The 72089-nt window shown below is 38.4% G+C and overlaps 1 protein-coding gene across 1 annotated transcript; it reads right to left on the bottom strand.

Moving 5' to 3' along the window:
* Positions 1 to 26654: 26654 nt before the first annotated feature.
* Positions 26655 to 58547, bottom strand: LOC100719167 (vomeronasal type-2 receptor 116-like). Its single transcript, XM_063229064.1, has 6 exons — positions 58273 to 58547; positions 43103 to 43391; positions 41785 to 42588; positions 40903 to 41130; positions 39638 to 39761; positions 26655 to 27577 (listed from the first exon to the last, which is right to left on the bottom strand). The coding sequence occupies exons 1-6, from the start codon at positions 58545 to 58547 to the stop codon at positions 26655 to 26657; spliced, it is 2643 nt and encodes an 880-aa protein (XP_063085134.1).
* Positions 58548 to 72089: the final 13542 nt, after the last annotated feature.

Genomic DNA, 72089 nt, shown 5'->3' with positions numbered 1-72089 from the left:
TACAATATACACAGATGGCTCCAAGACGGGGATAGGCGCCTATGTGATCCTAGGCAAGCCCCCGGTTACCATACAATTTAAACCAGATCAGCCTCAGGTGGTAGAACTGCAGATCATTAAAATGATTCTTGAACGGTTCTCAGAAGCCATTAACATTGTCTCCGATTCTAGGTATGTGGTCAATGCTATGCAAGTGCTTGAGACTGCCGGTTTAATTAGATCCACTTCCACAGTGGCTGGGCTGTTCCTGTCTATCCAGACATTGCTTCAGAACAGACACCATAAGGTCTTCACCACCCACATAAGAGCACATACATCCCTGCCAGGGCCCATGGCACAGGGGAATGCGGCTGCTGACACTGCCACTCGCCCGTTATGGATTTTTACCTTACTAACACCAATCGAGCGAGCCCGTGCCTTCCATGATAAATTTCATGTTAATGCCAGGACACTAGCAAACCATTTCCATGTTTCTAGAGCAGATGCACGAGATATCGTGCGACTATGTGACTCCTGTGCCACATACAAACCTGCCATACCGATGGGAGTAAACCCTCGAGGTTTGATCCCTGGTGATGTTTGGCAGATGGACATCACACATATACAGGAGTTTGGGACTCTTAAATATGTTCATGTTTCCACAGACACCTGTTCTCACGTCATATTTGCAACAGCAGAAACAGGTGAAAAAGTGTCTAATGTGATCAATCATTGCCTGGCAGCTTGGGCCGCATGGGGCAAACCAAAAATATTAAAAACTGATAATGGACCAGCCTATATAGGCAAAGCCTTCAATGAGTTCTGCAAAATGATGGAGGTTCAATTAAAACATGGTATCCCATACAATCCCCAAGGTCAAGGAATCATTGAGAGGGCTCATAAAAGCCTCAAAGAAATTTTACAAAAACAAAAAGGGGGAGTAGGCCAAGGCCTGGCCCCAAAGGCACGATTATCCATGGCACTATTCACACACAATTTTTTAAAATTAAATAATGATAATCGCTCCCCAGCTGTGGAGCACTGCAACCCTTCCCCCAACCATAAAGGGTGGGTGAAGTGGAAAGATGTCCTGACAGGACAATGGATGGGCCCGGATCCAGTGGTCAGCTGGAACCGAGGCGCGGTTTGTGTTTTCCCACAGGAACCGGGACGAGAACCACTGTGGATACCGGAGAGACTGACACGGGCAACAAAGCCCTCGACTGAAGATCAGACCTGCCCTACTGGAGATCCATCACAGACCAACCAATAAGATGAATAGAAATAGCGGTAGCCCGAAATGGACAAGAAGATCCTCAGGCATATGCATGGCTTGCTCAATTGGCCCACGACCGAGTCTAGATATGGCGGGCATCCCTCATTCTCCTCCACAAGGTGACAATACACAGCAGGGTAGGTGAGTCAATGACGGGTAAGAGCGTGCCTCCCCAGCACGACTCGACCTAAGCCAGGCCCTACCCCATCCTGCACGTAAGCCGCTGGACTGTTAGATGCTGCCCAGGTCTAAATTTCTCTCCGAGGGGATTTCTTTATGGAGAGGAAATGAGTGCAAGCTTGTGTGCATCCAGGTTCCGTCCAGTTTGTGCCTGGCCCTAGAAAAAGGACGAGGGCCTCAGGGCCTTGGCAGACCATGGCATGGCCAACCAGGATCTAAGCCAAGGACCTACGGTGGACCTACACATAGGGCATAAGCCTCTGCACCCAGTCCAGGAAGGGCTACGATGCGCACATTCATAAAAAATAAAATAGGGGGAGATGTTGGGAGCCGCGTCTGTGATAGCTCGCCTTGCGCGGCGGACGTGCGGCCTGTGGTAAAGAGCAAAGCCTGAGGTAGATTACCCCTCCCATCGAATACGTTAGTTTCCTGCTTACCGCGTAAGCAACCCGCTCAACAATATAGTCTGCCTGGCAACTGATGATGTTAGCCAATCAGCTTGCCTTGCTTACTTTAACATGATTGGACACTGTACCCGTATATATACCGGTGCCACCCCTGGGCGGAAGGAGAAGCCAGGTAGAAGCCCGGAAGTAGAAGCCCAGAAGGAGCCGCGGAGAGCGGACCGGTAGAGGCTTTGGGGCAGACTGAAGCACAAAAGGAGCCGCGGGGAGCGGACCAGAGGAGGCTTCAGCTGGGAGAACCCAGGGCAGGCTGTACGGAGAAGGAAAATAAAAAGAAAAGGTTGTCCACTACCAGACTTTGTCGTGTGTCCTTCCTGCCGGCCGGGAGCGGACATCGACATCTAGATACCTCAGAATACTATGATTGGAAGTTCCATTCAATCCAGCTATACCCTGCCTGAGTATATTCTCAGAAATATTGAAAAGGTCATGTCACAGTGATATACATGCACCCATGTTCACAGCAGCACAATTTGTGACAGCTAAATCTTGGAAACAACCAAGAGGCCCATCAACTACAGAGTGGATGATAAAAATGTGATATTTTTATACAATGGAATAATACTCAGCTGTAAAAAAGATAAACAAGGTAAATGGATGCAATTTGAGACTATCCTCATAAGTGAAATAAATAAGAATCATATTTGTAAATATCACATTGTCTCTCTGGTTAAAAAGTAATAAAACTGTAGGAGTAGTAAGTTCTGAAATTTGTAATAGCTATTGTAAAAATGAAAGGAAGGAGAGTGCTCTAAATAATATAAACTGTGTGTATGTTTATCTGTGCAAGACAGATAACCAAATTACTTAGTTTTTGTTGCACCATTGAACAGAATGATTTGCTTTCTCATTGTTTGATTGTCCACTTTCTTTGCTCAATTTTTGGACTTGAACAGCTATTTCTAAGATGACAATATGTAATTTATCAACTAGTGATTTCTTAGTGTTAATTTCTTTTGAAATTCTGTATTATTTCTGTTTTGCTTTTTTCTTTAAATGAAAAAAGAAAAGAGAAGAAAAAAGAGCAATAAACATAACAATGCAGCCAAGTTTCAAAGCAGGGTGAATCATTACAACAGCTGATACATTATGTATTATTTTGTAGTTGTTTTTCAGAGCATAAAGTATAAGTGTGACATCTTGTCTGAACAGTATTAGAATAAAACATTCTTTTCAAAGAGCTAAAAGAAGCTAGCTGAAAGATTCTAGTAAATTCCAGTCCCTCTCTACTCATGAGAAAATAATGCAGACATACCCATATGTTTTCAGGGGCATCGCTGCAAAGCCACAGCAAATTGGCTAAATGCAGTCATCACTATTGCTATGTAAAATGATATCCTGTGAGAAATATGGATCTAGACTACTTGGTTACTTGACTCCACTCATGAAGTTAGGTTTTGGGAGTTTTTTGTCACTCTCAACTCAGGAGGGGGGAAAATGGAACAGGAGCCAATCACAAGAGCTGTATTAACTGTCCAATTAAATGAGTCAATGCAAGAGGGTTCTTTATGTGTCTTGAGTCAAAATTTGAACCATGAGCACAATGCTAGTATTCAACTGACTAGATTTTGGCAGCTGCTAGCTGAATAGAAAGTACTCCGGAAGCCCCTGAAGCCTACAGTGGTAACGGTGTGGGGGATTTTGTTTTGTTGTGTTTGCTGAGGATTGCACTCATGACCTCATGATTGCAGGCAGGCACTTATGCCACTGAGCTAAATTGCCAGCCTGGTAATAGTGTTTGATAGGCCAGTTTCTCTAGAAATCACTCATCAGTCAAGAGTGTTCCAGGTCCTTCTTGGACTGAACAATGAATTGGATGAGACTAACTAAGTAGCATTGTCAAGAAGTTTGTTTAAATAGTACAGGGTAAATGGGCATGGGAGAAACCAGCTCTGCAGAACAAAATTGGGCCAAACGAAAAGAAAAACTGGATAAAACCAAAAAATAAAAGTACAGGTTATGTCTGAGACATGAAGCATGACTACTGTGGAACTCATGCAAAATAATGGCTTTCCAACATGGCTACTGTCCTTTTATGTCATCTACAGCTTTTGGGAGCTTGCAAGAAGTTCTATCCTGGGGTCCTAAGATCTTGTAAGTGACAAGTCCTGCTCATCTCCCCAGTCAGCTGGGGAGATGAGTATGAGGGCTGGATGGAAGGGGCAGGAATCCAACAGAGTTGACCGGTGTTCCTGGTGACTGCTCCAGAGTCAGCTCCTGTCTGAACTCCTGCTGCTCTCATGGACGACTTCACTGTCTGCCTATGATTACTGGAAAACATGTTCATTTGGGGAATTCTACTGGATTCACTGTCTTTCTTACTGCCCTAGAGAGAGATCTGAGAAAGTGCCATAGATGCTCATGCTTAGTGGTGCACACTTTAAGCATTTACATCAATGTTGGGGACAGGGTTGTACTGAGGTTCTTATCAGGAATGGATCTGTGACCATACTGAAATATCTTATGTTAACAGTCTCTGCAGAAAAGATAATGCTGTGCTGCATCTGCAGCCATTTAGCTCATGATGTAAATATCAACTTTACAGATAAGACAGTTCTCTTAACTGGAAAATTTTACTGCATGAAGAGGTCTTTGATCTAACTTTTCCAGATCCTGCTCGGTTCCTGTCTTACCTCAGTATCCCCTTGATTTGTTTGGGAGTCCAATAAATTCATTGATCTGGAAAATTCATAATACTAACTCCCAGAGGACTTTGACCTTCCTAGATTTCCCACAAAACCATGTTACATGATCTCTTTTAATTTAAGGCTTTACTGTAGCACATTTTAGAAGACTGTGAGCTAAGCCAAGTTCCTGATACATCATAATTTACACCATCCAAAATAAAAGCAGCAGGAACTGCTGTTTGTAGTTTCCCTTAAGAGACCAGCACTGGTACCTGATCATTTTTTCTGGAGTGAGATGGAATCTCAGTGTGGCTTTAATTTGCGTTTCTCTAATGACCAATGATGCTGAATATATTTCCATGTATTTATTTGCCATTTGTATTTCTTTTGCTGAGAACCGTGTATTCATCAGAGATGGCCATTTTTGTACTGGGTCTTTGAATTAGGGGGCCTGATTTTTTTTATTCTTTATGTGTTCCATACAGAAGTCCTTTGTCTGAACTAGAGTTGACTAAGATTTTTTCAATATACATAGATTTTCTTTTAATCTCTTGGAGGTTTCTCTTGATAGGCAAAAAAATTTTAATGACAAGATCCCAGTTATTGATTCTTGGAAGTTTTCCCATGTCATTTGATTTTTGTTCATGAATTTTTCATCCCACTCCTGCCTTCAAGATTTTTACCTAATTTTTCTTCCAACAGATTTAGTGTTTCTGTTTTAATATTTAGACCTTTGATCCATCTTGATTTTAGTTTAATACATAGTGATAGGCATAGGTCTAGTTTTACATTTCAGCATGTGGAAAGCCAGTTTTTTCAGGATCATTTATTAAAAAGATGATATTTCTTCCAATGAACTTGTTTGTCCCATTTATCAAGGATAAGGTGGCTGAGTGTGTTCATAGTTGTATCTTCTAATGTAGTCCATTGATCTTCAGGTCTGTGTTTTTCCCAGTGCCATGCTAATTTCATTGCAGTAGCTTTGTAATATAACTTCAAGTCAGGGATTGTGTTGTCTCCTGTCTTGTCTTTGTTGCTCAGAATTTCGTTTGCTTTTCTAGCTATTTTCTGGTTCCAGATGAATTTTAGGAATGATTTCTCTAGACCTGTGAGGAATGCTAGTGGTGTTTTCATTGGGATTGCATTAAATCTTGTATAACAGATCTCCTGCAGAGGAGGAGCTGGGCGGATCCGGAGTCCCTGCAGAAGCCCGTTCCTTTGTCTGAAGGACTGAATACTTCTGCAAGCAGAGAGGCATCGCAGCTTCCTGAGGCACCTCAGCCTGTGGTGAGTGCCCAGCACAGTCTGCCCAAATCTCAGACTGTTCCGGACCCCCCAGGCTTCTGGGTGCAGAGAAGTGGAACAGTGGGTTAGAGGCCACTACAGCTGCCTCCCCATCCCCCCCCCCCCGGCTACACTTGGAAGTCTGCTGAGCTCCTGACGGATGGGCAGGCCTACACTAACCCCCGAGCCCAGCCGCACCTAGCCATCTCCTGCAGAGGAGGAGCGGGGCGGATCCGGAGTCCCTGCAGAAGCCCGTTCCTTTGTCTGAAGGACTGAATACTTCTGCAAGCAGGGAGGCATCGCAGCTTTCTGAGGCACCTCAGCCTGTGGTGAGTGCCCAGCACAGTCTGCCCAAATCTCAGACTGTTCCGGACCCCCCAGGCTTCTGGGTGCAGTGAAGTGGAGCAGTGGGTTAGAGGCCACTACAGCTGCCCCCCCCCCGGCTACACTTGGAAGTCTGCTGAGCTCCTGACGGATGGGCGGGCCTACACTAACCCCCGAGCCCAGCCGAGCCTAGCCATCTGCCTGCAGAGGAGGAGCTGGGCGGATCTGGAGTGCCTGCAGAAGTCCCTTCCTTTGCCTAGAGGACTGTGGATATCTCTGCAAGCAGGGAGGGATCACAGGCTCCTGAGGCACTGTGGCCTGTGGAGAGCACCCTAACCCGGCTGCAATTGAAGAGCTGTGGATCTTCCAAGGGGCAGGTGGGCGCACAGTGTCCCTGAGGCCCAGCTTGTCTGGAACTGCGGAGTTCTGAGCAGGCAGAGGAGGGACACTGGTTCTGCAGGCCCAATGGCTTGGGGTAGTGCGGTGTCAGAGGCTCAGTAGCTCCAAGCATAGAAGGGGATTTTCAACAGATCCTGAGGAAGCTTTCAAATAACACTTGAAACACAGAAATATACAAAATGACAAAACGAAAGACCAAATTACAACCTCAAACCTCCAGCCCATCTCAGGAAACCCTAGGAGCAATGTATATAGAAGAAAATATATCCCATCCACCTCAAATATCGGACATAATAGCTACTGAAGTTGACAAACAACTCCAGGAAGCTTTAAAGAAATTCAAACTCGAAATAATCTCCCAGATAAAAGAAGAAATGATAAAAGAAATGAAAGAGATTGTGAATGAAAGAAATGAAAGAGAAATATATCTAAAGAAAACACAGATAAAAAATTGGAGGAACTAAACAAAAGGATAGAATCCCTAGACGAGCAATATAAGAAACAAACAGAATACATAATGCAGATGCACAGAGATATACAGGAAATAAAAAACTCCACTGAAAGTTGTAAAAACCGCCTTAATGAAAGTGAAGATAGAATTTCAGACCTTGAACACAGGATTGCAGCTAGTGAACAGGAAAGGAAAGATCTTTTGAAAATAACAAGGAATCAGGAAACAACAATTCAACAACTGCAAGACGATGCAAAGAAGAATAACATAAGAATGATAGGGATTAATGAAAGAGAGGGAGACAACATAAAGGATGTCAAGCGGATATTTAGAGAAGTAATAGCTGAAAATTTCCCAAGCATGAGATCAGAAACTGACATCAAGATCAGTGAAGCATATAGAACTCCAAACACTCATAACCAAAATAAAACTACACCCAGACATATAATAATCACCATCCCAGAAATCCAACACAAGAATAAGTTACTAAAAGCTGTCAGAGAGAAAAGACAGATCACTTATAAAGGAAAAACTATCAGAATCACAGCAGACTTCTCAGCACAAACGATAAAGTCAAGAAGAGCATGGAGTGAAATATTCCAGATCCTAAAGCAAAATGATTTCCAACCAAGACTGATATATCCTGCAAAACTATCATTCAAAATAGATGGTGCAATACGATACTTCCATGACAAAGAACAGCTGAAGAACTTCATGAACACCAAACCGACCCTGCAAAAAATATTGAAAGACAGTTTAGATACACAAAGGAAAAAACCACTAAGCAAAGCAAATAATTAAACAGAACAGAAAGATAAAGATGCAACAGCAGAGAGATAACATTCCTACAATTAACCAGCATTTAACAGTAATAACCATTAATGTAAATGGTCTCAATGCACCAATCAAAAGAAACAGACTAGCAGAATGCATCAAGAAACAAAATCCAACCATATGCTGTTTACAGGAAACCCATCTAACTCAGAAGGATACTCACAGACTGAAAGTCAAAGGATGGAAAACAATTCTTCATGCAGCAGGAATCCAGAAAAAGGCAGGAGTAGCCATTCTGTTTGCAGACAACGTGAACTTTAAACCAACAATGACCATAAAGGACAAAGAAGGTCACTACATACTTGTAAGGGGAAAACTCCAAGAGGAAGAGATAACTATCTTAAATATATACACACCAAACTCCAGAGCACAAAGTTATATAAAACAATTATTAACAGAAATGAAAACTCAAATTATCAGTAAAACAATTGTAACAGGAGACCTTAATATGCCATTGACACCAAGGGACAGATCAACCAGACAGAAAATGAGCAAAGAAATAACAGAACTGAATCATACCTGTGAACAAATGGGTTTGATAGACATAAACAGGATGTTCCACCCAACAACATCAGAATACACATTCTTCTCAGCAGTACATGGATCATTTTCTAAAATAGACCATATATTAGCTCACAGAACATATTTAAACAAGTGCAAAAGAGCTGAAATCATCCCTTGCATGTTATCGGATCATAGCGCTCTGAAATTAGAAATTAATGATAAAAGATACTGCAAAAATCCCACAAACACATGGAAACTGAATAACACACTCTTGAGTAATCAGTGGGTCACAGAGGAAATTAAAGAAGAAATCAAACAATACCTAAAAGAAAATGAAAATACAGATACAACTTACCGGAACCTGTGGGATGCAATGAAAGCCGTCCTGAGAGGAAAATTTATTGCACTGAGTTCCCACATCAGGAAAACAGAACGAATACAAATAAATAACTTGATGCTACACCTCAAACAGCTAGAAAAAGAAGAGCAAGTCAAGCCCAAAGCCAAAAGAAGAGAGGAAATTATAAAAATCAGAGCAGAAATCAATGCAATAGAGACTAAGAAAACAATCCAAAGAATCAACAAATCAAAGAGTTGGTTCTTTGAAAGAATAAATAAAATCGATAAGCCCCTAGCCAACCTTATTTTAAAAAAGGGAAGAAAAAGCTCAAATTCATGCAATAAGAAATGAAAAAGGAGAAATCACTACAGACCCAATAGAAATACAGAAGATCATCAACACCTACTTCGAAAACCTCTACTCTCAAAAGTTTGATAACACAGAAGAAATAGACAGATTCTTAGAAGCATATGAAGTGCCAAAGCTAGATCAAGAGGATGTAAAACTGTTGAATAACCCAATCTCTGTTACTGAAATTGAAAATGTAATTAAGTCCTTACCCACCAAGAAGAGCCCAGGCCCAGATGGATTCACTGCAGAATTCTACAAGAAATACAAAGAAGACCTAATGCCGACACTCCTCAAACTGTTCAATGAAATTGAAAGGGAAGCAATCCTTCCTAAGTCGTTCCTGGAAGCAAATATTACTCTAGTACCAAAACCTGAGAAAGACCCAACTAAAAAAGAGAACTATAGACCGATCTCCCTAATGAACACAGATGCAAAAATCCTCAATAAAATATTGGCAAATAGGATCCAGCAAATCATCAAGAAGATTATACACCATGACCAAGTGGGATTCATCCCAGGAATGCAAGGATGGTTCAACATACGCAAATCAATAAATGTAATCCACCATATCAATAAAGCCAAAAATAAGAATCACATGATCATTTCTATAGATGCAGAAAAAGCCTTCGATAAGGTCCAACATTTATTCATGATAAAAACTCTACAGAAAATTGGAATAGATGGTCTTTACCTCAATATAATAAAGGCCATTTATGACAAACCAACAGCCAGCATCATTCTAAATGGCCAAAAATTGAAAGCCTTTACTTTAAAATCAGGCACAAGACAAGGATGTCCTTTATCACCACTCCTATTTAATATAGTACTGGAAGTACTAGCCAGAGCAATTAGGCAAGAAAGAGAAATAAAAGGGGTAAAGATAGGAAAAGAAGAAGTTAAGTTATCATTGTTTGCAGATGACATGATACTCTACATAGAAGACCCCCTAAACTCCATTGAAATACTCTTAGATACAATAAATAAATTCAGTAATGTGGCTGGATACAAAATCAATACTCAGAAATCAATAGCATTCCTATACACGAACAACAAAATTACAGAGAGGGAAATAAGAGAAACTGGACTATTCACATTAGCAAGCAAAAAAATGAAATATTTAGGAATTACTCTTACGAAAGAAGTGAAAGACTTATACACTGAAAACTATAATACACTGAAAAAGGAAATTGAAGATGATCTCAGAAAATGGAAAGACATCCCTTGCTCATGGATAGGAAGAACAAACATTGTGAAGATGGCCATTCTCCCAAAACTCTTATACAGATTCAATGCAATCCCAATAGAAATACCATCAACATACCTTATAGATCTAGAGAAATCACTCCTAAATTTCATCTGGAACCAGAAGAGACCTAGAATCGCAAAGGCAATTCTAAGCAGCAAAGGCAAAGCAGGAGGCATCACAATCCCTGACTTGAAATTATACTACAAAGCAACAGTAGTAAAATCAACATGGTATTGGAATCAAAACAGAGGCGAAGATCAATGGAATAGATTAGAAGATACAACCACAACTACAAACACACTCAACCACCTTATCTTTGATAAAGGAGCCAAGCAGGTTCACTGGAAGAACGACAGTCTCTTTAATAAATGGTGCTGGAAAAACTGGCTCTCCATTTGCCGAAAACTAAAGCTAGACCCATGTCTATCACCATGTACTAAATTAAAATCTAAATGGGTCAAAGATCTGAATATTAAAACAGAAACACTAAATCTATTGGAAGACAAAGTGGGTAGAAACCTTGGAGACATAGGAGTAGGTAGAGAATTCATGAACAGGACTCAAACCGCACGGAAACACTTCCCAGAATCAATAACTGGGACCACTTCTTATTAAAAAGTTTCTGCATGTCAAAAGAAATCTCCAGCATAGTGAAAAGAAAACCCACAAACTGGGAAAAGATTTTAGTGAACTCTCTCTCAGACAAGGGACTCTTGTCTAAAACATATAAAGAATTAAAAAAACTCAGACCTCCAAATTTCAAAGATCCAATCCAAAAATGGGCATCTGAGATGAATACGCAATTCTCAGATGAAGAAATGCAAATGGCAAATAAATATATGAAAACATGCTCATCATCATTGGTCATCAGAGAAATGCAAATTAAAACCACACTGAGATTCCATCTCACTCCTGAAAGAATGGCCAGGATCAAGAAAACCAACAACAACAAATGCTGGAGAGGATGTGGGGAAAAAGGAACTCTCCTGCACTGTTGGTGGGAGTGTAGACTGGTACAGCCTTTGTGGAGGTCTGTCTGGAGGTTTCTCAAAAAGTTGGGATTGGAAATCCCATTTATTCCAGCTATTCCACTTCTAGGCATATTCCCAGAAGAACTGAAAACATCATACCACAGTGATTTATGTGCACCTATGTTTATAGCAGCACAATTTGTAATCGCCAGATCTTGGAAACAACCCAAGTGTCCATCAACTGAGGAATGGATAAAAAAGTTGTGGTATTTCTATACAATGGAATATTATTCAGCTATAAAGAAGGATCACATTGAGATATTTATCAATAAATGGGCGCAGCTTGAGACCATACTCATAAGTGAAATAAATCAATCTCGCATGTATGAATACCGAATAGTTTCCCTAATGTAAGTAATGATTCAAATATATGAAAATATGTGGCAATCATGATTCCCCATTATGTGGCCTTGAAGCCTTATAAAATTTTCACTTATTAATTAGAAAGGCTTTATTCCGGGCTTCTTGATATGGAAATATTTGAAGCTATAGTATATGAAGTTTTATCCAAATATCTCAAGGAAAAAGACAGACACTATGGTAACTATTATTCTTTAAAAAAATTATTTAGTTATTTCTTATGTTTATTTTAATTAAGGGAAAAATTTAAAAAATTAGGATATATAATAGTAACTCTTTTCGATTTCCTATTAACTTGTTTTGAAGTCCTGTAATGCTCCCATGATCTTGTTTTGACTGATTAGACTCTGTTCCATTCTGTGGGATAGTATCAGGTCCGAGGGTATAGGCAACTACTTTGAAGGCAGTAAGATTCACTAAGATGCCCATCCTGGTTTGACTATTGTCTCCTTTGGAAGTCCTGTAATGTTTACAATGTCTAAGTTTTATTGGTCTTGTTCTCTACTGTTTTGTCCAACTTTATAATATCTAATGAGATAGACAAATCTTTTTAAGGAAACAAGAGACAACGTTGATAACTATTGTTAATAACCGTATACTCTGTTCTACATCATGTGCTAAGTCTATCCTTGGTTTTCACTGACAGCTTTGTTCTGCCATATTTGACTTTATTCTCCCCCCCCCAAAAAAGTAATAAGAACTAAGGAGTAATAAAATCTAAAATGTGTAAATTTTGTTGTAAAAAGAGAGGAAGGGGAAAAAAGAGCTCTAACGGATATAACAGCAAGTGTGTATAGGGATGTTGAATAGCTGACTATATTAATATTTTTGGATCATTGAACACAGCTGTTTGTAGTCTCTCTGTATGAATGTCTACTTTGTATTCTTTGATACTGTGATTTGAGCAACTATTTCCAAGATGATAATATGTAATCTATTAACAGGTGATTTCTTACTGTTATGCTTTTTTTTTTGTAGTTCTGTATTATATGTAACCTTACACTGCTTTGTTTGTTTTGTGTTTTTCTCTTTTTCCTCTTAAATAAAAAAAATCTTGTATAACAATTTTGGGACAATAGCCATTTTCAAAATGTTTCTTCTTCCTATCCATGAACAAGGGATGTCTTTCCATTTTTGGAGGTCCTCTTTGGTTTCTTGCTCAGGGTATTGTAATTTGCCCTGTATAGAACTTTTACTTTATTGTTAGATGGATTTTTGTCTTAATTTTATTTAAAGAAAGAAGACAATATTAAAAAATAAAATAGAAAAATGAGAAAAAAGTAGAATAGAAAATTCAAAAAATTAACATCATAAAATCACTAGTTATTATATTACATATTGCCATCTTAAAATAGCTATTAAAGCTATAAAATCAAAGCATAAAAAGTGATTAGACACTCAAAAAACATTGACAGTGCAAGCTCTTCTGTTCAATTATCTTATAGAAATTTAATAATATGGAGGCTTCTGGGTGCAGTGAAGTGGAGAAGTGGGTTTGAGGCCTCTACATCCGCCTCCCAATCCTGGCTGCACTTGGAGAACTGCTGAGTTTCCAACGGGTAGGGGGGCCCACGCTATCCCAGGAGCCCAGCCTGTTTGGGACTCCTGCACCTAGCCATAGGTGTGCAGAGGAGGGGCTGGGCAGATCTGGGGTGCCTGAGGCAGCCTACCCGTGTGTCTGTAGGACTGTGGATGTCTCAGCAAGCAGTGGAGCATCGCAGGTTTCAGAGGCCCTGCAGCCTGTGGTGAGTGCTCAGCACACACTACCCAAAGCCCAGACTGTTCAGGTCCCTCCAGGCTTCCTGGTGCAGTGAAGTGGACAGGTGGGTTTGAGGCATTTACATCCACCACTACATCACAGCTGCGATAGGAGAGCTGAGGAGTTGCCAACAGGCAGAAGGGCACACAGTGTCTTTGAGGCCCAGCTTATCTGGAACTGCAGTGTTCTGAACAGGCAGAGGAAGGCCATTGGTTCTGCAGGCCCAATGGCTTGGGGTAACGTGGTGCCAGAGTCTCAGGAGCTGCAAACATAGAAGGGGATTTCCAACAGATCCTGAGGAAGCTTTCAAATAACACTTGAAACACAGAAATATAGGCAAATGACAAAATGAAAGAGCAAATTACAACCTCAAACCTCCAGCCCATCACAAGAAACTCTAGGAGCAATGTATATAGAAGAAAATATATGCCATTCACCTCAAATATTGGACACAATAGCTACTGAAATTAACAAGCAACTCCAGGAAGCTTTAAAGAAATTCAAACTCAAAATAATCTCCCAGGTAAAAAAAGAAATAATAAAAGAAATGAAAATGATTCTGCATATTTCTAAAAAAAACACAGATAAAAAATTGGAGGAACCAAACAAAAAGATAGAATCCCTAGACAATCAATATAAAAACAAACAGAATACATAATGCAGATGCACAGAGATATACAAGAAATAAAAAACTCCACTGAAAGTTGTAGAAACCGCCTTAATGAAAGTGAAGATAGAATTTCAGACCTTGAAGACAGGATTAAAGCTAGTGAACAGGAAAGGAAAGATCTTTTAAAAATAACAAGGAATCAGGAAACAACAATTCAACAACTGCAAGACGATGCAAAGAAAAATAACATAAGAATGATAGGGATTAATGAAAAAGAAGGAGACAACATAAAGAATGTCAAGAGGATATTTAGAGAAGTAATAGCTGAAAATTTCCCAAGCATGAGATCAGAAAGCGACATCAGGATCAGTGAAGCATATAGAACTCCAAATAGTCATAACCAAAATAAAACTACACCCAGACATATAATAATCACCATCACAGAAATCCAACACAAGAATAGATTACTAAAAGCTGTCAGAGAGAAAAGACAGATAACTTATAAAGGAAAACCTATCAGAATCACAGCAGACTTCTCATCACAAACAATAAAGTCAAGAAGAGCATGGAGTGAAGTATTCCAGATCCTAAAGCAAAATGATTTCCAACCTAGACTGATGTATCCTGCAAAACTATCATTCAAAATTGGTGGTGAAATACGATAATTCCATGACAAAGAACAGCTGAAGAACTTCATGAACACCAAACGAACCCTGCAAAAAATATTGAAAGACAGTTTAGATACACAAAGGAAAAAACCACTAAGCAAAGCAGATAATTAAACAGAACAGAAAGATAAAGATGCAACAGCATAGAGATAACATTCCTACAATAAACCAGCATTTAACAGTAATAACCATTAATGTAAATGGTCTCAATGCACCAATCAAAAGAAACAGACTAGCAGAATGCATCAAGAAACAAAATCCAACCATATGCTGTTTACAGGAAACCCATCTAACCCACAAGGATACTCACAGACTGAAAGTCAAAGGATGGAAAACAATACTTCATGCAGCAGGAATCCAAAAAAAGGCAGGAGTAGCCAATCTGTTTGCAGACAACGTGAACCTTAAACCAACAATGACCATAAAGGACAAAGAAGGTCACTACATACTCGTAAGGGGAAAACTCCAAGAGGAAGAGATACCTATCTTAAATATATATGGACCAACTCCAGAGCACAAAGTTATATAAAACAACTATTAACAGAAATGAAAACTCAAATTATCAGTAACACAACTGTAACAGGAGACCTTAATACAGCATTAACACCAAGGGACAGATCAACCAGACAGAAAATGAGCAAAGAAATAAGAGAACTGAATCACACCTGTGAACAAATGGATTTCATAGACATATACAACATGTTCCACCCAACAACATCAGAATACACATTCTTCTCAGCAGTACATGGATCATTCTCTAAAATAGACCACATATTAGCTCACAGAACATATTTAAACAAATGCAAAAGAGTTGAAATCATCCCTTGCATGTTATCGGATCATAGCGCTCTGAAATTAGAAATTAATGATAAAAGATACTGCAAAAATCCCACAAACACATGGAAACTGAGTAACACACTCTTGAGTAATCAGTGGGTCACAGAAGAAATTAAAGAAGAAATTAAACAATACCTAAAAGAAAATGAAAATGCAGATACAACTTACCGGAATTTCTAGGCTGTCTTTCAGTATTCTTTGCATGGTTGGCTTGGTGATCATGTAGTTTTTCAGCTGTTCTTTGTCATGGAAGTATCTTATTCCTCCATCCATTTTGAAGGACAGTTTTTCAGGATACATCAGTCTTGGTTGCAAATAATTTTCCTTTAAGATGTGAAATCCTTCACTCCATGCTCTTCTTGACTTTATTGTTTGTGCTGAGAAGTCTGCTGTGATTCTGATAGGTTTTCCTTTATAGGTGATCTGTCTTTTCTCTCTTACAGCTTTTAATATTCTATTCTTTCGTTCAATTTCTGGGATGGCCATTACTATGTGTCTGGGTGTAGTTTATTTTGGTTATAGCTCTTTGGTGTTCTGTATGCTTCACTGATCTTGATATTGGTTTCCAGCCTCATGTTTGGGAAATTTTCAGCTATTACTTCTCTAAATATCCTCTTGACATCCTTTATGTTGTTCCCTTCTTTTTCATTTATCCCTATTAACCTTATGTTGTTCCTTTTTGCATCATCTTGCAGGTGTTGAATTGTTGTTTCCTGATTCCTTGTCATTTTTAAAAGATCTTTCCTTTCCTGTTCACTAGCTGCAATCCTGTCTTTAAAGTCTGAAATTCTATCTTCAATTTCATTGAGGCAGTTTTTACAGCTTTCAGGGGAGTATTTTTTTTATTTCCTCTATATCTCTGTGCATCTGCTTTATGTATTCTGTTTGTTTCTTATATTGCTCATCCAGGCACTCTATCTTTTTGTTTATTTCCTCCAATTTTTTAATTGTGTTTTCTTTAGATATATTCAAAATCTCTTTCATTTCTTTTGTCATTTCTTCTTTTACCTGGGAGATTATTTTGAGTTTGAATTCCCTTAAAGCTTCCTGGAGTTGCTTGTTTAGTTCAGTAGCTATTACATCTGATATTTGAGGTGTATGCCAAACATTTTCTTCTATATACATCCCTCCTAGGGTTTCTTGAGATGGGCTGGAAGTTTGAGGTTGTAATTTGATCTTTTGTTTTGTCATTTTCCTATATTTCTGTGTTTCAAGTGTTATTTGAAAGCTTCCCCAGGGTCTGTTGGAAATCCACTTCTATGTTCACAGCTCCTGGAACTCTGGCACCCAGTTCCCCCAGGCCCCTGGGCCTCTGGAACCAGTGGCCCTCTTTTGCCTGTTTAGAACTCCATAGTTTCAGATAAGCTGGGCTCCAAGGACACTGTGTGCTGGCCTGCTTGCTCTAAACTACAGTTCTCCGAGTGCAGCTAGAATGGGGAGGTGGATGTAGGTGCCTGGGGCCCACTTAGCCACTTCACTGCACCCGGAAAGCTCGAGGGACCCAAACAGTCTGGGCTTGGGGCAGAGTGCACTGGGCACTTACTGCAGGCCACAGGGCCTCTGGAACTGCTGATGCTTGCCTGCTTGCTGAGAAATCCACAGTCCTCCAGACTCAGGGGGAGGTGGATGCAGGTGCCCCAGACCCGCCCAGCCCTTACTCTGCACCCAAATGGTGCAAGAGTCCCAAATAGGCTGGGCTCTGGGGATAGTGTGTGCCTGCCAACTTGCTAGAAACTCCACAGTCCTCCAAGCGCAGCCAGAATGGAAAGGCAGATGTCGGCGCCTTAGACCCACTTAGCCACTTCACTGTACCCAGAAGCCTGGAGGGTCCCGAACAGTCTTGGCTTTGGGCAGAGTGCACTGGGCACTTACCGCAGGCCATGGGGCCTCTGGAACTGGTGATGCTAGCCTGCTTGCTGAGAGAGTCTCACTGTTTCAATGTCCACTTTGTTTGCTTTAATCATGTAACTTGAACAACCATTTGTAAGATGACAGTATGTAATCTATTAACTAGAGGTTTCTTATGGGTTTTTATGAAATTCTGTATTACTTGTACCCTTATGCTGTTTTATTTCTTTCCTTTAAAAAAATTAAACAAATAGCTGTTCACACCAACACAGACAATAAAATCAAACAACCCCAAATAAAACCATTCAAATTAATGAATGAAAACATTATAAGGCTTCAAAGAAATATAATGGGGAATCATGATTACAACATACTTTTATGTATTCTTACCATTTCTTACATTAGGGAAACTATTTGATATTTATACATGAGAGTTTGATTTATTTTCCATATGAGTATGGTCTCAAGCTGCATTCATTTATTTATAAATATCTTATAAATCATTCTTTACAGCTGAGTAGAACTCCATTGCATAAAAATACCACATCTTTTTTATCCATTCCTCAGTTGATGGACACTAAGGTTGTTTCCAAGTTCTGGCTATTACAAATTGTGCTGCTGTAAACATGGATGCACATATATCACTGTGGTATGATGTTTTCAGTTCTTTTGGAAATATGCCTAGAAGTGGAATAGCAGGAACAAGTGGGATCTCTAATCCCAACTTTCTGAGAAATCTCCAGACTCACCTCCACAACAGTTGCACCAGTCTATGCTCCCACAAATAGTGCAGGAGAGTACCTTTTCTCCACAGTCTCTCCAGAATTTGTTTTTGGTAGTTTCCTTCATTCTGGCCATTTTTTCCAGAGTGAGATGGAATCTCAGTGTGGTTTTAATTTGATTTTCTCTAATGAGCAATGATGATGAACAATTTCCATGTATTTATTCGCCGCTTGTATTTCATCATCTGAGAATTGTGTATTCATCTCAAGTGCCCATTTCTGGCCTGGATCCTTAAATGTTGGGTGTCTGATTTTTTAATTCTTTATGTTTTAGACAGAAGACCCTTGTCTGAGGGATAGTTCACTAAGAATTTTTCCCCAATGTGTAGGTTTTCTTTTCACTATGTTAAAGATTTCTTTTGACTTGCAGAAACTTTTTTATAAGACATGATCCCAGTTTTTGATTCTGGGAAGTATTTCCCATTCAGTGTGATTCCTGTTCATGAACTCTCCACCTACCTTTTTGTCCCCAAGGGTTTTACGCAACTTGTCTTACAATAGATTTAGTGTTTCTGCTTTAATATTCAGATGTGTAGTCCATTCAGATTTTAATTTAGTACATGGTGATAGGCATGGGTCTAGTCTTAGTTTTCAGTATATGGAGAGCCAGTTTTTGCAACACCATTTATTAAAGAGACTGTCGTTCTTCCAGTGAAGATGTTTAGCCCCTTTATCAAAGATAAGGTGGTTTAAAAAAAGATAAGGTGGTTGAATGTGTCTGTACTTGTGGCTGTATCATCTAATCTATTCCATTTATCTTCAGATCTATTTTTATTCCAGTACCATGTTGATTTTATTACAGTAGCTTTGTAGTATAATTTAAAGTCAGGGATTGTGATGCCTCCTGCTTTGCCTTTGCTGCTTAGAATTGCCTTGGCTATTCTAGGTCTCTTCTGGTTCCAGATGAACTTTAGGAGTGATTTCTATAGGTCTATGAGGTATGTTGATAGTATTTTTATTGGGATTGCATTGAATGTGCATAGCAATTTTGGGAGAATGGCCATTTTCACAATATTTATTCTCCCTATCCATGAATAAGAGATGTCTTTCAATTTTCTGAGATCTTTTAAAACTTTTATTCAAAAAAAAACAAAACATGAAAAAGGTACAAGCAACACAGAATTTCAAAAAAATAAACTAACAAATCACTATTTTTTCTTCCCTTTTTAAATGAGATTGGCTAGGGGTTATCAATTTTCTGTTGGAAAATATACTAGGTAGAAATACTGAAGATATAGGGGCAGGTAGAGAATTCATGAATAAAAATCAAGCCACATGGGAAATATTTCCCAGAATCAATAACTTGGTTCACATCCTATTATGGAGATTTTACATATCAAAAAAAAATCTTTGGCATAGTGAAAAAAATCCACAAATTGAGAAAAAAATCTTTGGGAACTATCCTTCAAACAAAGCACTTCTATCCAGAACATTTAAGTATTTTAAAAAATTGAATCCTCAAAATTCAAAGACCCATTCCAAAAGGAGCATCAGAGATGAATACACAGTTCTCAGATGAACAAATACAAATGGCAAATAAATGCATGAAAAATGTTCAGCATCACTGCTCATTACTGAAACACAAATTAAAGGCACACTGAGATTCCATCTCACTCCAGAAAGAATGGCCAGGATTAAGAAAACTACCAACAAGAAATGCTCAACAGGCTGTGGGGTAAAAAGAACTCTTCTGCACTGTTGGTTGGAGTAAATACTGGTGCAACCACGGTGGAGGTTCTTCAAACACCTGGGATTGATAGTCCCATTTGACCCAGTTATTCTACTTCTGGGCATATTCCCAGAAGAACTGAAAACATCATACCACAGTGATACATGGGCACCCATGTTTATAGCAGCACAATGTGTAGTACCCATTGAAAACAACCTAAATGTCCAACAACTGAGGAATGGAGAAAAAAAGGTATGGTATTTTTATACAATGGAGTACTACTCAGCTACAAAAATGATTACATTTAGATATTAATAAGTAAATGGATGCAACTCGAGAACATACTCATAAATGAAACAAATCAAAGTCATATGAGTAAATACCATATAGTATCCCTAGTGTAAGTAATGGTAAGGTTACAGAAGATACAAAAACTCAATATACACAGAGAAAGCATAAGAATCTGCTTAAAGTGAAAAATAGTATCTTAGGGAAAATGAGGAAAAAGAACATGAAAAGGAAAAGAAAAAATATCTAAAATTATGTGAACTCACTTAGGATAGCTTAGATGACTGTGTCACAAATTCTACAAGTTTTTGGAACAAAAGAGTTAACAGTCATGACTTCCGGGAGAACATGGCGGACAGATAACAGCAACTACCGGAGGCTCTCTGAAAGACTTGGCTCAGAAGCCAGGAATGGTGCGGACTAAGGAGACATAAGTTGGTGGAGATATGCTCTGCTGACTCAGGAACGAACTGGGCTGAGAGAAGCCAACTTGGAATGCAGTCCTGGTGCTAAAACAGGAACAGAAAAGACTTGGTGTGGAGGCTGGAACCGCGCCATTGTAAGCCGCGATTTGGGTTTCCCGCCGCACGGCGGCTGGCTGCCTCTACAGCGGCTCGGCAAGGAGAGAGACGCGCGGAAGCTCTGAGAACGGCAATCTGCGAACGGCAGCGAGGTGTGCACTGACGTGGTGAGGTGAGTGAGAGAAACTGACACTCTACCACAGTTTGACTCCAGCAGAGGACTTTCTGGGCCCGGGCAGTCCTGCGGGAGCAGGGCGCGGTGGGACTCCAGCCACACATCCCCCTCTCGGGCGGGATTGGTGAAAAGTGCCTGGCCTGCGTGACGCTGCCGGCGGACCTGGTAGGCTGTCCCAACCCAGATCCCAGAGCCTGACGGTGGCCGGGAGGGGTGACGCGTAGGCTGCCTGGTCCGTAACTCCCTGGTGCGCAGCGGTGAGCGGGAACACCTAACTGGCGCAATTCGATCAGGCTGTGGCTGACTGGGAGAGAAGCTGGGCCTCTTATATAAGCTTGCATATATAAGGAACAGAGAAGAAGAGGCAGCATGGGAAGAGGCAGCAACAAGAAAGGCTCCTCGGCCCCCAATTCTGAGAAACAGGCAATAGCAGACACCACACCAATACACATAAGGCACCATATAGAGAGCCTCATAGACCAATTCAGGAATGAAGTTATCAATGACCTGAAGCTAGAAGTATGCAGAATAGTTAGAGAAATGCTAAGTACCACCGAAGAAAAAACAGGTGGTGGAATGGAAGAACAGAAAAAAAGGGGAGAATTGTTTGATGGAGAAAACAGAGAAAGCATAGAATACGTGAAGCAGGTTCAAAGGGACTACCAAGATACTAAGAAGTCTATAGAAGACTGGCATAACAGCTTGAAAGAAACTAAGGACAGACTATCTGAACTGGAGGGCAGACTTGTAATATGGGAGAATGAAATGAAAAACTTCTTAAAAATAACAAAGAAACAAACAGCAATAATACAAAGACAAGAAGATGATAAGAGGATCCATAACTTAAGGATTAAGAACATAAAAGAAGAAGTAGGGACACAAACAAGTGAACTACAAAAGCTACTCACAGAAATAATCCAGGAGAATTTTCCTAATTTAGCAAAAGGTAAAGATACTCAGATGTATGAGGCATACAGGACCCCAGCTACCTACAACCCAAACAGAGCAACACCCAGGCATATAATAATAAAAATTCCAGAAATTCAATACAAGAACAGAATATTAAAAGCTGTAAGAGACAAGAAACAGACCACCTACAAGGGAACACCCATCAGAATTACAGCAGATTTCTCTGCACAAACCATCAAATCACGAAGAGCGTGGGGGGAAATAATTCAAGCATTGAAAGATAATAATCTCCAGCCAAGATTGAGATATCCTGCACAACTGTCCCTGGAAATTGATGGAAAAACAAGGTGCTTCCAGGATAAAGAGGAACTGGGGGAATTTGCAACCACCAATTCAACTCTACAGAGAGTATTGCAGGATATTCTAAAAAAAGAAAAATACAAAGAATCCAGAAATAATGGCAGAGAGGCCACAACGAATGGAGCAGAGAACAAAATGAAGAAGACAAACTGACAGCTACGGACAGAAAAAGAGCTTAACAGAAATGAGGCAGAGAAGATTGGATGATAGGAACAGCTATTTTGGAGAAAATGACATCTTAATAGGTAATACAGATTTAGTATCATCTTGTTTTGAAGTCTCATCTAGCTTTTGTCCTTCTGTCTCCAATGGTCTAAATAGTCTGTATCTTATTGGATTTTATTATGTACGATAGTATAAGCAAAAACCTTTTAAAGACAAGGAGATTATACAGAAACCATTGTTCATTTTGTTAGTCGATTCTAAATACTCTGTAATGCTGTCATTCTCTTGAATGGTTTTACATTGTTTTGATATACTTAATGCTACAGTATACGAAGTTGTACTCAAGGATTTCAAAGAAAGAAACAATATGGTAACTACTTTTAGGTTAGGATTATCTGGTGGTGAAACACTATTCTGCTTAAATGGTTATGTTTTGATCTGCGCTGTTTCGTTGTTATGCCCTCTTTTATCTCAATCTCCACTCCATTATTTACTTTTTTATCTTTATCCCTTTAATTAAAGGAAAAAAAATAGCAGGATATATTATAGTAACCTACTTTGACTTTTCATTACCTTGATTTAAAGCCCTGTATTACTCTCACCATCTGGTTTTTAACTGATGTTCCCCTATTCTGTTTTGCTGGATAGTATCAGGTTCGAAAGTTTAGGCATCAGCTGTGAAGATAATGAGATTCATTATGACGCCCATTCTTGTTGACTTTTGTCTACTTTTGAAGACCTACAATGTCTCCAATGTTTTGGTTTTGTCGGTTTTGTTCTTTACTGTTTTGTTCAATTGTATTATAACTAATGATATAGGCAATTCTATTAGAGATAGCGGGAGGCATTATGGTAACCATTGTTGATCACCTTGTATTATGTTTTTACATTATCTATTATGTCCACCCTTTTGACTTGACCGATTCTGTTCTGTTATGTCACATTTGGTTTTACTCTCTTCCAAAAAAGCAATAAGAACCGTGGGAGCAATGAAACCCAAAATGTGTAATAGTCATGGTACAAAAGAGAAGAAAAGAAAGTGCTCCAAACTATATAACTGCATGTATATTTAAGTGTATAAGATAGAAAATGATATCACAGAGTTTTATTGGATCAATGAACAGAACTGTTTGCAGTATCATTGATGGAATGTCCACTTTACAAGCTCTAATTTTGTGACTTGAACAATTATTTCTAAGATGACAATATGTAATCCATTAACTAGTGATTTCCTACTGTTCATTTTTTTTCTGTAAATCTGTATAACTTGTACCCTTTCCCTGCTTTTTTTTTCTTTTCTCCTTAAATAAAATTTAAAAAATAAAAAATAAAAAAATAATAAAAAATAAAAGAGTTAACAGTCATAGGACCAGAACAATTGTGCATATTATTGTAGGGTGATCTGAGGAACTCTGGAAGATCATTATGTAAAATAACAACCCTAGTTATGCTCCTACCACCTTGTTTTAAATGCCTATATTTGCAATGTTCTGGGCTCTTTGCTACAGTTATTTATTTGTCTTTTTTGTTTTGTGTTTTTCTAGTAATCTGTTTTGTTTTCCCTTATAATACAGAAAGGATAGGTATACATGTAGGGCTTGTACATTTGAATACCTTCTCCTAAACAGTTTATAAGAACTGATTATGAGCCAGAAGCTGGAGAGTCTGAGCCAAAGGCTTCAGGATCTTGCCACAAGCCTGCATGAGGGCTTAGCACCTGAAGGCAGGAGGCAAAGCCCAAGGTGAAGACAAGGATTAAAACTCCTCCAAAGAGAGCAAGCCAAAGCATCTTCAAAGAAAAAATGGTGGAAATGCTACTGAAGAAAAGTAGATGCAAGTAGTCTCTTTAAGTCTGATAGCATGATGGATTTGGGGGGTTTTCAAACATCAAATCGGCCTCTACACCTGAAACAAATCCAACTTAGTCCAGCCCCCCACTTCCTGCACAACTCCACTCAGCACTGAGGGATGCCACACTGCTCCTTGGGTCCAGGCCCACGTCCAGTGGATGCCCAGATTCAGGACACCTTCTGGCCCATTGGGGACACTCTCTACCTCCTGGACCTAATACTGCCCTTGATCTTTGGCTCCCACCTTTTCTCCCAGAACCTTGGACTACAGTGGATTAACTGTGCTAGCATGAGGGGAGATTCAGTAACTGCCTCATCCAAACAGAAGATCTCAGCAGGCTCCAGCCAATGTGGTGAATATGACCCTAAAATAAAGGTGCACAGTGAGTAAATAGGGCCAGTAGTAAATCTTCCTCCAACTAACTATAAGACCTGGTGAATCTGTCAAGAGTGTGGGTGACTCCTTCCTACACACAGAAAACATCAGGCAGGGTGAGGAGGATGCCAATAAGGACTCCCCCAACTTGGAGAAAATCAAAAAGGCTTATGAGACACATAGGCACACAATAGGAACATAGTAGGGTCTCAGCTGACACAAACACTTAAGACAGGGAGATTTGGTGACCTGTAATAACCTGAAAATGTAGTAATAGCAGGAATTAAAAGTTGACCTACATCGATACTACTAGGCTTGTCAGCCCAGGAAGAATATAAGACTCACCCAACAGGCCCTGCAGTGGGAAGTCAGGTGACTGTCACACCTATTCATTGGAGGACCCAGAAATTGGACAAACATCAACCTTACATTCAGACCCCAAGATACACACTAACTACAGTTGATACTAGTGAGACTGAAGGACCAAATATTAACTCAAAAGAGGACAATGGCAAAGCAAAAAAGCAAAATGCAATCTCAAACGTCTAGCCCACCAGGAGCAAGCGGAGGAGACAGTGAAATACAGGACTTCAAAAATAACACACCAGAAATCTATGAAAAGAAAGCAAGTGAATGGGTTTGTCCTTGTTTGTTTGATTTTACTAACCGTGATGGTATGAACAGCTAATTTGAGGGAAACAAGTCATTATAATAGCCAGTACTGGTACAATATCATCTTACTATTAAGTCCTACCATGCTTTTGCTCTTCTGTTTCCTTTGGCTATATCATGTTGTACCTTACTGGATTGTATTATGTGTGAAAGTACAAACAAATTTTCTATGGAAAATGAGATAATATAGTAGCCATTGTTTGTTTTCTATTATTTGGTTCTGAATGCCCTGTGATACTCCCATTCTCCTGAATGTTTTTATACTGTTTTGTTATGTTTGATACTATTGTATATGAAGTTATGCTCAACTATTTCAAAGAAAGAGACATTGTGGTAGTTACTGTTAATTAGGGGTTGTCTTCTAGTGAAATTCTGTGTTGTTTACATTGTACTGTTCTGATCTGCTTTGTTATGTTCTGTTTTGTCTTAATCTCTTTAAAATAAAAAATAAAAAAGAAAGCAAGTGAAATAAAAAAAACAACTCTGCGAGGCTATAGAGTAAATCAAATTAGAAGTACTGTCTCATAAAAATAACAACTTTAGTAAAGGAGTTGCTGAGCACAGCGAAAGAGGAAATAGAGAAAAAAGTACAAGAGCATGGGAAACTAATTGAAACCTTGAATGAAAAATAAAGGAAACAAGCAGAATTCATGAAACAAATGCAAAGGGACATCCATGAAACAAAAAGTTCTATTCAAAGTTGGCAGAATCATTTAAATGAAGCTAGATAAGATAGATAATAGAAGATAGAAGATAGATAAGAGGAAAAAGGAACATGGTTTCTTCTGAATTGGGGAAGGGATCAAGAGATGACAGAAAAGGAGAGGGAAAGGGGATGTAAATAGGAATTCAGATGTGCCATGCACATGAACTAATTCCACACAAGTTATGTAACACATACTTCAGACATTGACTAAATATATATGTGTGAGTGAGTGTGTGTGTGTGTGTGCCAACAGTGCAATGAAGGAAAGATGAAAGAAATAGGGATGTAGACGTATAAGAAATTGGAAAGAGGATTTGGAAATACTCAAAGGAAATATTAACTGGAGAAAACAGATCAAATTATCACAATTTGTGTCCTCCCAAAATGAATGTAATTATTATCTATCATAAAAATTCATGAAAAAAATTAAGAACATAAATGTATGGCTCTCTTTGAAAATAAAAAGAACTTAACAAAATGTATTAGTTTTTTTCCAAATGTAGTAATATACAAGTAGAAGATGGCATACTAAAAATTAGCCAAAAAATGAGCTTGCCAAAGGAAAAGCAAGACAGCATAAATTAAACAATCAATTATAAAGCATAATACTATACATTGCAGCTTTAATGAGAACAAAAATTTATAATGACACTCAAAGTGAAAAGGTGATCATTATCATTGATATCATACTGTAAAAGAAAAAAATTCATCTTAATTGAAGGCTCATATTGTCATCTATTTTCTGATGGAAAAGTAGTGTAGATGTAACACACACCCTTTAGGTACTTAAGAAAAACGTTGGTATAAACTTAGAAAGACCTCTTTCTTCTGGAATGCATTGTATATTTCAATCCATGCAAAGAATTTCTTCCTGGTTGTAACAAGATAATATAACACTTAGGGACAAAGATGCAGCCCAGCAGCCCTGCACTGGAAGCCAAGATGGAGAAGACCTCCATGGCCACCATCACCTTCCCCTTGCTGCTGTGGTACACAGGGAGGAAGGTGACCCACACACTGCAGAACACCAGCATGCTGAACGTCAGGAACTTGGCTTCATTGAAGGTGTCAGGCAGGTTCCTGGCCAGGAAAGCCACAGTGAAGCTGAGCAGGGCCAGGAAGCCCAGGTATCCCAGGACACAGTAGAAGGCAGTGAGGGAGCCCTTATTGCACATGATGATGATGTGGCCATGTTCAGAGTGTGCATCTGTGTCCACAAATGGTGGATTTGTCCCCATCCAGACTCCACAGAGAGTGAGTTGGATCAGGGAGCAAATGGGGATGATGTAGTTTGGTGCCCCTGATACCAGCAACTGCCTCATCTTTCTCCCTGGAGCAGTGACCTTAAAGGCTAGCACAACAGTAATGGTTTTGGCCAAGACAGTGGAAACAGCCACAGTGAAGACAACTGCGAATGTGGTCTGCTGGAGGATGCAGGTGGCTGTGTTGGGACGGCCAATGAAGAGCAAGGGGCAGAGGGAGCAGAAGGTGAGGGAGACGAGCAGGGTGTAGCTGAGAGCTCGGTTATTTGCCTTGACAATAGGAGTGTCTCTGTGCTTCACAAAGAGTGAAAGAACTGCAGCTGTTAGAATAGTAAAACTCAAGGCTGTGCCTGCCAGGATCTTCCCTGAGAGGTCTTTGTAATCCATAAATGTGATAGATTTTTGGACACAATTGTTTCGCTGACTGTTCGCATACTGATGATCTGGACACTTTATGCACTGTTCTGCATCTATTGAGAAATGTACTTATCAGCTCAGCTTAGTATATCTCTATCATTTACAGTATATCTTAGTATCTTAGTATACTAGTATATCTCTATATATACTAGTATATACTATACTAGTATATCTTAGTATCTTAGTATATCTCTATCATTCTCACTGCAATAACTGAACTGAATAATCCTTATGTCTGCAATGTTTTTTAATTCATAGATATTTAGTGATAGAATATTACATATGGAGGAACTTCCAATTAATAATGTTCATCTTTATGGTCTACTGAATAGTATGTTTTTAGTAAACTGGTATTCATATAAGATATTTTCCATATCACAAAACACTCTAAAATGGATCTATCAAATTTGATCTGTAAGTGATGCCTTCATAATATGGTCAGTGGACTAGTGCTAATTGAGAAAACATGTTGATGTACTAAGTTCTATGAATACAGAAACTCTGATTCCTGGCTGCCTTGACATAAGCAGCTTTCTCTTTGATAGGCCTTTCCACCATGACTCCTCACATTGGAGTTAGCGGTATATGGCCTGAATACACTCAAAATTAAAAACCAAGAAGTTCTCAGCTCTCAGTAGGATAATGGCAGCCAGAGGGAGTGAGATGCCTTCATCCCCAGGAAACCTCCGCAATGGCAGAGAGAGCCTAGAGATCTAGAGAACTTGAAAATTACTAAAGTTATATATTCCCTTGACTAAATTTGAACTCCTGGATTGCATCCATTAGCCTCATCCACCATCCGATTTTGAATCCATTAAGTGTTCATTTTTCCACAGCACAGGGACGCAGTTGCTGTGACTGAATGACATACCCACCTGAGTGTAGATGAGGCCAAAACCTGAGGAAGAAAAGGTAAGCATTGAGAGTGGGAAGCTCTATGGAGAAACAATAGGCTGGGTCACCACTATCAGCCCCAAGAAAAGCCCATACATGTTGTAAATTGCAAAACCAGTAAGGGATTTTACTCCAAAAGTGACTCTTTCCATGTGGCAGGTTAGAGTTGAGGAAGAAACACAGCATCACCCATCAAATGTGAGATTGTTCAATCAGAAGCCATTTTGAGAAGGAGTTAATTGTTCAAGACTGAGCCACAGAACAATTTCACTTTAGGGTTTGTAGTGTTAACCTCCCACAGTGACTGATTTATGACAGCCCCAAAAGACGGACAAGGAGATATGCACACTAGACATAGACACTTTGAGAAGTTCCAACTCAGTGCAAAAAGGACACAGAGTCATGTTCTCCATGCTGAGAAATCAAGTCAGCATGTGTGGCTTTTAGAGGTGGCTGAAAATCAAATAATTTCATTAACCCAAGTGAACAGCTGAAAGATTAGATATCTGATTGCTTCCCCCCATCTACCAGCAGAACCAGGGATGAGCATTGCTTCAATTGATGTCAAGCCTCAGGTCTAAATAGGCAGAGGGCTCTCTGGAGCAGAGAGGGCATCTTATAAATCCACAGGTTATACAGGTAGACAGAGAAAACCATGACTTGCTTGATGCCAAGACTGAAGATTCTGGAAAGAAACCACTCATTCAAAAACTCAGAAGAATTTTTCATTGGACTCATGGTTTATTTTCCTTTGTTTTTTAGAGATTTGAGCATATTACTTTTTTCTTTTTTGAGTCATTTCAATTACTTATTAATTTTTCTTTTTTACCTTATTTTGCATTTTTTCTTTTTCTTCTTGTTTGTTCTTCTTCATACTTTTCCATAATGCTGCTAATGTCCTCCAGCTCCTTAATGTCCTTTATCCAGCATTTTTCCTGCTCATCTTCCACTGCTTAATTTTTCATGTTTTAGTTCTTTATTCTCACATTGCCCATATCATTTTGTTAGTATGGCCATTAAACTTTGTTAGTTCTCAATTAATGTTGTGCTCTTACTTTTGAATTTATTTCCATTGTAGTTGCAGTTATAGTGGTTGCATTTGGTATACACTTACTATATTTTTAATATTTGCTTTGACTTAATGTTTATATTATAGTTATAGATTTCTTTTCTTTCATTAAGGGTGGTAAATTATTGATGCTTATGTTATGTTGATATCTACTTTGATTTTGATGATATTGTTGTTGCTGATTTTGTTACTATTTCCAGAGTAGCAGAGTTTTTGCTTTCAACTAAATTTCAATGTATGCCAATACTGATGTTTCTGATGTTTTACCTAAAATAGTGCAATCCATTCTCAGAGAACTGGCTGGTGGGCCAATTACACTATACACTTCCATCCCAAAGTAACACAGATAGTTGAATCTTGGGACAGAGGCAAAGGCCGATAGTTAGCATTCCTAGAGTGCAAAATGTAAAGCAGACTCAAACTAAAGAAGTCCCCATACTAACAAAAAACTCTTTCCACTATAATCAACCTACAAATCTCAGAATGTGAACACACACACACACACACACACACACACACACACACACACATAAAGGTAGAGGAAATCAAAGCCTCACAGCCTAATTATTGAAAAGAACAAAGGAGATTAGAAAACATATCATTATGATCCTTGGCAAGTACTAAAATAGTATACATAACAGATAATGGACAGAACTTAAAAGTGATTGGTAAGACTTCTGGAGAACATGGCAGATAGTTAACAGCAGCTACAGAGGCTCTCTAAGATAACCAGCTTGCATCCCAGGAATGGTGTGGTGTGAAGAGTCCTAAGCAAGGGGAGATATAACCTGCCAACCCAGGAAAAACTAAGCTGAGAAAAACCAACTAGAAATGCAATCCTGGTGCTATAACTGGAACAGATAAAATCTCAGCCTTGAAACTGGAACCCACGCCTCTGGAAATCATGATTTGAATTTCCTGCCACCGCTGCTGTGTCTGAATTGGCACAGCAGGGACAGACACAAAAGCTCTGAGAGTGGGCACAGAATTGAGAGTGGGACTGGCAGGGAGATCTGCATTGACCTGCAGTGAGTGAGAGGAATGGGGACCCTTCCATAGAATAGGAGGCTCCAAAAGAGAACATTCTGGGACCAGGCAGACTAGTCAGAATAAGATGCTGCAGTGACTTTACTCACATATTCCTATCTCAAGCAGGATTGGTGGGGAGCACTTGGGATGGGTGATGCCGAGGACTAAGACCCAGTAGGCTAGCACAAACCGGGACCAAGCACCTGGCAGTGCACCCTAGCAGTGAAGCCTTCAGTAGGTTACCCTGTAAGGGTGGGCTCAGCAGAAGCTGCCCAGGTCTGTGTCTCCCTAGTACACTGCAGTGGGCAGGAACACCTAGCTGGTGCAATTCAAACAGACTGTAAGAGACAAAAAAAGAAACTTTCTTATATATGCTCCTCTTACATATGCTCTTTCTTATATATGCTTGTATGTAAGGAACAAAAAGTATGGGAAAAGGGAACAACAAGAAAGGGTCCTCGGCACCAAATCCTGATAACACTGATCCAGGAAAGGTAAATGCAAAGGTGAATGAGAACAGAAAACATGCAATATCACACATGGCACCAATAGACATAAAGCGATATCTCTGGAGCCTCATAGATGAGTTCAAAAGTGAAGTATTTAATAAAATAAAGCAAGATATAAGTAGAATAGTTAGAGAAATGCTAAGCACCATCCAAGAAAAAAAGATGGTGGAATAGAAAAACAGAAAAAAAGCAGAGAATTGTTTGTGTGTGTGTGTGTGTGTGTGTGTGTGTGTGTGTGTCTGTGTGTGTCTTTTTCCTTTTTATTGGTACCAGGGATCGAACTCATGACTGCCTGCTTGCAAGGCAGGCACTTATGCCACTGAGCTAAATCCCCAGCCCCAGCAGAGAATTGTTTGAAGGAAGAAATAGAGAAAACATAGAATACGTGATGCAGGTTCAAAGAGATTACCAGGAAACTAAAAACTCTACTGAGATCTGGCATAACATCTTGAAAGAAACTAAGGATAGATTATCTGACCTGGAGGACAGATTTGTAATGTGAGAGCATGAGATGAAAAATTTCGTAAAAAAAAAGGAAACAAAGAGCAATAATACAAAGTATAGAAGATGATAAGAGGATCTATAATATAAGGATTAAGAATGTAAAAAAAGAAGTAGGGACACAAACAAATGAACTACAAAGGCTATTCACAGAAATAATCCAGGAGAATTTCCCTAATTTAGCAAAAGGTAAATACACTCAGATGTATAAGGCATATGAACCCAGCCACCTACAAACCAACCAGAACTACAACCAGGCATATAATAATCAAAATTACAGAAGTCCAATATAAGAACAGAGTATTAAAAGTCATCAAAGACAAGAAACAGATCACTTACAAGGAAACACCCATCAGAGTTTCAGCAGACTTCTCAGCACGAACCATCAAATCATGAAGAGCATGGGAGGAAATAATTCAAGCTTTGAAAGATAATAACCTCCAGCCAAGATTGATATATCCTGCACAACTGTTCCTAGAAATTGATGGAAAAACAAGGTGCTTCCAGGACAAAGAGAAGCTAGGGGAATTTCCAACCACCAATTCAGCTCTACAGAGAATACTGCAGGACATTCTAAAAGAGAAATATACCAAGATTCCAGAAACAGTGGCAGAGAGGCCTCAATGAATGCAGCACAAAGTGAAACAAAGAAGGCAAATTGACAACTAATGACAGAAAAAGAGCTCAACAGAAATGAGGCAGAGAAGGTTGGATGGCATGAACAGCTATTTTAGAGGAAACAAGACATCATAATAGGTAGTGCTGATTTAGTATCATCTTGTTTTGAAGTCCCATCAAGCTTTTGTTCTTCTGTCTCCATTGGTCTTAACATGTTGTATCTTATTGGATTTTATTATATGTGATAATACAAACAAAAACTTTGATAGACAGGAGATTATACAGAGACCATTGTTCATTTTCTGTCAGTTGATTCTAAATACCCTGTAATACTGTCATTCTCTTGAATAGTTATACATTGTCTTGATTTGTTTTACACTGCAGTATATGAAGTTATACTCTAAGATTTCAAGCTAAGAGACACTATGGTAACTACTTTTATGTTGGGATTATCTTGTGGTGAAACACTATATTGCTTAAATGATTATGTTTTGACGTATGCTGTTTTGTTGTTATTTCCTCTTTTATTTCAGTCCCCTTTTTTATTATTTATTTTTTTATTTTTATCTTTTTAATTAAGTGAAAAATAAATAAAAATACTAGGATATATTATAGTAATGCACTTTGATTTTCTATTATATTGATATTGATATATGATTATATTGATATTTGATATATGATTGATATTGATATTTGATTTTCTATTATATTGATATATTATATCATATTGATATATGATTTCTATTCATATTGATATGAAAGCCTGTATTGCTCTTACCATCTTATTTGGACTGATTTTCCTCTATTCTGTTTTGCATGATAGTACCAAGTTCAAGAGTATAATAGGCCACAACTGTGAAGACAATAAGATTCATTATGATGCCCATTCTGGTTTGACTACTATCTTCTTTTGAAGTTCTGCAATGTCTCCAAGGTTTTGGTTTTATTGGTTTTGTTCCTTACTGTTTTGTTCAATTTTATTATAACTGATGATATAGGCAATTCTTTTTAAGATAGCAAGAAGCATTATGGTAACCATTGTTGATCACCTTGTATTTTGTTTTACTTTGTGTATTATATCCATCCTTTTGATTTGACTGACTCTGTTCTGTTATGTCAAATTTGGTTTAATCTCTTCAAAAAGAGTAGTAAGAACTGTAGGAGTGATAAAACCCAAAATGTATAAAGGCCATTGTACAAAACAGAGGAAAAGAAAGTTCTCTAAAGAATATAACCGCAGGTATATTTATTTTTTTTTAAATTTTTTATTTAAAGAAAAGGAAACAAAAGAATACATGGAGATTTTTTAAAAGGGTAGAAATGATACAAACTTACAGAAAAACAAACGGTAAGAAATTGCTGGTTGATAAGTTACACATTGTCATCTTAGAAGTAGCTGTTCATGTTATGGAATTGAAGCATTTAGAATTACATTCATAAAGTGACACTACAAACCCTTCTGCTCTATGATCGAACAAGAGCTCAGTAACATGGTTATCAGTCCTACACATTTGTTTTACTTCTCAAAGAGGGTAAGATTAAACATATCAAAACAGAACATAGCAGTTAAAAAAACAATTTAAAGAAATACAGATTTCATAGGAAGCCCACTGGAGATCTTGATTGTCTATCTAACTGTCTCTAGTTTTTTACAAATAGTTGTCCCCTTCTTCATCCACCTTATATACTTAGTGTATATTATAGAACTAATCAAATCATTGAAGACTTTTTAGGTCCTCAAGTACCAAATTAGGGAAGACAATAGTAACTACCAACTCATCTCTCCTTCTCTTTGTGATAGCTGTCCCCATCTCTACATATGCTGAAATTGAACTCAAGAAACCAGTCCAATGTCATTCTAATCAGCAAACATTAGTATTGCTAGAATTTCTATCATAATGCTACTAAATTAGCCTCGAGTTTCCTAGTGTCTCTTCCTCAGAGTATCTGTTCATTACATCTTACATTATATAATCTATTCCCATAAATAATTAAAAAGAAAAAAAGAACCCATGTGTGAATTTCCACATATATATCTATCCTCTCTGTGTTATAGGGAATACCAAGTCATAGCAAGCCAGCAAAACAATTTCCTAGAAAAACATGCAATGGATAAAACATTTAAGACCACAATATAGATGATCTTCCATAGTTACTATGTTTCCTCTTGTTATTTTCAATAGATTTGACCACCACACTGGCTTATTATAGTTAAATATAGTATCACCTATTTTTATAAAAACTTAACTTTGGCAGCATTGTAGGGTTTGGAAGCTGTTACTAATTAATACCAGTATGGATATTCTTTACAACTTGTCATCCTCAGAGTAGTTGCCTCTACTTTTAGGGTTGATACTGACAAGCATACCAATTTCAAATAAAATCAGCCATGGTCAACCCATAGTCTTACGATTCAGATTCAATTAAGATCAGTCATAGTAAGACAATTTAAGTATTATAGGATTTCAGTTTAAGTTAATAGGAAAGTAAGGATAGTTACCATGGTATAGCCTGCTATTTTTGGGTCAAGATGTCTGTGTCCTCAAATCTGACATGAGCGGACAGACCAGAACAAATTAAATTCAATCTAAATATGGCACTAGGGCTACTGTGTCTTTTAAATCATTATACACCATTAGCAATGACCTCTGCTTTTTTTTTTAAATATAGTTTCAGAGCTGTCTCTACTAAAGACTAGCTTACCGTCTCTGCCTCATGTCTGCTACTCCACTTTTCTGCTATAATTTGTCCACCTTATTCCCTCATTCCATGGTCTGCCCCGTACACTGAGGCCTCTCTGCCACTGTAGCTGGAATCCTGATATCTCTTCCTCTCTTTCTCTGTAATGTCCTTCAGCGCTCTCTGTAGGGTTGGATTGGTGGCCACGAACTCCCACAGTTCCTCCTTGTCTTGAAAGTATCTTATTTCTTCATTAATTTTTAGAGAGAGTTTTGATGGATATATGAACTTTGGTTGCCTATTTTTTTCTTTCAGGACTTGGAATATTTCTCCCCACTCCCTTCTTGACTTAAGAGTTTGTGTTGATAAGTCTGCTGTTATTTTGATAGATTTCCCATTATAGGTAACCTGCATCTTTTCTCTGGCTGCTTTTAATATTCTGTTTTTTTGGTGGATTTCTGGGATCTCGATTATTATATGCCTAGGCGTAGATCTGTTTTGGTTGTAGGTAGCTGGTGTTCTGTATGCTTCTTTTATCTGGATATCATTTCTTTTTGCTATACATGGGAAATTTTGCTTTAATATCTCTGTGAATATTTTTTGTATTTCATTTTTGGATGTTCCTGCTTCCTCACTCACATTCTTTATTCTTAGGTTATGTATCTTTTTGTCATCTTCCAGTTTTAGAATTGCTTCTTTCTGGTTCCTTGTTATTTTTAAGAGGCTTTTTCTTTCACGTTCATATGTCCTAAATCTTTCTTCAAGTTTCAGAAGGCTATCTTTAGTTTCTGTCAAGGCATTTTGCCAATGTTCAATGGAGTTTTTAGTTTCCTGATATTCTCTTTGGATCTGTTTCATGTATTCTAAGTTATGCTTAAATTCTTCTTCAGATGCTTCTCTTTCTTTTCTGATTTCCTCAGTTCTTCCATCTGTGTTCTCTTGGGCGGGGCTTGTCATTTCTTTAATTAATCTCTTTATATCTTGCCTCACTTGGATCAGGAGTACAGCTTTAAATTCCTCTATGAGATCATGTAGGTACTTTTTAATTTCAGCTGATGCTGTGTCGAGTAGTGGATGGTTACTGTGCTTGTTCTCTTCGGTGTTTACTTCTCCTGGGCTTATTTTCTCCTGTTGGGCAGCTGGAGATTTTTTTTTATTTTTATCTCTTGTCATGTTTCTGGTTTCTTTCAGACTGTCCTGGAGTTCTCTGGCCCTCTCCGAATTGCTTAGGGCCTTTCAGAAGCGTGCTGGCTTGAGTTTTTGCTGTCCTCCCCAATTTGCTGTTATCTGGGGTAGGCTGGGATGCAGGGGCGGTACAGTCTAGTCTCTAGCCTCTGTGCCAGTTAGTTCCTAAATTAGGCTGTACTTTCTGGTTGTCACTGAGTTGTGACTATTTTGTATCCGCTCATTGGGCCCCAAGCAGAGGCTTGGGTTAGCCCCAGTATCTCCTGCCAGTTCTCTTTGTACCAGAAGCAGCTGACTAATGTCACTATGGCACAGGGTCCTGCCCAAATCTCAGCTGTTCTCTTCCAGACCTCTCTGTGTCAGGAGCACCAGCACAGCAGAACTGCCCAAACTCTGTATGAGGCTGAAGCCAACACGTACTCAGGCTCTGCCCAATTCCAAGATGCCTTCCACTAGCCCTCCCTACAGGGGGCTCAGTGACGCCACTGAGCTGTAGGTTCTGCCCAACTGTAAAATGGCTGCCACCAGACTCTGTGTTATTGATGTCCCCGTGGTGGCGGGCACTATCCCGTTCCAAGATGTTTTCTGGCCAACCCCGGCAGTCGCAGGGTCTCTAGTACTCACCAGGGTCCACGCCGCCCACCTTTCCCACGTTCCCAGCACAGCACTGATCGGTCAGAGATCCGCGCAGCGTGCACTCCCGGTACAGCACAGAATGGTCAGAAATCCGCGCAGCGCCTGGTATAGTGCGGAGTGGTCAGAAATCCGCGCTGCGTGCATTCCCGGTACAGGGTGGAACGGTCAGGAATCCGCGCTGCGTGCACTCCCGGCTCAGTGCGGAACCGTCGGAAACCCGCGCGGCGTGCCCTCCCGGCCCGGCGCGGAGCAGTCAGAAATCCGCGCTGCGTGCACTCCCTGTACGGGTGGAGGGGTCAGAAATCCGCGCTGCGTGCGGCCCGGCTCAGTGCGGAACCGTCGGAAACCCGCGCGGCGTGCCCTCGCGGCCCGGCGCGGAGCAGTCAGAAATCCGCGCTGCGTGCACTCCCTGTACGGGTGGAGGGGTCAGAAACCCGCGCTGCGTGCACTCCCAGCTCAGTGCGGAACCGTCGGAAACCCGCGCGGCGTGCACTCGCGGCCCGGCGCGGAGCAGTCAGAAATCCACGCTGCGTGCCCTCCCAGCACAGTGCGGAGCAGCGTTTGGCTTTGGAGCTCGAGAGTCTTTCACAATCTCCTCTGGTGTAGCTGGGCAGTCAAAAGCCAATACAGCTTTTCCTGTTGCGTCCATGGGTTAAACTGTTGATTAAAAGGCGCAGGATTTGCATCTTCCCGTTTTCAGCCTTCACAGTCTCAGCACGACTTTAAATCCTCCAGCTGCACTGTCTTGGTTAATAAGAATCGTTATCCATTTGTCTGGCCCTCTCCATGTTGTGATATTCTAGCTTTTAATATGATTTCTCCGGAGAGACTCTCCGCCCGATCCTCTAGTTAGCCGCCATTTTCTCCTCCTTCCCGCATGTATATTTAAGTGTATAAGACAGATAACCATATTACTGACTTTCATTGGATCATTGAACAGAACTGTTAGCAGTCTCACTGTTTGAAAGTCCACCTTATATGCTTTAATTTTGTAACTTGAACAACTATTTCTAAGATGACAATATGTAATCTATTAACTAGTGATTTCCTACTGTTTATTTTTTATGAAATTCTGTAGTACCTGTACACTTTTTCTGTTTTTTCTCCTTAAATAAAAATTTTAAAATGTGATTAGTAAGTTTATAGAATACATGATAAAATGATACCTCAGGTAAACAAAATGACTTTTTAAAAATGAAAAATCAGTTTAGCAAAGTATTAGAGTCCATGAAAAGATGTCAAGTAGATATCCAAGAGATTCAAAAGCCTGAGCATATGGGAGCAGAAGTGACCAGAACGAACAATTTCAGAACTAGAAGATATCCCTCATGTCAGTGACCTATTATTCAGAGTTACTTCAACATAGAGATCATGAAAAATGTGTTCCAGAAAAGCTGGATGACTAAGAAGACTAAACTTAGTTGAAATTAATGAAAAATGAAAAGACATCCCAAAAGCATTAAAACATTTTAACAAAATTAACAGCAGAAAGTGTTCCAAGTGTAGAGAAAAATTTAACTTTACAGACAAGTGAGGCATATAGAACTACAAGGAGACATCATCAGAAAAAAATATTACCATGACACATAGATTAAATCCCAGAAATCCAAAACAAAGACTGAATCATGATTTGTTAGATGAACACAACAGACCATTTATCAAGAAAAGTTTACTAGAATTTCGACAAGTTTCTCAACAAAAGCCTTAAAGGGTAGGAGAGCTTGGAGTGAATTGATTCACTCCACACACACAAAAAAACCTTCCAGCCCAGACTGATACATCTTGAAATGCTATCTTTCAAAATTGATGAAGAAATAAGATCTTTTCAAGACAAAATCCACCATGAGAAATTCATGTCCACAAATCAGCAATTGTAGTGAAAGACAATAAAACTAACATTGTCAGAGTCTTAGACACAATCCAGAGTGAGCAGTTCAGCAGAACAGAAAATAAGAGTGAATCAGCAACTACAGAATATTGTGTCACCAATAAGTTGATACTTCTCAGTAATAACACTGAATGTGAAAGGACTCAATTGTGCAATAAAAGACAGAATAGGAAACAAAACCTAATGTGAAAGTGTATAAAAGAAACACATTAAATCCTAACAGAAATTGACAGATTAAAAATTAAAGGAAATAAAATACTATCCCATGCGCTATAAACCCAAAAAGAAGAACGTATAACTATGCTCTTTTCACAAAAACTGAATTTCAAACAAAACTTATGAGAAGTAAAGGATGTTACTACATATTTTTTATTACTATTACATGGAAAGAGGGTTAGATATGGGAAGAGAGGAGGAAGAGTATAAAAGGAGAAGTAAAAAGGATGAAGAAGCAATATATATGTGAACCAATTTTACCAAAATATATGTAGTTGCTATGTATTGAAAAAATATATAATAAAATATTTTTAAGTATTGCACATGGCACTGAGAACAAAAAAATGTAAAGATCCCTGTATGTAAAGTGATCTACATGCAGTTTCAAAGACGATGGTAGTAATTAGTAAGACAATTCTATGGTGAACATAAAATTTAGATGCAGAGAAGGATTTTGTTGAGAAAATAATGCTTTCAATAATTCTATAAAATATGTCAAAAAATAAGTCATGATGACCCATACCTGTAATTCCAGCTATTTGGGAAGCTGAGAGAGAAGACCACAATTTTGAGGTGAATTTGGAAGTTTAGTTGGACCTCAATGTAAAATCTTAAAAAGTGGAGAATGGAAATCAGTGGTAAAAAATAATAATAATTAAATTCAATCACCAGTATTGTAACAAGTTCAAGAGAAAAGAAAATAAATCAAAGAAAATAGTTTAAGAGGCAGGGAGTGTGGCTTTTCAATATACAGACACACTGAATACAACAATAAGATTGGTAACTGAAAAAGAATTTTGTCTTCACTGTCCTCTTCAGGATATTTTTCCATTTCCTTGATTCATATGGGTAACACAAAAAGGTGAATTGGTCAAGAGGCAGCTCTTACCGGTGAAGTTGGCAATCTCATTCTCTGAACAAGGGCTGCAATCAAAACAACAGGCAGCTTTTCCTTCCTGGGTGACTTTTCTGAATCCAGGATCACAGCTCTCACTACATACAGATTGGGGAATCTGAGGAATGATATGTGTTAGTAACTGTTTTGAATTTTGTAATTTTTCATAAATAATATCAAAATTTGTATGAATACCAGTCAAACTAGATGATTGAATATCATTTGATAAATAGCATAAAGGATAAGAATATTTATGAAGCGTGATGAAATAAATATGTTCCCTACCTATTCATAAGAAAGTTGACAATAAAACCATTTGATTTAGAAGTGAGTTGTTAAATTTACATGCATGACCATTTTCTGAGTGAAAGAGGGAGATAGTAAGAGACTGAGGATAAAGAAAACTGATGCTCCATTCAAGTACTGTTGGGCTTGAGTTCTGTTTCCTACAGTTTAGGTATCATCTGCCTAAGTCAGCAAGAGGCTCCTGACAGTAAAGGAAGCAATCAGTTCTGAAATACACAGTGCAAATTAAATCAGTGGGGCCCTGTGGAGAGGTGAGACAGTTTCTCAGAGTGACACTGAGGGGATGGAACTTGGGGAAGGTTCGGAAAAGGCAGATCCCCAGAGAGGACAGGGAGCCAGGGCAAAGGGCAGACCACAGAGCAAGTAAGAAATACTCAGGAAAGGACATGAGAGCTAAAACTAGGGCTTCAGAGGAAACAAAGGCCTCATTAGGCTGGTGGAAGTTCCCTGCCCAGAAATAAGATGAAACAAGTTGAGAGACACCCAGCACCACCAAGCTTCTATTCATATCCCTCCGAAGGGTGCCTTGATTCCACTACTTTTACAACAGGTACAATTAGTGGTGCTTGCCGAGGTCTGCTTACTGCATAGCCCAAGTTCCAACAGGCCCACTTCTTAGTCAGTCTTCCCTGCTTGAAACCCTACAGGCTGAAATCAGCTTGGCTGAGTGGTAATCACTGTTGTGTATAAAAAGCCCTAACCAAAGATATCTCGTGGCAAGCATCTCAGGTCCCCTCCTGTGGTCAATTCCCTGGAGGCTTTCTGCTTTCAGTTTCTAATAAACACTTTCATTCAGTGTTTTTCAACTTTTTCACCTTCTAATTTTTTCTGGATCGAGAGAAGAATCCACCAGCCAAATAGGAACACCAAGGAAAGATGGGTGTCAAAAATCCCACAGTCAGGCTTTGGTTATTTATATTTAATGAAGAAAAGTATAATTAGGCTCAACTTACCTCTGTAACTTCTGTGGCCCATTCAATCAAATGATCAGATACAGACAAACGTTGACCATGCGAAGCATGTGGGGAAAATTTTCCTACTTTCACCCTAAGTCTAAGACCTTCAGGAAAATTCTGGAAGTTTAAAATGTCATATTCTGTTTCCAGTTTTCTTTTGTCATCCAAATTCACTTGGTCTCCAGTAGTACTGTTAAAGTGAATGTTCTTCAGAAAGGGGTGCAGCTAAAAGAGACATACCATCCCATGATGAAGTTGGTCTCATTATTAGGACTTGAAAACTGAAAAGGAAAATCCCTGAAATTCTTCAATGCCTATCATATAATTCAAGATTCTTATAGACATAATGATCTAAAACAAATGAAAACCTATGGAAGACTAAAACATAATGTCCCTAAAATACCAGAAATTTCAAGAGAAAATGTATTAACCAAGCTGATTGCAGCAAACAGTGTATGGGTGTTAGAAAAAAAATCTGTGTCCAAAATGTCCACATCCAATTTCTATAAGATTCTTCATAAAAGAATATAACAGAAAAATGAAATAATAAATACCATAAATAGCTGTAGAATTAAGTGAAAATTCAGGCAATATGTCCACTAGCATTCTTAGTACTAACTAGGTCATAAAGGCTATAATGCATTTGTTGTCCTTTAGGAACACTTCAGGAACATAAAGCGAACTTTAGCTCTGTCTTATTGAAAATGATAGGAAGATCATTTGCATATGGTGAAACACAAAACAATGATTGATTGATACCTTTTCATCTTTCAAATGGAGCCTTAAATTATTTGGTACTTTGATACTAGGAGATACTAAACTAATTGTTGTGAGCTCCATTTTTATGGCAATTTATGTCTTCTAATAGAAGAGAATTACCTGCCAGTGAGAAAATGCCATTCCTTCTCCATTATTCATTGATTGTATTTGTGCTATATGGAGAATCATCTCATGGAAGGCATGGGCCACAGCGTACACAGCATTGTATATATTGTAACTCACGTCACTCATTGCTGTGTCAAAGTGATTCACAGGCAGCCAAGCCAGAGAAGCATTGGGTGGACAGCTCCTCAATGAACAGCCAGAATCAGATAATGAGCAATGGAAATTCTTGAACCAATACAGAGAAAGGAAATTATTTTCTGGGTATCTGGAAGGATTAGCCCTTTGAACAAAATTTTTGAAACCAGGAATCTCCTCATGGTGATTTGAAAAAATGAGGGTCCCGTGGAATGAGTCAAGTATAAAATTTCTCCCCATCATGTCAGCATGCCATTGTGAGTTTGTCACCCAGACTCTCCATGTCACTAAATAGCCCCCTATATGAAAGTTTACATCACTTAGACTCTCACTATCATAGTAAATAATAGCTACATTTGCTGGTGATATTTCTCTGGTCTGGAAATTGTATTGAAAGTTTCCAAAAAAAGCACGAAGAGTAACTTCAATCATTTTTACAAATGCTACACAGATTCTGTTCCTGCCCATCTCTGCTCTCACATCTGAGAGAAACTGAAGACCTTTCTGACCTTCTGTGATGACCAGTCCCACCCAGGTCCAGGTGAAATGAAGCATCAAGGAGACCATGCCAAGGGCCAGAGTTGTGTCCTTGGAGGCCACCTGGTACAGAGAAGGAAACTGGCCACTGTCTTTCAGATTGGGATTGAAAGAGCCAAAAGTAAGCTAAAAGAGAACAAAATTAGAAACAATGTGAGGAAGTAAGATGACTTATAGCACAATTGCAGATTGAGAAGTGCTAAGCAATAACTGCAAGGCACAGATTTGTTCATCATAGCCTTTAATTATCTCAGAAACAAACCATTCAGAATCAGACCTAGAAAACATCCTTTCCTGTTTTCCCTACACAATCTTCTGTGTTGCAAAGCATTTAAGCAACTGGGAACTGGATCTAGAGTTGAAGCATGGCTTGATAGAATGAGTAAGGAATGGAAGAAGAAATTTGAGATGTGCTGTGTGCATGTACCAACACACCATACAGATGTAATCATTGCATACTGCTAACATGTACTACTAAGTAGGAACAGAAGGGGTGGGAAACCCACCAAGACTCTGTGTACTTATCTTTGAGCCCTCACCTTGAAAAAAATAATAAGCACAGTGTCCTCAATCATTAGTCAGATAACAATGGCACTAAAAGCATCAAGGACTTATACCTTCCCATCCCTCCCAGGCTCACCTGTGGAAACTTGTAGAGCTCCAGCAGAGGTCCAATTTGGGCAGCTGTTGCCCATGGTGTTCCCAGAAGCAGAACAATGGCCTTGCTTCCTCTCCCACAGGTATAATTAGGAATCTCACTCTGTCCTGTGAGCAAAGTGAGGGGGCTCTCCATTATCCACCAATGACCATGAAGAAAATTATAGAACTCATATCCCAAGGATACATTGGGTAGAAGGTGAAGATTTCTGTTAATCTCTTCAATGGCAAAAATGAAGGCCAGCACATTAAGGTAGTTAGTGTTCATTGGACTGTGTGGAGAACACAGAAGATTTTAGAGGAAAGATGAAATTCATAAATATATTCTAATCTTGGAAAACACCACTTATGAACAAAATGCTAATTTTCTCTCCTGAAAGTGATAGTATTATAAGGTTAAATTGGGGTAAAATTAAGATTACAGTACCTGTGTATATTTGTCATAAGTAAGATTAGCATTATTACAAAATTTAATATAAGAATTTCCCCATTCTTCTGCCATGTGAAGACAAAATTGCCACCCATAAACTCAGAAATACATGCACTCTCCATCTTTTCATATTTCACAATGTTAAAATTAAATTACCCTTGTTTAATTCAATAGTTTTGTTGTATGTTTTTACATAGAAACATGAGTTAAGAGATTATTCTAATTAATGATGAACATACAGGATTTTTATTGTCTTTGGAGGAGCTGGTTCATGGAAAGTCTTACAATTCATAAATATATCAAAAGCATATAATATGTGCTTTGACATTTTCTCTCTAATGTCCACATACATTGAAGAAGACGTTTTAAATCACAAAGAAAAATGTGAATAATAGATAAATACATTACACTCAGAGTGAGCTTTATAAATTTTATCTCAAGAATATATGAAATGGAGTGTCTATGCACCGTCCCGAGCCCTGGGTGTCTACAATCTTCACTCCCATAGGCCACAGAATTTCCCAGATTCCTGCCACACTTGACTGGCTCTGAAGGTCTTGGGCCTGCCTGTGCCACCTGTGGTGACCCTCTCTCATACCAGGGAAATTGGCAGCAGAAGGTGAGTGCCCGCACACCATCCAGAGGCCCGGGAGTCTAAGGTCATCACTCCCACAGGCCAAGGAACTTCCCAGATTCTTGCCACACTTGACTGGCTCCGAAGGTCTTGGGCCTTCCTGTGCCACCCCCAATAACCCTCTTTCAGTACAGGGAACTGAGCTGCTGGAGGCTCCACAGGTTTCAGGCCTGCCTAGGCCATGCAGTGAACTTCTCTCAGTCTGGGGAACTGGGAAGCTATAATCCCAGGAGCTGAAGTCATAGAATATGATTTCCAACAGGCTCAAGGGAAGCCTTGGAACAACACTTGAAACAGGGAAATATAGGAAAATGACAAAATGAAAGACCAAAATGCAATCTCAGACCTCCAACCCATCCTAAGAAACCTTAGGAGCAATGTACATAGAAGAAAATATATGCCATACACCTAAAATACCTGAAAAAAGAAGCAACTCTGGGAAACTTTAATGGAATTCAAACTAGAAATAATCTCCCAGATAAAAGAAGACATGATAAAAGTAATTAAAGAGATGCTAAACACATCTAAAGAAGATGTAGTTAAAATGTTAGAACAAAACAAAAAGAAAGACTCCCTGGATCAACAATTTAAGAAACAAACAGAACACATGAAGCAGATTGAAAGAGATATACAGGAAATGAAAAGTCCAATTGAAAATTGTCAAAACTGCCTCAATGAAAGTGAAAGATAGAATTTCAGAACTCAAAGACTAGATTGCAGTTAGCGAACAGGAAAGAAAAGATCTTTTAAAAATAACAAGGAATCAGAAAATAATAATTCAACAGCTGCAAGATAATGCAAAGAAAAACAATATGAGATTGATAGAGGTAAACGAAAAAGAAGGGACAACACAAAGGACATCAAGAGAAGATTTAGAGAAGTAATTGCTGAAAATTCCACAAACATGAGACTGGAAACCGACATCAGGATCAGTGAAGCATGTAGAACTCCAAATAGCCACAAGCAAAATAAAACTATACCAAGACATATAATAATAATCATCCCAGAAATCCAACATAAGAATAGAATATTAAAAGCTGTTAGAGAGGAAAAACAGATCACCTATAAAGGAAAACCTATCAGAATCACAACAGACTTCTTAGCACAAACAACAACATTAAGAAGATGACAGAGTGAAGCATTTCAGATCTTAAAAGAAAATGATTTCCAACCTAGACTGATGTACCCTGAAAAACTGTCCTTCAAAATCAATGTAGAAATAAGATATTTCCATGACAAAAACAGCTGAAGAACTTCATGATCATCAAGCCAACCCTGCAAAGAATACTGAAAGACAGTTTAGATACAGTTAGGAAAAAACCACTAAGCAAAGCAGACAATTAAACAGAATGGAAAGGTAAAGATGCAACAGTAGAAATATAACATATCAACAGTAAACCAGTATATAACAGTTAAAACCATTATAATGTAAATGGTCTCAATTCACCAATTAAAAGAAACAGATTGGCAGAACGGATCAAAAAACAACATTGAACCACATGCTGGCTACAAGAAACCCATCTAACCCAAAAGGAAACTCACAGACTGAAAGTCAAAGGATAGAAAACAATACTTCATGCAAGAGGAACCCAAAGTGTGGGAGTAGCGATTCTGTTTGCAGACAATGTGAGCTTCAAACCAAGAATGATCAGAAGAGATAAAGAAGGTCATTACATACTGGTTAGGGGAAAACTTCAAGAGGAAGAGATAACATTCTTAACTATATATGCGCCAAATTCTGGAGCACCCAGTTATACAAAGCAAGTATTAATAGAAATGAAAAACCAAATTAGTGATAACACAGCCATCACAGGAGACCTTAACATGCCACTGACACCAAGGGACAGATCAACCAGACAGAAAATCAGCAAAGAAATAACAGAACTGAATCACACCTGTGAACAAATGGACTTGATAGACATAGACAGAGTATTTCATCCAACAAAATCAGAATACACATTCTTCTCAGCAGTATATGAGGCATTCCATAAAACAGACCATATACTACCTCATAGAACATATTTAAGTAACTGCAAAAGAGTTGAAGTTATCCCATGCATGTTATCTGATCATAGTGCCATGAAATTTGAAATTAATGATAAAAAAACTACAGAAATCCCACAAACACATGGAAATTGAATAATACACTCTTGAACAATCAGTGAGTTGCAGGGGGAATTAAAGAAGAAATTAAGCAATACCTACAAGCAAACAAACATACAAATATAACTTACCAGAATCTGTGGGATGCAATGAAAGTGGTCCTCAGAGGAAAATTTATTGCACTGAGATCCCACATCAGGAAAACAGAATAAATACAAACACACAATATGATGGTACACCTCAAACATCTAGAAAAAGAAGAGCAAGTCAAGCCCAAAGCCAAAAGAAGGGAGGAAATTATATAAAAATCAGAGGAGAAATTAATACAATAGAGACTAAGGAAACAATCCAAAGAGTCAATGAATCAAAAAGTTGGTTCTTTGAAAGAACAAATAAAATTGATGAGCCCCTAACCTTATTTTAAAAAGGGAAAAATAAGCTAACCTTATTTTAAAAAGGGAAGAAAAAGATCAAATTCATGTGATAAGGAAATAAAAAGGCAAAATCACTACAGACTCTGTAGCAATACAGAAGATCATCAACAACTATTTCAAACCTCTCCTCTCATAGGTTTGATGACACAGAAGAAATGGACAGATTCTTAGAAACATATGAATTATCAAAGATGGATCAAGAAGATGTAAAATTGCTGAATAACCCAATTTCTGTTAATGAAATTGAAAATGTAATTAAGTCCTTACCTACAAAAGAGCACAAGCCCAGATGGATACACTGCACAATTTTACAAGAAATACAAACAAGACCTAATTGTGGCACTCCTCAAACTCTTCAATGAAATCAAAAGGGAAGCAATCCTTCCTAAGTCATTCCTGGACGCAAATATAACCGTAGTACCAAAACCTGACAAGGACCCAACTAGAAAAGAGAACTAGATGGCAATCTCCCTAATGAGCACAAATGCAAAAATCTTCAATAAAATATTGGCAAATAGGATGAAGCAAATCATCAAGAAGATTATACACCACTGTGAAGTGGGATTCATCCCAGGCATCCAAGGATGGTTCAACATACATAAAACAATAAACGTAATCCATCATATCAACGAAGCCAAAAGTAACAATCACATGATAATTTCTATAGATGCAGAAAAAGCTTCTGTAAGAACCTTACAGAAGGGCCTTGAGATTTAGCTCAGCGGCATAAGCACCTGCCTTGCAAGCAGGCAGTCGTGAGTTCGATTCCCGGTACCAATAAAAAGGAAAAAGACAAAAAAAAAAAAAAACACCAAAAGAACCTTACAGAAAATTAGAATAGATGGTCTTTTCCTCAATATAATAAAGGCCATCTATGACAAACCAACAGCCAGCATCATATTAAATGGCCAAAATGGCCAAAAACTGAAGGTCTTTACGTTAAAATCAGGCACAACACAAAGATGTTCTTATCACTACTCTTATTCAATATGGTACTGGAAATACTAGCTACAGCAATTAGACAAGAGAGAGAATTATAAGAGGGAAAGATAGGAAAAGAAGAAGTTAAGTTATTATTATTAGCAGATGACATATTACTCTACATAGAAGACCCCAAAACTCTATTGAAAGGCTCCTAGATATAATAAATAAATTCAGCAATGTAGCTGGATACAAAATCAATGTTCAAAAATCAATAGGTGCAGAGGAGGGGCTGGGCGGATCTGGGGCGCCTGCATCCACCTCCCTGTGGGTCTGGAGGACTGTGGACATCTCAGCAAGCAGGGGAACATGGCAGGTTTCAGAGGCCCCGCGGGCTGTGGTAAGTGCTCAGGTAAAAGAAGAAATAATAAAAGAAATGAAGGAGATTCTCAATATATCTAAAGAAAACACAGTTAAAAAACTGGAGGAACTAAACAAAAAGATAGAATCCCTAGATGAGCAATATAAGAAACAAACAGAATACATAATGCAGATGCACAGAGATATACAGGAAATAAAAAACTCCACTGAAATTTGTAAAAACCACCTCAATGAAAGAGAAGATAGAATTTCAGACCTTGAAGACAGGATTGCAGCTAGTGAATAGGAAAGGAAAGATCTTTTAAAAATAACAAGGAATCAGGAAACAACAATTCAACAACTGCAAGACAATGCAAAGAAGAATAACATAAGAATGATAGGGATTAATGAAAAAGAAGGAGACAACATAAAGGATGTCAAGAGGATATTTAGAAAAGTAATAGCTGAAAATTTCCCAAGCATGAGATCAGAAACCGATATCAGGATCAGTGAAGCATATAGAACTCCAAATAGTCATAACCAAAATAAAACTACACCCAGACATATAATAATCACCATCACAGAAATCCAACACAAGAATAGATTATTAAAAGTTGTCAGAGAGAAAAGACAGATCACTTATAAAGGAAAACCTATCAGAATCACAGCAGACTTCTCAGCACAAACAATAAAGTCAAGAAGAGCATGGAGTGAAGTATTCCAGATCCTAAAGCAAAATGATTTCCAACCTAGACTGATGTATCCTGAAAAACTATCATTCAGAATTGACGGTGAAATACAATACTTCCATGACAAAGAATAGCTGAAGAACTTCATGAACACCAAACCAACCCTGCAAAAAATATTGAAAGACAGTTTAGATACACAAAGGAAAAAACCACTAAGCAAAGCAAATAATTAAGCAGAACAGAAAGATAAAGATGCAACAGCAGAGAAATAACATGTCAACAATAAACCAGCATTTAACAGTAATAACCGTTCATGTAAATGGTCTCAATGCACCAATCAAAAGAAACAGACTAGCAGAATGGATCAAGAAACAAAATCCAACCATATGCTGTTTACAGGAAACCCATCTAACCCACAAGGATACTCACAGACTGAAAGTCAAAGGATGGAAAACAATACTTCATGCAGCAGGAATCCAAAAAAAGGCAGGAGTAGCCATTCTGTTTGCAGACAACGTGAACTTTAAACCAACAATGACCATAAAGGACAAAGAAGGTCACTACATACTTGTTAGGGGAAAACTCCAAGAGGAAGAGATAACTATCTTAAATATATATGCCCCAAACTCCAGAGCACCCAGTTATATAAAACAACTATTAACAGAAATGAAAACTCAAATAATTATCAGTAACACAATTGTAACAGGAGACCTTAATACGCCATTGACACCAAGGGACAGATCAACTAGACAGAAAATGAGCAAAGAAATAACAGAACTGAATCACACCTGCGAACAAATGGATTTGATAGACATATACAGAATGTTCCACCCAACAACATCAGAATACACATTCTTCTCAGCAGTACATGGATCATTCTCTAAAATAGACCATATATTAGCTCACAGAACATACTTACACAAATGCAAAAGAGTTAAAATCATCCCTTGCATGTTATCGGATCATAGCGCTCTGAAATTAGAAATTAATGATAAAAGATACTGCAAAAATCCCGCAACACATGGAAACTGAATAAGACACTCTTGAGTAATCAGTGGGTCACAGAAGAAATTAAACTATACCTAAAAGAAAATGAAAATACAGATACAACTTACTGGAATTTGTGGGATGCAATGAAAGCTGTCCTCAGAGGAAAATTTATTGCACTGAGTTCCCACATCAGGAAATCAGAACGAATACAAATAAATAACTTGATGCTACACCTCAAACAGCTAGAAAAAGAAGAGCAAGTCAAGCCCAAAGCCAAAAGAAAAGAAGAAATTATAAAAACCAGAGCAGAAATCAATGCAATAGAGACTAAGAAAACAATCCAAAGAATCAACGAATCAAAGATCCAAGCAGAAAACATACCATCAGTGGGCTGATATTGGGGAAGCAAATTTGTGATGCCTGATGCCTATTGTTATATTAGTAAGAATACATCAGAGAATACTTTTTATTTTAAAAATAAAAAATATTGATACAGAATTTCAAAACAAAATAACATGAGATTAACGCTGGATAATTTATTACATATTGTTATTTTCAAAATAGTTGTTCAGATTACAAAATGTAGGGATGAAAATAATCAAACAATTGAACAATGAAATATCAAACAGTTCTTTTCGAGGAAATAATAGAGATTAGCACTATTTTGTGTACATATATATGAGATATAGCTATAGATACATAGATATAGATATAGATGTATATACCCTTTTCCCTTTTTCCCCTATCCCAGACATTCTTTCCATTTGAGCAGTTTCTTTCCATTTTACTTTCACAATACCTATTACACACTTTGGATCAGAAGAAAAGACAGGTTCTTAGATAAATATCAATTACCCAACCTAAATCAAGAAGATGTAGAAATTCTAAATAACCCAATATTAGTTAATGATATAGAAAGTGTAATTAAAAACTTATGAACAAAGAAAAAGCGAGGTCCTGATAGATTCACACAGGAATTCTAAAGAAATTTAAGGATAGATTTAAAGTCAACACTCTTCAAAATCTTTAATGAAATTGAATGGAAAGTAGCACTAATTCATTTGTGGAGGGAACAATTACCATAATACCAAAACCAGAGAAAGACACAACCAAAAAAGAACTAAGGGCCAAGCTCACTAATGAACATACATGAAAAAATTCTCATTAAAACACCAGCAAGCAGAATGCAGAAAATCATCAATAAGTTCATACACCAGGACCAAGTGGGATTTGTCCCAGGAATTCAGGAATGATACAACAAATGCAAATCAATTTATATAAAAAACCATATCAACAGAGAAAAATCACATAATCATCTCATCAGATGCAGAAAAGTTTTGAGAAAGTCCCAAACTCATTCATGTTGAAAAATAAAATAACCTACAGAAAATCAGAATACCTGATCTTTACCTCGATCCGTTAAAAGCCATTTATGACAAACCAACAGCCAAAATCATGCACAAAATCTCAAAGCTTTCAACAGAATCATGAATGAGACAAGGATGTCTGTTATCAACACTTATATTCAATATAGTTCTGGAAATATTAGCCAAAGGAATTAGATAGGACAGACAAATCAAAAGGAATAAGCATAGGAAAAAAGTTATTAAATTATTATTTGCAGATGACACGATACTCTACAAAGAAAAAGTCCACTAAAAGAATTCTAGATTTAATAATGAATTTCCTTAGGGTAGTTGGATACAAAGTAAACACTCAAGAATCAATAGCATTTCTATACACAACAAACTCATTGAGAGAAATTATGGAAAATGAATCTTCACAAAATCATCCAAAAAGTGAAATACTAATGAATAATTCCAGAAAAGGAAGTAAACATTTACATATTAAAAATTGCAGTACTCTGAGAATAGAGATTGAAGAAGATATCAGAAAATGTAAAGATATCCCTTGCTTGTGGACAGGAAGAATCAGCACAGTGAAAATGGCCCTATTACCAAGATTGCTATACAAATTTAATGCATTCCCAATCAAAATATCATTAGCTTATTCAGAGATATAAAGCAATTATTCCTAAAATTTATTTGGAAGCAGAGGAAACCTAGCATAGCAAAGGCAATCCTGAGCAACAAATGCAAGGCAGGAGGCATCACAATCCCTGAATTAAAATTATACTAAAAGCTGCTCTGATAAAATCAGCATGGCACTGGTCAAAAAAAAGACCTGAGGATCAATGCTACTAAGTACAAGATGCAGACACAACTCCAAACATGCTCAGTCACTTTATTTTTTTACAAAGGAGTCAAAGACATTCACTGAAAGAAACATAGCCTCTTTAATAAAGCATACTGGCTTTGCACATGCTCACGACTAAACTAGACATATGGCTCTCACCATACATAATACAAAAATCTAAATGAACCACAAATCTAAATATTTAAACAGAAACACTAAATTGGCTAAAAGAGAGAATAGGTAGAACTCTTGAAGACATAGGCATAGGCAAAGATTTCAGCAAGAAAACCAGATCCCATGAAAAATATTACAAAGAAACGATAGCTGGGATCTCATCTCATTAAAAAGCTTTTGCACAGCAAAAGAAATCAAAAGAGTGAAGAAACAACCCACAGAGTAAGAAAAAATTTTGCCTGTTGTTCCTCACACAAAGGTCTAATGCCTAACACATATAGAGTCCTAAAAATTTAATCTGTCAAATTTAAAGACACAATACAAAACTGGGTATCTGAAATCAATACACAATTCTCAGATAAAGAAATACAAATAGAAAAATGCATCATCTCTGGTCATTTGTGAGATATAAATTAAAATAATGTTGAGTTTCCATTTCACTCCAGAAACAATGGCTATTATCATGAAATCAACCTATAACAAACGCTGATGGGGCTGTGTGGAAGAACAATTCCTGTCCCTCTGTGGGTGGGAGTGTAGACTGATGCAACTACTGTGGAATTCAATGTGAAGACTGTCAAAAATAAGTCTGAAGGTCTCATTTTGCCCAGCTATTCCTGTTCTTGGTATTTCTCCAAAGAATTAAAAGCATCATATCATAGCAATGTACACACACTCATGTTTAGCAGCACAGTCTTTAATAGCTGAATCTCAAACCCAGACTGACTTCTCATTTATGGCTTAATGGACAAAGAAGATACAGGGTTATTTTTTAAATACAGTGGAGTACTACTCAGTTATAAAGTTGTGGGTAAATGAATGCACCTTGAGATCATACTCTTAAGTGAAATACATTGGACAACATGTGTAGATATCATATAATCTTTCTGATATAAAAAATGAAAATGTAAATAAAGATCAAAATGTATAATAGGTATTGTGATATAAGAAGAAATGTTTCAAAGGTGAAGGGAAAATGATGAGGAGAGAAAGGATGAGGGAAGAAAGGAAAAGAAGAAAATAGCAAAAGAAGAAGAAAATAGAACCAAAAATTTTCAAATAAGGAGGACAAGATGGATTGAAGAGAGGAAAAGGAATGAAACAAAAATGACTCAAGATACGTTATGTACAGGTACAAGTTCTCTACAATGAATGTGATCACTATGTATATCTAAATTGTGCCAATAAAATTAATTGCAAAAAAGAAACATGCAAAAATTGATGAGAGTGAATTTATGGCAAAATGTAACATGATTTTTGCATGACAATTATAAATATTGGAATAATATAGAAACATAAACATATAAGTCATATTCTTTTACTTGAGTAGTAGTAGATTCATGCAGAGTAGAGGCAGAATAAACTTACTTTTGTGGTGCATGTATATTTACGTGAAAAATACTAGAGGATTTTCCAAAACTACATTAATATTTGGGCTCTGACATGTATGCAGGGGACACTTGCTCCCTTGAATATATTAAAGCTACATTTTACAATATAATGTCAGAAATGTGGCAATATTACATAGGTACTTATTCTTCATTTCTAAAATTCTTATTTTCTTCTGATTTTAAGAGAAATAAAATTCTTTTTGAGCCCTTTAAGGCTTGTTTCTAGGGTAGGTCAGTTGGATATATATGGCTAATGAAACTGCATGAGTGTCTTTTCAGTCCTAGGTAGGTCTAAAGGGCTCAGGCTATGAAAGTGACCCAACTGCTCAAGCAGACTGGATCTCTGAGGACTAATAGTAGATAGCAGAAAATGAGAGGGAAACTGAGCTGTGGTCTTTCTCTTCCCTCCCCTCCTTTCACCTGCCTCCTCCTCTCCTCTCCTCTCCTCTCCTCTCCTCTCCTCTCCTCTCCTCTCCTCTGCTCTCCTCTTCTTTCCTCTCCTCTCCTCTCTTCTATTCTCCTCTTCTGAAGAGAAAAAAATCCTTGCCTTCCTCAACCCAGAGTGCCTGAGCTCACTGGAAGATACAGAAGATCTTCACCTCTGCCTGACAAATGTGAGTTCTTCTACCAAATGCAGCTCTCCCATGAACAACTCCTCAGCTTGCCTTCTGAGAATCTTTGATTGTCTTTATGTTGTCCAGTTTTATTCTGAATATTTCCAGATATCCCAGAAATCCGATCACAATTGACAGGATTATTTCCTCATCTTCCACTCTCACCAGATGGTGTCTGACCAGATTTGTTGCCTTCAGCTAGAACCTGGTGAGGGTAGCTTTCCCAGATAACTGTTCACTGCTAAACCATGCTCCATAATGTGCATCCATGGACCTCCACCCTGCTGTGTGATCCAAACCCCATCATCCTGTGCAGTGTTCAGTATCAAATTCCCTTCTACCCCCAGTACAAAGCACTGTTGCAGTAGACCCTATGTCAGAAGTTAAGACTGAGTATACAATTGTTTCTTTCTAACTACTTTCAAAACTTACCACAAATATTCCTCCTGAGAGTTTAGCAGATGCAGAAATGAATTCACTGAGTCCACCACTGAAAGATTCTCGAAACCAACAACCAGCAGCAACCATCAGAATCAAAGTTGGTACATGAAATACATAAAAATCACACAAAACCCTTGGCTGAGACCACCCAGCAAGCCCCTGACCCACGTGGGCAGTCTTGGACACCTCTGCTCAGCCCACCCTTTGGCTGAGTCCACCCAAACACCAGGCTCCATTAAAAGACAGCTAGAGATAATAAACAGACTCAGCAGTGTAGCTGGACACAAAGCCAACACTCAAAAATCAATAGTATTCCTATACACAAAGAACGCACTGAGAGAGAAATTATAGAAATATCACCTTTCACAATACCATCTAAAAAATCAAATACCTAGGTATCAACCTAACCAGGAATGTAAAAGATCTATATTCTCAAAATTATAAGACTCTTAAAAAGGAGATTGCACAGGATATTAGAAAATGCAAGGGATATTCCACGCTCTTGGTTAGGAAGAAACAACATTCTGTAAATGGCATACTCCCAAAATTGTCATTCAGATACAATGCAATCTCAATCAAAATACCATAAACATACCTTACAGACCCAGAGAAAATATTGCTAAAATTGAACTATAAATAGAAGAAATCTTAATTGCAAAGGCAATTCTGGGCAACAAATGCAAAGCAGGAGGCATTTCAATTCCTGACTTGAAACTATACTACAAAGCCATAGTAATAAAATCAGCATGGTACTGGCAAAGAAATAGACCTGAAGATCACTGAAATAGATTAGAAGATGCAAACAATACTACAAAGGCACTCAGCCATCTTATACTGGACAAAGGGACAAGCATGTTCACTGCAAGAAGCATAGCCTCTTTAACAAATGGTGTTGGAAAAACTGACATTCATATGCCAAAGACTGAAAATAGACCCCTACCTATCACCATACACTAAACTAAAGTCAAAATGGATCAAGGATCTAAATATTAAAACAGAAACACTAAATCTACTGGAAGACAAAGTAAGTAAAAACCTTGATGACATACAGATAGGGAGAAAATTCATGAATAAAATGCAAACTACCCTGAAATACTTCAAAGAATCAACAACTGGGATCTCATATTACTAAAAAGTTTTGGCACTTCAAAATAAATCACCAACAAAGTGTAAAGAAAACCCACAGAACGGGAAAGAATTTTAGCCAACAATTTCTTAAAGGACTTATATCCAGAACATATAAGGAGCTGAAAAACATCAAGACCCCCAAATTCAAAGACGCTCTCCAAAAATGGACATCTGGAATGAATACACAGTTCTCAGATGAAGATATACAAATGGAAAATAAATACATGAAGAAATTTTCATCATTAGTGCTCATTTGAGAAATGCAAATTAAAACTGAATTGAGATTTCCTCTCACCCAGGAAAGAATGGCTGCTATCAAGAAAACAACTGATGACAAATGTTGGCGAGGATGTGCAGACTGTTGTTGGAGTGCAGACTGGTGCAACCACTATGGAAATCAATATGGAGATTCCTAAAAAAGCTAGGATTGGAAGTTCCGTTCAATCCAGCTATTACCCTCCTGGGTATTTTCCCACAAAAATTGAAAAAGTCATGTCACAGAGATATATGTGCGCCCATATTCATAGCAGAACAATTTGTGATGGCTAAATCTTGGAAACAACCAAAATGCCTTTCAACTGCAGAGTAGATGAAAAAAAATGTGATATTTTTATACAATGGAATACTACTCAGCTATAAAAAGGATAATCTTGAGGCCTTTATAGGTTAATGGAGGCAATTGAAAATATCCTCATTAGTGAAATAAACAAGTCTCACATGAGTAAATATCACATTGTCTCTTTAGAGTAAGAAACAACAAAAACTGACAGAATAATGGGTTCCTCAAAGTATAATAGATACTGTGAAAGTGAAAGTGAAGAAATGTGCTCTAAAGTGTACAACAGTATGTACAGTGTGTAAAATAGATGACCATATTACTGAATTTGTATTGGAACATTGAACAAAAGGATTTGTACTATTAATGTGTGAGTGTCTAACCACTATTTATCCTTTGATTTTGTGACTTTGGCAACTATTTTTTAAAGACAACAATGAGAAATGTAACAACTAGAAATTCTGCAATGATATTTTTTTAATTTGGTTTTGTTCTATCCTTTTCTGTTTTCTGTTTTCTTTAGTTTTCTTCTCTTTACTTGAAAAAGCAACAATATGCATTATAACAACCATTGTTAAATTTATTTCATTCTGTTTTGAAGACCTGTATTGTAATTGTTTTAAATCTGCTGTTGTTGCTTACACCTGTTGCTTTTGTTTCTTTTCTGACTTCCCTATTTTTTAAATAAAATTTTTAAAAATTACACAAAAGCATTTGAGGAAATTATGGAAAGGAAAATAAAACACATGCTGGGCAGGGTGACACCTGCCTGTAATCCAACTTGTGGGGATAATTCTTGGGGCACAGGATTCTGCTGTTAGCCTAGGCAAAACAACAAGAAACAGCCTCCAAAAAGGAAAGAAACTCAAAGAAAAAGTGCTCAGAAAGAAACTTAGACAAGTAAATATCTGAACATGGTAAGGAACATACAAAAGGTAGAGGCACTTTTCAGAGGAAGGAAGAGGTAATAAATCCTCACCCTGAGCCAACACGATGACTATGGAATGTGAGTGAAGACATAAGCTGGTGTTCTTGCTGTGACAGCCTCCTCTCACAGGAGCACCAGCATTCCCCCAGGACAGCCTGACACTTTGCACCTCCATGTACTGGCTACAGCACAGGTGCCAAGGAGGTCCAAAAACAGAATGTGTATGTGTCCAGTAAAGCAGAGGCAAGGCTAAGTTCCTACCTGTAAGCCAGCTGGAGAGCAGCATAGGGAGAACAAGGAAGGAAGGTTTGGTCCTGCCTGTGAGCCCATGGTGCTTGGGCAGAGGAGAGAAAATGGTTCCCCTGAGCAACCAACTGATTCAGAGGAACTGTATTGTTCGATTAACTTTGCAAGCCTAAAGCTGAGCAGCTAGAGGACAACAACATGCAATATAGTAACTATTGTACATTTCCTAATGTCTTATCATTATTTTGCTTTGTTTTATTGTTCTGTTTTATTCTCTTTAAAATTAAATAAAAAGTAAAAATTAAACAATGTTCAGTCAAGATGAAGGTAACAATCTCACAGAACGCTGCTCCCACCTCCTGGCTCCCCTGAAGCTCCTGATGCCATGGAGCCCTCTGGCATGAATTAATGATGTAGGCATATGGTAAATGAATAACTGGGTAGCTGTAGTGAAACCTGGGATGCAGAATGTGCTGCAGAAGTTACAATGGCAGCTCTGTGAAAAGGTCATGTTTCGTATGCATAATGAAAGAAATACTACCACATCCCAGAATTTAGGAAACATTGCTGGAGACAAAGAGTGTGAATTGTGTCTCTCGTAAGCATCACTGAATGTCATGCAGAGGCATTGTAGGTAAGAAAGTGGGCATCGATAGTGGTGTAAGGTAAACAGTGGTGTCTCCCACAGCTTCAAGCCTGAATAGGAAATTAAAAAGCAAATAAAAGGATAGTTCCTTTCCTCTTTAAAGCCATAAAAAAGAGAGGGAACAGGAAGGAACAAAATTAATGAGGGCTTCTGTGTACCAGTGAGTGAGGAGGGGTTTCAGACACAGAGTTTTGCTATATGCACCCACAGATGCCCCTATACATTATCCATCCTGATAACAAGCCGAAGAGGAATAAACACCATGCACTTACTTAAGGAGGTAGAAGTCCTTGCTAGGCTTCAGGTCAACAAAATTGGTAAGGTAGAGATAGTTAAAAAGGGAGAAGAAACCACCAATTACCACATCTCCATCCCTCTGCGTGCTGGTACTTCTTCTGATGAGGCAGTCTTCATCAGCTGAGGTACACACTAAGACAATAAACCACAGGATGAGGAAGATCATAAAAAGAAATAGTTTAGATGGGTCCTCAAAGCAGTGCATTTGAGTGAAGATGGAACTTGCAGGGTCAGGCAGGCAAACACACATATATCGTACATGCATCTGTTATTGTTAGCATCTGGGGCCAGAACTCCAGGGTCTTTATCCTTCCTTGAGCCAAGACTCATCCTTCCCCTTGAAAAACTCTGCAACATTTTCTCCCCTGGGCTCTGTATCTGAGGTCTGGTGTCCAGGTGAAAAGGACAATTTGGAAATTGTGTCAAAGATCATCCTCTTTGCCCCTAGGTGCTGATTTCATCTAAGTGCACTGAGACCAAGGACCCAGGGCCACTTCCCCTTGGGAGAATTTGTTTTCATGACTATACTAATAAGCCATTTGCATGGACACTCTTTGGGATGATGGAAATGGATTGTGCCACAGGATTCCACAGTTGGTGTTTGGTGAAATGGTCGAATAGTTTCTTGTTCAGGCAAGAACAATGATAGCATTGTCCATAAAGCTCAGGAGAGGGAGGTCCACACTCACACACACACTAGCAGAACACTCCTTGTGAGGACCACACGTGCTCACACTCATGTCAGATGTGCAGAAAACCAGCCACATATGTTCCTCATAGCCTGTGGAACCAAGATCTACATTGCATCCAGAAATTCTGAATTATAGGTACTAATGAAAGGTCAATGCAGAAATGAGTTGCATTTCCTAGTTATAAAAATCAACTCCTTTCTTCACTACTCATTTCTTTCAAATATGGTAATTCCACCATTTGACTTACTGTGGTGAAATATTTTTATATCTCCAGCTTTGCACTGCCCCATACAAGAAAAATGTGTTGCATGGATATTTCCTTTCTCCTCTTATTCTAAAGCAAATCAGGAAAACTAAAAAATACTTCTGTATTTTTAAGGATTCTGTTTTAGTCAGGGGTTGGGAGGAGAGCAATTAGAATCAGGACATGGAGTTTATAATATTTTTATGATGGTCACACAGTGTTAACACCTGAAACTGCAGGAAAACTATCCACAACACTGAAGACATACAATATTCAACAAGGGCCTCATTGCCAAAGCAATGTTCTGCATGATTCCAGATGAAGACCCATAGTTCATGACAGTATCTCCCAGAAGGCCAACTGAGGGTCTAGAGCCCACAAGAAGGACTCACACCATTCCCTTTTATGGATCTGTGCTCGAAAGGCCCAAGGTCAGTGGTGGAAACTAGAAAGCCTTTGCCAGCAGGGTGAAGGAGCTGTGTTGCTAGGTTGAGGTTCCTATCTGGAGCTGAGAAGTCATGCTCAAAACAAAGACAAGTGCTGTCCTGAAAAACACTACAGCCATCCTCAGCGACATAGTGGCCCCGAGGTCCTCTGATGATAAGCACAGTCAAGTACATGCCAGAAAGTCAGAATGACGTTTGTCTTGAAAGTTAGTGACACAAATCTTCCCCTCTGGAGCCAAGAAGCAATGTTCATTGTAAGGACTAGAGCTCCTGCAGGAGGATCAAAGGTTCAAACAGCAACACTTAGTGAAATCCACAGTGCTTCAATGCCTCTCTTCACATTCTCCACATCTCTATTTATGCCAGTAACTCTACTCAGGTAGAATATCTATGCTGGTGATTTAATTCCACTGGTGTTAAGTTGACAACCAGTTTTTAATCTATAACAAACTCTTATTAGTGGTCCATCCCACAGAGCCAGTTATTGGAGACCCCTGTCATGGGTTCCAATCTCTTGCTTGTGTGATGGTGCCCAGCATTACAGAAAGAAAAAACAAGAGACAAAAAGCAAAAAGACAAAACAGAGAGATGCATAGCAGGGATCTGGGACCCATACCTGGTCCTAGGAGCAAAATACCCTGCATTTCCAGCAAGCTAGCATTCTATTACCCAACGTAAGGAAGAAGATAGGGTGCTTTTCCTGGAACAGTGGATAGGCAATGGTAAAAGGGACAAGCTTAACACCATAAAAGGAACAAGTCAAGATTCATGCCCACACTTGGGTACTAATCACATTGACCAAGAGGAAGGTAATTTACACATTCCAAAACTGGCCCACAAGGCATATGAGGCAAGGAGAGCTTCAAATAGATCCAATGTCAATTTATAATTGGTGATCCTCAACTGACCATAGTTACACAGGCAAGTTTTACCACCCTGGAGCTGAGAGAGGTGTTCAAGATAGGGAAATATCTGAATAAAATCATAATGGCTCAAACATGCTATTTTGCATTTTTCAGATTTTAAATAATGATCAGTACAAATAGTGAAGTCCAATTTATAATTAGATGCACCTAAAAATATTGGTCAGTCAATACTGTTTTACTAATATTGAAATGTTTTATTAGGTAAATTTGTGTTAGCTGGAAAGAACAACAAAGAATTAACTATTTCCCCTTTGATTATTATAGAATGCAACTTTTAAAAAGTAAAGTCCATATATTTAAAGAAAAACATATAGCTTGAATAATGTTGACACCATGTCTCCAAGGAACATTTGAAAACCAGCCTCTGTAAATAAAGTTTTATTTTAAGTGCAAAACACAAAATTAGATACAAAATTCTGCTCAGAAAAATAAACATATGAGATCTCCATAATAATTTTATATCATGCACATGTCAATATATTAAATATAAAAATCATTAGCTTAAATTCCATACGTAATTGCAATTTTTAAATGAATGCTCTGAGACTTCTGGGAGAACATGGTGGACAAATAACAGCAGCCACGGAGGCTCTCTGAGATTACCAGTTTAGAATCCAGGAGCAGTGCCGTGTGAGGAGTCCTACGTGAGGGGAGATGTACCCTGCTGACCCAGGAATGAAGTAAGCTGAGAGAAACCAACTGGAAATGCAATCCTGATGCTATAAGAGTAACAGACAAAATCTCAGTGTGGAAGCTGGATCCCACGCCTTTGGAAGCTGCAATTTGAATTTCCTGCTGCCGATACTGCATCCCAATCTGCACAGCAGGGAGAGAGACCTGCGAAAGCTCTGAGAGCTGGAATTGGCAAACCAAACAGCGTTGAGAGCAGGACTGGCAGGGAGCCCTGCATCAACCTGTGGTTAGTGAGAGAAATGGGGACCCTTTCATAGAGTAGGAGGCTCCAACAGAGGACATTCTGGGAATGAACAGACTAGCCGAAACAGGGTCCCGCAGTGACTTTAGTCGCATATTCCTCTATCAAGCAGGAGTGGTGGGGAGTGCTTGGCCTGGTGATGCCACGGACTAAGATCCAGTAGGCTAGCCCAAATCAGGTCCCTGCGCCTGGTGGTGCACCCTAACAGTGAAGCATTCAGTAGATTGACCTGGAGGGGCGGGTCCAGCAGAGGCTGCCCAGGTCTGTGTCTCCCTAGTACACTGCAGTGGGTGAGAACACCTAGACAGCAGATTCAAACAAACTGTAACAGACAAAGAGAAAAAAAAAAACTGGGCCTCCTACATATGCTTGTATGGAAGGAACAAAAAGTATGGGAAAAGGGAGCAACAAGAAAGGGTCCTCAGTCCCCAGTCCTGAGAAAACTAATCCAGGAAAGGTAAATGCAAAAGAGAATGAAGACAGAAAACATGCAATATCAAACAGTATTTCCAGAGCCTCATAGACGAGTTCAAAAATGAAGTATTTAATGAAATAAAGCAAGAAATAAGTAGAATAGTTAGAGAAATGCTAAGCACCACCCACGAAAAAACAAATGGTGGAATAGAAGAACAGAACAAAAGGGGAGAATTGTTTGATGGAGAAAATAGAGAAAACATAGAATACGTGAAGCAGGTTCAAAGAGATTACCAGGAAACTAAAAACTCTATTGAAAGCTGGCATAACAGCTTGAAAGAAATGAAGGATAGATTATCAGAACTGGAGGACAGATTTGTAAGGTGGGAGCATGAAATGAAAAACTTCTTAAAAATAACAAGAAAACAAACAGCAATAATACAAAGACTAGAAGATGATAAGAGGATCTATAACTTAAGAATTAAGAACATAGGGAATCAAAAATGGTGGCTTGTTAGGGGATCGGGTGGAGAGTTTCTCCAGAGAAATCATATTAGATGGTAGAATATAACAACATGGAGAGGGCCAGACGAATGGATAATGATTCTTATTAACCAAGACAGCACAACTGGAGGATTTAAAGTCATGCTGAGACTGCGAAGGCTGATAATGGGAGGCTGCAAATCCCACACCTCTAATGCAGCAAACTGACCTGAGGACCCAACAGGAAAAGCTGTGTCGGCTTTTGGTGGCTGCTGGAAATTGAGACCCGGGACCCCAAGAAGCAGCCAGGACTGCCCCGCTGCACCAGAGGAGATTGTGAAAGCCTCTGGAGCTCCGAAGCCGAATGCTGTGAAGTTTTCTGATTCCACGCTGTGCCGGGAGTGCAGTGAGGGTGAGCAGCGTGGTGTGCAGTAGGTCCTGCACCAAGCCCTGGTGAGTACTGGGGACTGGGTCCCATGGCCGCTGGCATTGGCCAGAGAACATCTTGGAACTGGGCAGAGCCTGCCACCACAGGGACATCAATAACACAGAGAGTCTGGCGGAAGACATCTTAGAGTTGGGCAGAACCTGTGGCTCAGTAACATCACCGAGTTGCCCTGTAGAGAGGTCTGGTGGAGGACATCTTGAAATTGGGCAGAGCCTGATGCTGTGTTGGCTTCAGCATCATACAGAGAACTAGTGGAAGACATCCTGGAATTGGGCAGACCCATTGTCCTGGTGCTCCTGTCACAGAGAGGTCTGGATGCTTCTGAAAGGCCCTAAGCAATACGGAGAGGGCCAAAGACCCCCAGGACACTCCAGTCTGAAAGAATCCAGAAAGATGACAAGAGATAAAAATTTGAAAAAAAATCTCCAGCTGCCCAACATGAGAAAATAAGCCCAGGAGAAGTAAACACTGAAGAGAACAAGCACAGTAACCATCCAATACTGGACACAGCATCAGCTGAAATTAAAAAATACCTCCATGACCTCATAGATGAATTTAAAGCTGTACTCTTGATTCAAGTGAGGCAAGATATAAAGAGATTAATTAAAGAAATGACAAACCCCGCCCAAGAGAACACAGATAGAAGAACTGAGGAAATCAGAAAAGAAAGAGAAACTTCTGAAGAAGAGTTTAAATGTAACTTAGAATACATGAGACACATCCAAAGAGATTACCAGAAAAATAAAAACTCCATTGAACACTGGCAAAATATCCTGACAGAAACTAAAGACAGCCTTCTGAAACTTGAAGAGAGATTTATGACATATGATCGTGAAAGAAAAAGCCTCTTAAAAATAACAAGGAACCAGAAAGAAACAATTCAAAGACTAGAAGATGACAAAAAGATACATAACTTAAGAATAAAGAATGTGAGTGAGGAAGCAGGAGCAACCAAAAATGAAATACAAAGAATATTCACAGATATATTAAAGCAAAATTTCCCATGTATAGCAAAAAGAAATGATATCCAGATAAAAGAGGCATACAGAACACCAGCTACCTACAACCAAAACAGATCTATGCCTACACATATAATACTCAAGATTCCAGAAATCCCCCAAAAGAACAGAATATTAAAAGCAGCCAAAGAAAAGAAGCAGATTACCTTCAACAGGAAAATTATCAAAGTAACAACAGACTTTTCAACACAAACTCTTAAGTCAAGAAGGGAATGGGGAGAAATATTCCAAGTCCTGAAAGAAAATGATATGCAACCAAGGCTCATATACCCGTCAAAACTCTCTCTCAAAATTAATGGAGAAATAAGATGCTTCCAGGACAAGGAGGAATTGTGGGAGTTCGTGGCCACCAATCCAACCCTACAGAGACATTCCAGAGAAAGAGGATGGGATACCATGATTCTGGCAACAGTGGCAGAGAGGCCTCAATGAATGGGGCAGACAGTGGAATGAGGGAATAAGGTGGACAGATTATAGCAGAAAAGTGGAGTAGCAGACATGAGGCAGAGACGGTAAGCTATAGTCTTTAGTATAGACAGCTCTGAAACACTATAAAAAAGGCAGAGGCCATTGTTAATAGTGTATCAGGATTTAAAAGACACAGTAGTCTTATCACCATATTTAGTTTGAATTTAATTTGTTCTATTCTGTCCACTCATGTCAGATTTGAAGGCACAGACGTCTGACCCAAAAATAGCAGGTTATACCATGGTAACTATCCTTACTTTCCTATTAACTTAAACTGAAATACTGTATTACTTACATTGTCTTACTATGACTGATCTTAATTGAATCTGAATCATAAGACCATGGGTTGGCCTTGGCTGATTTTATTTGAATTTGGTATGCTTGTTAGTGTCAACCCTAAAAGTAGAGGCAACTACTCTGAAGATGACAAGATATAAAGGATATCCATACTGGTATTAACTATTAACACCTCTCAAATCCTACAATGCTTTCAAAGTTGTGTTTTTATAAAAATAGGTAATACTATATTAAGCCGATGATGTGGACAAATCTATTAAAAACAACAAGAGAAAACATTAACTATGGAAGATCACCTATATTGTGGCATATATGTCTTATCCATTGCATGTTTTTCTAGGAATTTGTTTTGCTGTCTTGTTACGACTTGGTTTTCCCTATAATACAGAGAGGATAGATATATATGTAGAAATTCACACATGAGTTTTTTTTAAAAAATTATTTACAGGAACAGATTATATAATGCAAGATGCAATGAACAGATACTCTGAAGAAGAGACGCTAAGAAACCCAATGCTAATTTTGTAGCATTATGATATAAATTCTAGCAATACCATTGTTTGTTGATTAGAATGACATTGGTCTGGTCTCTTGAGTTTAATTTCAGCATATGTAAAGATGGGGATGGCTACCACGAAGACAACGAGAGATGCGATGGTAGTTATTATTGTGTTCCCTAATGTTGGATCTTGACCTAAAAAGCCTTCATCCTTTAATGATTTGATTAGTTCTATAATATGCAATAAGCATATAAAGTGGGTGAAGATGGGGACAATTATTTGTAAGGAACTAGAGACAATTAGATAGACAGTGAAGATCTCCAGTGGACTTGCTTTGAAATCTGTATTTCTTTAAATTGTTTTTTTAACTGTTTTGTTCTGTTTTGATATGTTTAATCTTACCTGGTCTGAGATGTAAAACAAGTGTGTAGGACTGATAACCATATTACTGAGTTTTAGTTTGATCATTGAGCAGAACTGTTTGTAGTGTCACTTTTTTGAATGTCATTCTAAATACTTTAATTTTGTAACCTGAACAGCTATTTCTAAGATGACAATATGTAACTTATCAACCAGTGATTTCTTAGCATTTGTTTTTCTGTAATTTTGCATTATTTCTACCCTTTTTTATCTGAATGTATTTTTTGTTTCCTTTTCTTTAAATAAAAAAAAGAATTAAAAAAATAATTAAGAACATAAAAGAAGAAGTAGGAGATCAAACAAATGAATTACAAAAGCTATTCTCAGAAATAATCCAGGAGAATTTCCCTAATTTAGCAAAAGGTAAAGATACTCAGATGTATGAGGCATACAGGGCCCCAGCCACCTACAACCCAAATAGAGCTACACCCAGGCATATAATAATCAAAATTCCAGAAATCCAATATAAGAACAGAATATTAAAAGCCGTCAAAGACAAGAAACAGACCATTTACAAGGGAACACCCATCAGAATTACAGCAGACTTCTCGGCACAAACCATCAAATCACAAAGAGCATGGGGGGGAAATAATTTGAGCTTTGAAAGACAATTAACTCCAGCCAAGATTGATATATCCTGCACAACTGTTCCTAGAAATTGATGGAAAAACAAGGTGCTTCCAGGATAAAAAGGAACTAGGGGAATTTGCAACCACCAATTCAACTCTACAGAGATTACTGCAGGATATTCTAAAAATGAAAAATACCAAGATTCCAGAAACAGTGGCAGAGAGGTCACAACGAATGGAGAAGAAAGCAAAATGAAGAGGACAAACTGACAACTAATGACAGAAAAAGAGCTCAACAGAAATGAGGCAGAGAAGGTTAGATGGTAGGAACAGCCATTTTGGAGAAACAAGACATCATAATAGCTAGTGCTGACTTAATATCCTCTTGTTTTGAAGTCCCATCAAGCTTTTGTTCTTCTGTCTCCATCGGTTTTAACGTGTTGTAACTTATTGGATTTTATTATATGTGATAATATAAACAAAAACTTTTATAGACAAGGAGATTATACAGAAACCATTGTTCATTTTCTGTTAGTTGATTCTAAATACCCTATAATACTGTCATTCTCTTGAAGTGTTTTACATTGTCTTGATATGTTTGATGCTACAGTATACGAAGTAATACCCAAAGATTTTAAGGGAAGAGACACTATGGTAACTACTATGTCGAGATTATCTTGTGGTGAAACGCTATTTTGCTTAAATGGCTATGTTTTGACCTGCGCTGTTTTGTTGTTATGCCTTCTTTTTTATCTCAATCTCCCTTTTATTATCTACTTTTTCATTTTTATCCTTTTAATTAAGGGAAAAATAAATAAAAATAGCAGGATATATTACAGTAACCTACTTTGATTTCCTATTAACTTGATTTGAAACTCTGTATTGCTCTCACCATCTTGTTTTGACTGATTTTCCTCTATTCTGTTATGCTTGATAGCACCAAGTTTGAAAGTATAGGCAACAACTATGAAGACAATAAGATACATTGTGATGCCCATTCTGGTTGACTATTATCTTCTTTTGAAGTCCTCTAATGTCTCCAATGTTTTGGTTTTATTGGTCTTATTCTTTACTGTTTTGTTCAATTTTATTATAACTGATGATATAGGCAATTCTTTTTAAGATATCAAGAGGCATTATGGTAACCATTGTTGATCACCTTGTATTTTGTTTTTACATTATGTATTATGTCCATCCTTTTGATTTGACTGACTCTGTCCTGGTATGTCACATTTGGTTTTACTTTCTTCAAAAAAAAAAAAGTAATAAGAACTATGGGAGTAATAAAACCCAAAATGTGTAATTGTCATTGTACAAAAGAAAGGAAAACAAAGTTCTCTAAAAGATATAACTGCATATATATTTAAGTGTATAAGATAGATAACCATATTACTGAGTTTTGTTGGATCATTGAACAAAACTGTTTTTTACAGTCTCTCTGTTTGAAAGTCCCCTCTGTATGCTTTAATTTCGTAACTTCAACAACTATTTCTAAGATGACAATATGTAATTAACTAGTGATTTCCTACTGTTTATTGTTTCTGAAATTCTGTATAACTTGTACCCTTTTTCTGTTTTTTTTTTCTTTTTTCTCCTTAAATAAATTTTTTTTAAAGTAGGTTCTAGAGGAGGACCAGAAAACAGAAAGAGGAGAATGTTTTGAGAAAAAAACCTGATACGAAGCTTCACATTTAGTTATAATTTGCAAATGCTTTGATAAATTATTCTAAGTATAAATTCATTGTTTTAACTTTTGCATAAGAATGCTGGTTTGTACCCTGAGGCTTTGAAAAGTGATCTTTGTGATAGCAGAAGGGGCACTAAACTGAATGTGGTCAGTTTTGAGTTATTTCTGCTTTAGGCCCGGTAATAATTCCCACCTGTCAGGATCTGTTTTGTTTCCAGTCTCTCATGACATCATTCCAAACAGCAGGTGTTTGAGGACTTTCAACACTACAACAGCTCTTGCAGTATACCATTTGTGAAGTTTACTTTTCTATTCACACTGTCACCTAAAGGATACCTTTTGACAGGGTTAGCAAACAGTTCTGTTCATTGATCCAATAAAACTCTGTGATATCATTTTCTATCTTATACACTTAAATATACATGCAGTTATATAGTTTGGAGCACTTTCTTTTCCTCTCTTTTGTACCATGACTATTACACATTTTGGGTTTCATTGCTCCCACGGTTCTTATTACTTTTTTGGAAGAGAGTAAAACCAAATGTGACATAACAGAACAGAATCGGTCAAGTCAAAAGGGTGGACATAATAGATAATGTAAAAACATAATACAAGGTGATCAACAATGGTTACTATAATGCCTCCCGCTATCTCTAATAGAATTGCCTATATCGTTAGTTATAATACAATTGAACAAAACAGTGAAGAATAAAACCGACAAAACCAAAACATTGGAGACATTGTAGGTCTTCAAAAGTAGATAAAAGTCAACAAGAATGGGCGTCATAATGAATCTCATTATCTTCACAGCTGATGCCTAAACTTTCGAACCTGATACTATCCAGCAAAACAGAATAGGGGAACATCAGTTAAAAACCAGATGGTGAGAGTAATACAGGGCTTTAAATCAAGGTAATGAAAAGTCAAAGTGGGTTACTATAATATATCCTGCTATTTTTTTCCTTTAATTAAAAGGATAAAGATAAAAAAGTAAATAATGGAGTGGAGATTGAGATAAAAGAGGGCATAACAACGAAACAGCGCAGATCAAAACATAACCATTTAAGCAGAATAGTGTTTCACCACCAGATAATCCTAACCTAAAAGTAGTTACCATATTGTTTCTTTCTTTGAAATCCTTGAGTACAACTTCGTATACTGTAGCATTAAGTATATCAAAACAATGTAAAACCATTCAAGAGAATGACAGCATTACAGAGTATTTAGAATCGACTAACAGAAAATGAATAATGGTTTCTGTATAATCTCCTTGTCTTTACAAGGTTTTTGCTTATACTATCGTACATAATAAAATCCAGTAAGATACAACCTATTTAGACTATTGGAGACAGAAGGACAAAAGCTAGATGAGACTTCAAAACAAGATGATACTAAATCAGTATTACCTATTAAGATGTCATTTTCTCCAAAATAGCTGTTTCTGTCATCCAATCTTCTCTGCCTCATTTCTATTGAGCTCTTTTTCTGTCTGTAGCTGTCAGTTTGTCTTCTTCATTTTGTTCTCTGTTCCATTCGTTGTGGCCTCTCTGCCATTATTTCTGGATTCTTTGTATTTTTCTTTTTTTAGAATATCCTGCAATACTCTCTGTAGAGTTGAATTTGTGGTTGCAAATTCCCCCAGTTCCTCTTTATCCTGGAAGCACCTTGTTTTTCCATCAATTTCCAGGGACAGTTGTGCAGGATATCTCAATCTTGGCTGGAGATTATTATCTTTCAAAGCTTGAATTATTTCCCCCCACGCTCTTCATGATTTGATGGTTTGTGCAGAGAAATCTGCTGTAATTCTGATGGGTGTTCCCTTGTAAGTGGTCTGTTTCTTGTCTCTTACAGCTTTTAATATTCTGTTCTTGTATTAAATTTCTGGAATTTTTATTATTATATGCCTGGGTGTTGCTCTGTTTGGGTTGTAGGTAGCTGGGGTCCTGTATGCCTCATACATCTGAGTATCTTTACCTTTTGCTAAATTAGGAAAATTCTCCTGGATTATTTCTGTGAGTAGCTTTTGTAGTTCACTTGTTTGTGTCCCTACTTCTTCTTTTATGTTCTTAATCCTTAAGTTATGGATCCTCTTATCATCTTCTTGTCTTTGTATTATTGCTGTTTGTTTCTTTGTTATTTTTAAGAAGTTTTTCATTTCATTCTCCCATATTACAAGTCTGCCCTCCAGTTCAGATAGTCTGTCCTTAGTTTCTTTCAAGCTGTTATGCCAGTCTTCTATAGACTTCTTGGTATCTTGGTAGTCCCTTTGAACCTGCTTCACGTATTCTATGGTTTCTCTGTTTTCTCCATCAAACAATTCTCCCCTTTTTTTCTGTTCTTCCATTCCACCGCCTGTTTTTTCTTCGGTGGTACTTAGCATTTCTCTAACTATTCTGCATACTTCTAGCTTCAGGTCGTTGATAACTTCATTCCTGAATTGGTCTATGAGGCTCTCTATATGGTGCCTTATGTATATTGGTGCGGTGTCTGCTATTGCCTGTTTCTCAGAATTGGGGGCCGAGGAGCCTTTCTTGTTGCTGCCTCTTCCCATGCTGCCTCTTCTTCTCTGTTCCTTATATATGCAAGCTTATATAAGAGGCCCAGCTTCTCTCCCAGTCAGCCACAGCCTGATCGAATTGCGCCACTTAGGTGTTCCCGCTCACCGCTGCGCACCAGGGAGTTACGGACCAGGCAGCCTACGCGTCTCCCCTCCCGGCCACCGTCAGGCTCTGGGATCTGGGTTGGGACAGCCTACCAGGTCCGCCGGCAGCGTCACGCAGGCCAGGCACTTTTCACCAATCCCGCCCGAGAGGGGGATGTGTGGCTGGAGTCCCACCGCGCCCTGCTCCCGCAGGACTGCCCGGGCCCAGAAAGTCCTCTGCTGGAGTCAAACTGTGGTAGAGTTTCAGCTTCTCTCACTCACCTCACCACAAGTCAGTGCACGCCTCCCTGCCGTTCGCAGATTGCCGTTCTCAGAGCTTCTGTGCGTCTCTCTCCTTGCCGAGCCGCTGTAGAGGCAGCCAGTCACCACGCGGCGGGAAACCCAAATCGCGGCTTACAATGGCACGGGGTCCAGCCTCCACACCGAGGCTTTTCTGTTCCTGTTTTAGCACCAGGAATGCATTCCAAGTTGGTTTCTCTCAGCCCAGTTCGTTCCTGAGTCAGCAGAGCATATCTCCACCTGCTTATGTCTCCTTAGTCCGCACCATTCCTGGCTTCTGAGCCAAGTCTTTCAGAGAGCCTCCGGTAGTTGCTGTTATCTGTCCGCCATGTTCTCCCAGAAGTCAAGTACCATTTTCTTGGTTGTTCATCTTTAGTTAAGATATTGATTTAATCAAGCTTGTTTCATGAAAATAGACCACAAACTGGATGTCATGGAGGGATCAAAATGGAGAGAATATCTGCTTTCTATTGTTTTTTTTTTTTTCTTTTGGGTACCGGGGATCAAACGCACTGACGCACTTGCAAGGCAGGTGCTTATGCTGCTGAGCTAAATTCCCGGCCCGTTCTACTTTAGTTTTAATAAAATATATTGGTACATTTTGGATATACATAATGATATATTCATCACAGGAAATTTGTACCTGTACATGATACATCCTGATGCCGCCCAAGGCTTTTTTCTAATCTATTGGAGACAGTTCTGCCAGTGCATCCTCACATATCCACAGCATGAAGAAACTCTCTCTTCTCCTTTAATGACACTAATATCACTCATGAGGGATATACTTCTTGGACTCCTCTAATTAATTATCAACTAAAAGTTAAGCTTCTAACATTATCACATTTAGGCTTAGGTTCTTATGAAACGATGTGGGGAAGACCACAGTCATTTGATTTATATTTGGTTTTGTACTAGTTTGGAAGATAATCATGAAGTAAGTCTTTCACATATGGACTTTTATACTCCCTTTGTAGGCTTCTGTGCAGCAACTACTAGCATTTCCTAGCCTTCATTTTTGCTATAGAAGATATCAACAGTGACCCTCACCTTTTAACCAACATGTCTCTGGGGTAAGAGTTCTTTAATTTCCTTTACAGTCACTGGAGGATGCTGGAGAGTTCCCTCATTTTGCTCACAGGCCAGGATGAGATCCCCAATTACTCCTGTAGGACAGAAAGCAAGTCCATAGCAGTGCTAACAGGAACCTCATGGGACACAGCTACTCACACTGGAAGCCTGCTGGAGCTCTACAAATTTCCACAGGTGAGGGTTGTGGGACAGGGGAAGATGAAACTCTGTGT

This window comes from Cavia porcellus, unplaced genomic scaffold, assembly GCF_034190915.1.
Source record: "Cavia porcellus strain 051 isolate PalLab524CR breed Dunkin Hartley unplaced genomic scaffold, mCavPor4.1 scaffold_17, whole genome shotgun sequence".
In the NCBI taxonomy this organism is placed as follows: domain Eukaryota; kingdom Metazoa; phylum Chordata; class Mammalia; order Rodentia; family Caviidae; genus Cavia; species Cavia porcellus.
The sequence above is the reverse complement of the archived record's forward strand: the minus strand, read 5'-3'. Positions and strand labels throughout refer to the sequence as shown.

Coding starts and splice junctions, on each gene's coding strand:
- LOC100719167 (XM_063229064.1), bottom strand. CDS start 58,547: ATGTGTGTTTGCCTGCCTGACCCTGCAAGTTCCATCTTCACTCAAATG. Junction 42,589..43,102: donor AGCTCTACAAGTTTCCACAG/GTGAGCCTGGGA, acceptor GTTCTCTTTTAG/CTTACTTTTGGCTCTTTCAA. Junction 39,762..40,902: donor GGGCCACAGAAGTTACAGAG/GTAAGTTGAGCC, acceptor ATCATTCCTCAG/ATTCCCCAATCTGTATGTAG.